We start from the raw sequence: 72,089 nt of genomic DNA on the forward strand, positions 1-72,089 counted from the left end.
TGTAGCTATTAATCAAAGTTGATGTGTAGTGTTATTGTGTAGTATTACGTAATTTAGGTCACCGTAATTTCTTAAAGGTCAGTTGAGGTGACCTAGTCTGTATAAATGCCTAGGAACATAGCAGTGATGCAGCTTTACCTATAGAATCTTACTCTGCGATTATTTATACATAGGTAGCATAAATGGATAGATAGCAACACTACATCAACTAAAAAGATAATTCAAAGTGGTAGTGCTAGGTATAAAAATATTTCGTTTACAAAACAAACACAAAATATAAGTTTTTAAACTGACATGGTAACTAACACTATGATCGTGGCGTTTGCAACAGTGCCGAAATATCGCAAACTCATAGATAGGTACAAATAAACATGGTAAAAATCCCGTTTCAAGTTCTAATACAAACACAAAATAATAATATTTTATTACGAACTTGGTAATTACTATTTCCAAACAAATATAACATATTATAGGTAGGTAATGTAAAAACATTAATGAAAAATAAACATAGAGATGGGTGCATTTAAACACCGGCTGATAATAAAACTAACGTTCTATTTTTGAAATTATGAATCGCGTTAGAAAAATGTATTATTATAAAAGAGTATGTAGGCTGTATATTTCAATACTGGCTGTTTATTTATTTTTTATTTTATCTATGCTAAATTAAAATAAAAAAAAATGCGGGCGCGGGCGGGTAATTGAGAAAAAATACCAATGGGTAAGGATACCAAATTTTTGGCAACTTTACCTACGCGCCGTATTCATCGTGTATTATATTAAAAGTTGTTGAGGTACAGAGGGCTTATCTAGGACCTCTTCAATTAAATGCAAACAATATGAAAAATCTTGATAACGGCTACACAGACATTAGGGAAAGTTGCCACGGGTTTCATCGTAATTTACATACAAATAATTTGTTACGCTCGGGGTTGTCAAAAAAGGAGGAACTTTTTTATGACATGATATTTAAAAAAAAATTAATAAACCTTAAACCTAAAGTAAAAAAACGCACAAATTTCTAACATAAATATTATTCCCTTTTAAACTAAATTAAGTTCTAAAATTTTAAGTATTTATGTTTAAAATTGTAAAAAAGGCTACAAAATAATGTTTAATCCTTGACTTTTTAATTTTAACTTCACTATCTCCATAGCTAAGTAACATCACTTGTATAATTTTTATAGTGTCTAGCTCCGAGTTTTCTGCGGTTTTGTTTCATGGGAGCCATTTTGGCTGTAAAACAAAAGGTATTATTAAGTACATTATATTATCATCCAAGATATTCATATTAGGCTGTGAAATATAGGTATTCGAAAATGGTTACGTACACACAAATCAAGAAAAAAACATTTATTGCCAACCCGCTGTAGGTAAAGTTGCCACAAAGCAGGCCGTGGCAACTTTACCTAACCTGTGTCAACATTACCGAAGCGATTATTTTCAATAATTTAAAGTTAAAAAGCAATTCTAGGCAACAGTAATCCCAACTATAATATACAACAAGATCAAAATTTCACTCACCTGAATGACAAATAGTTAAGGCTCTGTAATTGCACAATTTGAACAACTAAATTTTAGCTCATTTTCACGCATACATATGTGACGGCAATGATGGTGCTGTTGTTTGTCCAAAAGTTTGTGTAGTTTGCTATCATAATTGGTTTGTTATGTTATTTGTGTGTGTAACAACGTGATAGAATTAGGTAAGACGTATGTTGGACCCAGTTGACTCCTTTAGTAATAGGCTGTATATTTAAACACTGTTTAATTTTTTTTATTTAATCTATGAATTAAAACCAATAATGTGCGGGCGCGGGCGGGTAATTGAGAAAAATTACCAATAATTTTTGTGCAATTTACTTTTTTTTTTTTTTTTTTTTTTTTTTTTTTTTTTTTTTTTAAAAGGGGCAAACGTTGCCCTACACTAGTATTTTTTCTGTGTCGTTGGTGCGTTTATAAACATACAAGTTCACATTACACATGACACCCAGATTTGAAACAACTATTTTTGGATAACACAAAGAGTTGCTGTGCGGGAATCGATCCCGCTACGCCGTTGCGCGGCAGCCAGTTGCCCAGCCACCGCACCAACCGTGCAGTCGAAGTTACTGTTATTTAAGTAGTTGTTTCGAATTATTCTTTCAAGTAAAGTTTGAAAAATATTAGCCAGAATTGTTGTAAGTACCTATTATTTTAATTAATTGTTTTATTGCAATTTTGTAATTAATTTTAATAACACGCCCAAAAAAGTACAATCCTTTATAAATCAAGATACCTCCAATAGGCAATTTCGTGTTGTTACATAAATATTTTATAAATAACAGCACCTGTAACTAAGTACATCATGTACACCAACACGTTGCGGCCTACCTATCAAACTGTGGAACAAACCCGACTAAGTCTTGTATTATGCAAACAAGCATCATGTAAGGCGAGGATTTATGGGGCAAGTTCGTTGAGAAAATCGCGAGCGCCACCCGCGGGAGTACCCGTACTCACTATGGCTCCATATATTCATATTTAGGGTTAGAAAGCTCTAGGCAACCGCCCTAGGGAACTCCTCACGCATGAATGACAATCGTACGTAATTGAATTGATTAATCATTGTATGAGTTCATTCATATTCAATGATGTGCTGTTGTTTGTCCAAAAGTTTGTGTAGTTTGATATCATAATTGGTTTGTTATGTTAATGTATGAACGATTGAAGTTGGTGAGACGTATGTTGGACCCAGTTGACTCCTTTAGTAATATGCATTTCTAATACAACACTTTTTTGGGGGGAAAATCATCCAATGACTCTCCCGCATTAGCTACTAGGAAGATATAGGTATCTGCCAAAAAAATCTGTATTAGGGACAAATCCTCTGCTAGCACCGGTTACTTTTTCCCCGTTTGAATGTAATAATAAGTAACCAACTAATCTATAATTTAAACACACTAAACAATAAGCTGTAAAAACTGACGATTTCTGTTATTTTAATACATTATTCTCTTAAGTTTTATTCGTCTTATATAAAAATTATATTGAAGCATTCTACCATAATACTGTTCCCTATCTTTCCTTCTTTCTTTTCATATGAATATGAAAGAAAATTCTAAGATCTGTTTTTTTCTTTATATTTTCTTACAACATAAGCCATCATTCATAAGTAGTTCCACGAAGTAAGGTTTAATTTTAAGGTCGTCTGTAAGTTGTTTGCTAATCCCGACCCAGTCTGAAAATCTAGGTACATTTATACAAAAACTTTAGATAACTTTACAACGCATGTCTATCACGTGTCTCAGTCTTAGGGTCTGTTCTTATCAATGAAGAGAAATATAGAGAGAGAACTATTAATATTAACATCTCTTTAATTTACTAAAAGACAAAGACGCTACTTAAATAGTTAATATGCTATGTCTATACTACACTACGTCTATGCTACATCTTTATCTTATTATTTTTTCAATAAATCTATTCGACTTTATAGTAAATTCTCTGTAGATAAGTATTTATGTAGAATTTTGCAACGTGATTTTTAAGATGTTCATATTTATTTCTTTGTACAGTACCTAGGCTGTGATAGCTAGGCGTGGCGTCGCGCTCGGAAACGAAATAATACATTTTAAAGATACCGCCTGATATGTATCGCCTCAGTCTGCAGAATAATAGCATGCAATTCACAAATGTTTTAAGAAAATTGCAAAATAAAGAATGTAGACGCATTTTGGGAAAAGAGATGTGAAAATACAGATCTATTCTTTTATAAATAATACATTTTTGAGCGAGAATTTCAAGAATTTCAAAAAAGAGTAGCACTTATAGTACTCAATTAGAAACCTGACTCTAAGATGCTATATTTACTTCAATTAAATAGTTAGTCACAAATCATTAATTTCACATTAATAAAAAAGCAAATATTACTTAAATCAAAGACACGCTATAATAAATTCTCTGTACCTCTCATCCCTTTCACCATTATTGTTCAATCTTCTTGTATTATTTGAAGGTAAAACTTGATAAAGAGGTTTGCGGAAGATCTTTCAAAAGATGTCATAAACAGATCCAAAGATGACACACAAAAGTATTTAAAAGCCTTCACAGTCAACGGATATTGAAATAAGAAGGAAAACGATGAAATAGACGGCTGATTGTTATCTCTAAAATGTATTTAAACTGAACATCAAAGTAGGTAAGTGTTCTAGAACCTTCTAAATACTATAATGGCTGATAAATTAATAACACAAATAATTCCATATAAATACTTGTCTTAGCTCCTCCTATTGCTATAACATTATATTATAAAAGTACAGGAGGAAAATCCTGAGATGTTAGTAGGTAGGAATTATAAATAAACATTAATCATTTTTTTACAATACTTATCATGTCAGCACTTAGCTAACTTTTATGTAATGAAGTAATAAGTGCACCTAAACCAGTATAGTGATCTAAACATAAGTACAATAGTGTGCCTACATACATTTGCTATAGCACACACGAGCATCTGAAGGGAACTTTCGCCATTTTGGGTTTGATGTGACCTCACGTACTTCTATATGACACTCGTCTGAATAATACGGATGTAACGACTTCTCGTTTACTCAAATCGATGGTGTCGTTATGCCCTTTGGTCCCAGGTTACTATTATACCAGCACTTTCTTGGGGATTACTCTTACTTAAGTTGCAATAGGATAAGTTGTATTAAGTTTTCAGAGACATTTTTTGACCAGAACTTTATAACACATACGAAATTCTCCATCTCTATCCACCATATTTCTTTCCACTAAATATTTCTGTGAGAAACCGTTTAGATATTTTTTTCACTGAAAATACATAAATGTCAACTCGTAATTGTTCCCCCTTGTTTCTGTAAGGCCTGTCAAGTGAAACTTTCGCAATAATAAAAGTAGCGAGATACTCACCAAGTTTTTTCCTGTTTCACAACGAGACTGGCAACATTTCAGATAACATTCAATTAGCTTTTTGTGAAAAACTTTCCAATGGTTGAAACTTTCTTGTATACCTCTGCATTTGTTTGCTAATCAATCATCGCTTAAGTTATGGATTATTATATAATATAACGTACTTATACATTATTTGTATTTCTTTTTTCTTAGAAATAAGTTTTCTTTGGCTTTGTTTTGGAGGTATAGTCAAATAAGAAAATTATGTTTTCAAATAATTTTGTTACATAAATCTAAACGTTTTAAAAAGTAACCACAATATACCTGTAACTATGATAAAAGCATTTGAAAGATCTGAGAATAGATATAGACACCGTGTGGGCAGGTACTTGCTTCCGTATAAAGTACATGCAAGCCTTTTGCTAAAATGCCCTCAAGTTTATCTGATGGAATACGAAATTATAGTTCTTGCATTAAAGCGTATAAAAATGCAATCGATATCAACTGGAAACCTGAATGCATGTTCAATATATGTTTTACTAGTATAAAATAAGTTAATAGTAATATTTTTGCATATATTATGTTATTCTTTTTACAACTTCTTCAACAAATTTAGGTACGAAGAATTCTCATAAGAATTAACCCTTCCGAGCAACTTTATCATACAGAAAACCAAGTCCCAATAACATTCAAAATATAGCACCCGCAACCCTCTAATCCGTCCGTAATCTTCTAAGTTTTCCCACAGCCACGATGTAGTCTCGTTAAAATCAAGTAGATTGCGATACGACAGTGAGGGGACAGGATAAAATTGTTTTGGTACAGAAACGGCTGACAGCTTCGCAGCTGGTCGTTGACAACGGTCGTCCAGAGTGACACTGTAATCTATTACGCGGAACACCCGGCCCCGCGTTTGTTCGCACTGTTTAGTTGGACAACTAACCATTGGCTATTTCGGTGTAGTAAAAAAGTCATCGCTGTGCGCGCGCCCGACAATCGGTGACAAATGATGGATGAATTACCGACCTACGTTCCGCTCTTGACAAGTCAACCGCCTTGCCAAAATTATGCGCTTTGGGGCCGACACCAAATAATTGTCCTGGGGCTCCCGTGACAATTAAACAACTGCGTCCAAAACCGCCACTGGCGAAAAGCAATTTTCAAATATCTAACGTAATTTGCAGTGACATTGCTACGTCGCCTTCGAATATCTTGTTTCTCCATTTCTTTTAAGGCGTGTTCACGATGACAAGCAACTACCTTAGGAATGTTCAATCACATTTTTCTTTTTAGTTTTATGGAATGTATAACTTCAAGTTACGCAAAGAAAATAATTTATACTTCGGTTGGCGTTTCAGTTCTCCATTTCTTATGCCGGAGATAACTGGAACAGATATAACTAAAAAGCTTGGCTAAGACATATTCCTCGGAATTCGTATGTAAATTACATTGCTTACGTATTGATTTCGGAAAATATGTAGTCCGTCAGAAAAGGTCTTCCGATCTCCATCTAAGTTATAGTCGTTTCCGCCCCATACCCTTGTTATGTCCGCTTTTATGAGAAAATTTATTCTTACCCGGTTTTTGTTCCGCGAGCGAATATGTCTATAGTTATGTAAAGTTTCATAACTGGAGTGTGTTTTATACTAGATATTTTTGGAGATAATTTGATAAGATCTAGGTACTCTATTTATTTTTACAGTCAGTATGACGATAAGTATCTCTTGTTAAACTAAAAGCGTTTGAAGGTTGTCCCAGAAAGTTTCTTATTACTGAACCATTGTAGATTTTAACTAGTTTTTTTTTAGTTCTTTGTGCTGAAAATTGCGTACCTTTGAAGACAATTTAATTTCAAGTTTCTAAGAAAGTAGCATACATTCATACTCAGTAGTAGTGGTAAAAATAATTATAATAACCTTTAATGAGTAAGTAATTTATATAAAACATATTTTATTAACTTCTTACGTACTTATATCATCACAATAATGTAACCTATAAGGTTTTTTTTTTCAAAAATGTTTAATTTTAATCATTTCTCGAGACGGATTTTTTGTGTTCACTAAGAGACCTGCAGACGACACAAAAAGCCAGACATATCTTTTCAAACTGTTATTTTGGTAATTTAAAGATTGTTACAAATAATATAGCTGTATAACTTCATAAACCAGGAAAATTAGGTAAATGACGTAGTCACTTATACAAACTAAAACATGCAACTGTATACCAAAAATTCCTATTCTTCTGAATAAAAAAAGGTCAAAAGAAATAACACAAAAAATTAACCGTCGTATTCATGACACAGCAAAATAGTCACGGATCGTAGGAATGTATAGAAAACTCCCATTCAGTATGTGGGTCCCGTGGGAATGAATTTGATACCAGCTCATTGTTTTCCTATAATGGATATTTTATGCAACTGTGTGTCCTCCTCGCTCCCAGTGGTAAACTATATGGCCACTGTTATGTCTTCAATAAAGAGATATATAGACATACATACATATTACTTAAAGTGCCACGAAACAAGTTTGTTTTATTTACTAGTTGTTTTTTTCATAGTACAAACAATAAATGTGCTTGACTATTACTGTAAAGTATTGTACTATAGATTCAACATAATTTACGCTTATGAAAAGAATGGGCATTTTGAATTATGAATTATAATGTACATAAATGGTTTTATACGTTACAGTATTTCATTAATGAAAATATTGTGAAAAAATAATTTAATAATAGGTATTATACCTAATAATACTTATTTGTCATTATGTTCGTGCGTAACCTAGAGTTACAACCTAGCCCCTTTATAATATAGGTGACCTAAGTAATTATTTTGTATCATGATACGAGCCAATATATTAAAATTTTGGACATAGATAGATACAATGAAAAAAGTACTTCACCTTGTTTTATTTTTACCCAGACTGATGAAAAATAATCGCATAAATTAAGTATTTAAGAAGTAATCTCATTCTATACTATATTTTCTATGTGATAATTCGACCTCAGACAAATAGATAATGGGAGAGACAACGAAATCACAAAGAAGATTGTAGCATCTAAGAGATTTATCTAAAGTGATTTTATCAGTAGCTGTAACAAAGTGACTCCTAAAGGTCGAACAACAATAAAATTTAATCAAAATGTAATTTATGAAGATTAGTGTAACACGCATACAAAAGGATCGTATATTGGAAAGAGAACAATGCTCGACGTCGGCGGTTAATTCCGGGGAAATAGTTGGTGGCTAGAAAGGCTTTCCATTGTCCAAAACTTTGAGGTTTAAAAAACTCATCGTCATATTTTTCATTACTCAAAAGATATAAAATACTGATTCACTATACTTACATTAAATTCTATTCAACTGAAATAAAGTACTTAATAAATATCACTTTAGAAAACAGTGATAAAAATCACCGCAAAAACCTCTAATGCGTTAAGTACGCAACTATTTTCAGACTCATAATTCACTGTAATGGTACACACTCATGCAATGACGTAGCACTAAGGACTACACTACAACACTTTCAAGCAATTTGTATAGAAGTACTTATCTAGATTCTGTACTTCATTGTATCCAAGCAGTGAATAGGCAAAGTGCGGCCACAAAGCGAATAATAAGAAGTAAATGGTACCAACGTACAAGAGGCACCGATTTTCAAAAATCAATCACTTATGTAGCTGGTACTGATTGAACGGAACGACAAAAGGCCACGAATCCACGATATACATAAAATGAAATTAGTAGAGAAAAGTTTGGCTCAAAATAACCTAATTATGGAGCATTTTTGTAACATATAAATTCACGTCGTTTTACGGGATGTAATGTTTTTGAGAATCTTAATAAATTAATTAGTATTATTACATCGAGCACTTAGCTATTTGTCGGTCCCGCGCGTGCGGCGCGTCGCATTCCGTGCACCTCAAAGAACATTTAGGACATCTAGGATAATTTTCGCTCCTAAAAAAAGGAAATATAAATTAAAAAAACATATACCTAGATACAGTTGTGAAGTTTGCTTTCAGAAATCTTTAACTTTTGAGACGTTTGAATCTTAAGACGTACGTGATAACTAATAACCAATTTGCATGTGTTACATGATGATCCTTTTAATTCTTATAACTATATATCTAAATATGACTGCCTCGTTGGCCGAACGGACAAATTCCCGGGTCGGGCAATGTGTTACTGGGTTTTTTTCGGATTTTCGAAAATTTCTGATGGTAGCACGGATTCGGTATATGGCAATAGGCTCACCACCTATTACATGGGACTGAAATCGCAAATAGTAAAAATTGGGTATACATTGTACAGTGGCATTACGTGCCGTAATGTGCACCTCTGCCTACCGGGGATTAAAGGCGTGACGATACGACGATATATATATATAAATATATATAAACATACATTTTCTACCTACTCACAAAAACTACCAAATTACTAATACGAGAAAAAATAAAACAGTACCCACATATTATACTTACCCAGGTACTCAATGTGAAAGAAAGTACCAATTTGTTATTTTCTTTTGATTAGTCCTATGTTTGCTCAATCTTTTCCGCATTTGTTTAGGATATTGGGACCACTTTATTTTCGTTCGGAATTTAATGTAAAAGAAACTTGTCCGTTCGGGTACAAGTAAAATGTACCTTAACGAACCGAAAGTAGGTACTTATTGAGTAACAAAACATTGAAGTAAATGTTGAAACAAATTGATTGCTGCGTAGGTACGAGTATACAAGTAGATTAAGCTTGTATTTGGTTTGTTTAGGAGTGGTACCATATCAAACTATCGGGAAATATTACTAGTATTTTTCACGTGGCCGAGCCATGTTTCGACACAAATGGTCTGGTTTGACCGGAGTGACTCCTTCCCCCTATCCTCTTTCCCTTATCCCTAATAGATCAGCAACTCCCCGAGGAGTTATAAGTATTCATGTACTGATTGCTTACCACTTTAATTATCTATAGTATAAAAAATGTCTTCACTTTTAATTGAATGGAGATACAGGCTATAAGACATTTAAATAGCTGAGCCATTAAGGCTCTAGCAAACCGTCTAGACGTGCACACGCTCGCTCAGTTCTCATGCAAATGGGCATAAAATTTACTGGCATAATTTGTGAGCATCCACCAGCCTTATCGTAGCCCGACTTCAATTAAAACTGATTATGACAGAGGTAACGGACTCATATAATGTTTTACTGTGTCTAGTAAAAATACTTTATTTCAAGTATCGTTCTTTTTAGTTTACAAATTAAAAATGTTACTTAACTAAAGTTTTATTTTTGCAAACCAGCAAAAGTTTAGCATTTTTATGCTTTCCTCATATAAAACTGTCTTCTAATTAGAAGACAATCCCATAATAAATATAGTCAAATGAAAAGAAGAACATAATGTCTTGACATTACGTACATCCACTGTCAGATTCTCAAACTTTACTACAATTGGTAATTTTTATTTCAAATCAAACCGGAGAGCTCGTATCTGTTTTAAAAGAAAAATAAATAAAAACTGCATTTAAAATTACAACTATCTACACTACACTAATATAGCTATTGTTTTATTATGAGTACACTACAAAATATTATACTATTATCACTGTTATTTATAACGTATTATAAATTATAACAAGATAGACTTCATTAAATCATCACAGATTTGCTGTTCTGATTATAATTTTAGTTAATGAGATTGCCATTCTGAAATATTGTGTACACAGTTCTACACGTTATTAGCTATGTATATTTTTGTAGAATGTACAATAGCCATGTAGCAAACCACTTGTAGTTATTGTTAGATAATTCACTATTAGATTTAACGTTTATAGAATAAGAATATTTAATTTGAAGTACTAATTAATAATAGTTGCATAATATACTTGATATTATAATTACAGTAAAAGATTATAGATATAAAGGTATATACTGTTTTTTTTTTGTGGGAGAATATTCACCCAGTGATTTCTCCCGCCTCAGGTGAGGCGAGAGAGAGTGTGTCTTGCTATCTAAAATCCACCCCGTCTGCTTTTCGAGTCGCCCCTGTAACCCGTTAAGTTTTCCGTAGCCCTACTAGGCATGTACTATATAATAATATAGAGATTTTATAGATTGACCTATTTTCAAGCACCGGCAATTATAAGCTTTTTCTTATTGAAACATAATCATATCTTACGCTTTTTAATTTTCAAAGTCGTAGGCAAACGCATAACTTTTAAAGTAATAGTAACATATACAACAGAAAGTAAGCCTTTTGCCGTACACCGCTAAAACAATACTACGAGCTATTACTAAAAAAAATCGTTAACCCAAAAAAGTATCATGAATTGGATTTTTCTTGCTGCCTTGCAGAAAACCGAGAAGTTTTAATGCTTAATGCATTAAAACTTCTTTATAAATACACTTAAAATAATACTTTGCTGAATACGGGATGGATACCGAGAAAATTAGCCTGAATTTCAACGGATACCTACACTTTTGGATACCCCTCACATACAATACATATACACATACACAATAAAATACGTGATAACATCACGTAACGTATAACACTTCCATTTTGAAGTTGTTAAACTGTAATTTCATCATGATTCGTGTGAAAATCCAATCACGAAGTCTTTAATGTCATGAAGCAATTTTTTATGCAGTAAATTACCTCAAGCTACTTCTACATTAATAGTGTATTATAAGAATTATAAAGCCGGTTTAATAACGGTGCTAGGGGCAACGTCATATTGCTTCAACAGCAATTCATCAAACGTGCAGGGTACTATCGATCACGCCAACGCTGTTAATGCACCGACAAATTAATGATTCCTTCAAAACACTGCCATCGTATTATTATCCTAATGAAATTTACACTATCGCACTATATTATCACGTAGGTAACGTTCCAGCCACGCAATTGTGTTGCAAATTACTTTTCGAGACGTAAACTTTAATGTAACCGAAAAATTACTCGTTAAACTTGCAATTAACCGATTTTGTGAACAATAAAAGTTGAGAATGTTAATTATGCCTGTCTGAGGTCTTGTTTTAATTAGTTTAATGCTGTCTTTGAAACCAATTCCAAGAACATTTTCTCAATAATTAGAATACCAAGTCTGATAATTATTCAGTTTTCAGTTAATTCAAACTAAAATAAATTATTTTAATTAGGTAGCTGCTACTAAATACTCAGTCATATTGTATCAATTTAATTAAATATTTAAAATTATTAAAAGACGTACCTTAGTCGTTACAATTAATAATTTTGCTATCGTAAAATATTTACGTTGGATAGTATTAATTTAAAATGATTTATTCGTAAACGTTCGCAGTTAGTATTTAAGTAAACATTTCTTATCTCTAGACTTCGTCTAGAGATTTTCACTTTAACAAATATTAATTTGACATGCGATAAGGTGAATAATAAAATAGAAAAAACATTCACTTGCCCCTAATTCTAAATAATAGTCTTACTAACGATTTCTTTGTCCAACACTCCAAGTATAATTTGATTTATTTTTTCATTTCCGACAGTTCATTTATTTGATGGAAACAAAATTATGTTGTAGAGCAATTGTACCAAGTTAATGGGAGGCAGCATGTGCCTTCGGTGGTGCGCCCGCCCCCTCGATTCATTCCCTCGTATCTGATTCAAGCACGCGCTTTTTGAATCAACCGCTGCCTCGCTGCACTCGCCTACTATAAAATCACGAAAACATTACACGTGAAATATGATTACGTTTTTATAGCAAACTTGTAATTTAACGTTTAAAATGCCAAGTGACATGATTACGAGCCTTCGTGAGCGATTTTTGTATAAAATTTTGTTTAAAATACATTAATTATACAATTCTTTTTTTGTTTATACTCGTTTTCAAGGGGAAAAATCATCCAATGATGTCTCCCGCCTTGGGTGAGGCAAGAGGAAGTATCAAACTCTTACTGACTAAAAACAACCCCGTTGCTACTCCTACTTTTCAAGCCGGCCTAATTTTTTCTATTCCGTGCCTGAGCCCCGGTAAACCCAGTAGGTAGTCTGCAGCTCCGGTAGTTTATACCCTAGGAGTAAGAGTTAATCGAAGGGTTTTATGACGTGTCGTTCAATATCTAGACTCTAACTTAATCGTTAAATAATTATATTATTATAATCCCCAAAAGATTGGTCTATCTTCAGTTTGGAAGGCACATATAATTAAAGGAAAGGGATCTAAATCATATCATCATGCAAAAGTAACGCATTAAACATAACATTAAACGATTGACTATCGTAACGAGTACCCATTAAAACATGCGAGATTTACCAGTTTATACAAGTGTACGATTAATTCTGAATAAACATCTACTCATGAGGAAAACCATCTTTATTAACCACATATCGTTTCAAAATTATTCATGGTAGGCCGACGCTATTCATGCATTCACTGCGGCTGTATGGCTAGGTAGTCACTATTTCCATTAGCTGCGTTCGCGTTGAAGCGATTCTGATTGCCGAAATGATTAGTGAGTCACGGATATGCACGTAGATTGTTTTCAAATGAATTGTTAGGGTGGCAAGGTAAATAGTCGGAGTTAGGTTGTGCGTATTGGATAATTGAAATTCTAGCTTTGTTGTTTTAGTTGTAGTTAACGCATAGAAATACTATGGGATATTATGTCTAAAAGTAAAAACATTTAGAAAAAAGAGAGAGATAGTCGATAGAAGAAGAGAATTACAGAGTAATTTAGAAAACTGTGAAGATTTATTGATATAATGATCCCAATTCTTCTGAAATGAAATAAAGGGAATGTTTTTAAATCAATCAAAATTTAATAATACGCACTTCTTTATCCACTTTCTTCTTCTACAGCATTTCATTGTGTTCTTCTTGACTTATAATTTTTCATTCGTAAAAATCATAGCATTGCTTCTACATCAGATCAACAGCTATCCAAAACATCCTATAAAAATAACACCTTAAAATGAAACCAACTCCCTATTTATGCTCTCCAAACTTTCACACTTCCTTGAACATCAATCAAAGACCTACTCACTATATAATAGGTGTATAGACGCGGCACTTCACAGAGAAAACACTAACAAGTCGGCACGAACCTTACCTTCACGTCAAAGTGAAGAGACGAGTCGAGGAGTCAGGTACTCTTTACCAGGACTCAACCGACTGCCAACGTTAAATGATTTCGTTTCGCGGCTATTCTGTAAAATAAAGCGGCAAAGTTTTGGCAGCGCCATTTAGCTACAGTCCATTATTAGAAAACTTTAAAGATAAACGCTTGTACACAACCATAAATAGGATCCTTTTTACTTCTGAAATTGCTGTTGACATGTCTGTTTTTGTTTAAAAATGTTTGTTTGAATGATACAAATATTTCCCTGTAGTCCGTTCTTAAACTTGCTAGAGCTTGGCTGGACTATCGTAGGCTTATAATATTTTTCCGGGCCTATTTTTTAAACAACAACAATCGTGCGATTTATATCTCATGAGAAATAATAGAAGAAAAAAGTATAATCTAAAGTGACCCGGGATAAGGGTTTCTGTATATCTAGATAGATCTAGAAAACGTAATATAGTGATAGTCTAATAAATAAAAATAGTTCTATAGTTATTTTAAAGTTTAGGCAAATTACACACGAATAATCACTTGATTTTATGATCAATTAAGTAACTAACTAATTAAAATACTGCGTACAAAGTAGATCTATAAAGTATCACATCCGCAAATTAAACTAATATAAAATAGTAAGACAGTACATATAAAAGGTGGAATGTGGATGATACTCGTTAAACATTCGATTACATTTGTGACAATGTGGAAGTTACTATTATTATTAACCGTTTTGGTTAATATCTTTTCAATAGTGTCCTCGGGTACGCCAATTGGATTATTTCTTTACTTCTTTTTACCAAGTTGTGATTGGAAAATAATGTACGGTGGTTCTTTGTGTGTGTGTGTTTGTGTGTGAAGAGATCTAGTTGTTAGGTGTTTTTCCGCCAGAGATGTGCTATGTTACTTAGCAACGTAGCTAGCACTGGTTTAAATGGATAGATGCGTGCTATGTGTGAATATTTTTACATGGAAGGATGCATGTTATTATTATAGCTGCGGATTCCTTGCACAGCTACATAGCTAAGTATCAGTGGAAATGGTCACAGCGTTTCACAGCTAAGCTATTATATCTTCGTAGCATGGCTACATAGCACATCTTGGATTCTAATCCTAACCACCCTTAGCATTAGAAACTTATTCTAAGCATATTAATAGGAATTGTTGTGTTAAATAAGTTCAGAAAATATGTAACAATGAACTAATTTTTACGCATAACGAATACAATTTTAATTATTATTGGCTTAACCACCGTACTAATAATTTCAATGGAATTCGTACAATGACGAATAAAACAACTGTAAAATCCGTGTGTATATGGAAGAGAACCAGCAAATTAATTTGATCTTTCTATACCTTAACTTGTATGTATAAAAAGCTTATCGTCTTTGTTAACAAACTATTTGTTATATTAATATTTTTTGGTGAACATTATCAAACAAATCGAAGTCTATCATGGATGATATATTTTTTTCATTAAAAGTATCCTTAACCGACGAGCATGCATGAAAGACTTATGACTTCGTAGCAATAGCGTTCCATAGTCTCTGCCAACCTCCATGGCAGATAGATTAAGGCGTGAGGTTATGTTAATACCAAATTCCATTGCAGCAAAAAAAACTGAGACAACTATAATCACGACGAATACCGCCGCAGCAGCTGCAAGTAGCGCTGTCGTGGAAAATGGAGGTAAGAGAAAAACAAAACAACTAAACCAAAAATTTATAAAATACTCTTAAGAAAAAAGACACGAATTTCAATAGTCAACTTATACTAAACTTTATCTTTGACTGCAAGGCTGGCTCGGTGGCTGGGCAACTGGCTGACGTGCAACGTGTAGGGTTCGATTCCGGACAAATTGTTATTTCGGGTCTGGGTGTCATGTATGTTTGTAAACACTCCCATTACACAAGAGAAAATCCTAGTGTGAGAAACCCTATTTTAAAAAAAACTATACTAATACTATATAGCTGACGACTTAATACTATGTTAAGTTAATTTAACACTGAATCTACTAAACAGGGTTTTTTTCTCTAGACAAAAGTTCAGCGGCTGGAGCTGCCGCAGCTTCAGCAGCCAGCAGCACAACTATAATAAAAACTGAACAGCGTGTCAGTAAGTATAATATTTAAACCATTTCTAATCTTCATTATCATATCAGTCACAATACATCCGCTGCTGAACATAGCCCCCAACCTCCAATGACATACCAACGTATTCAAAAATCACTTACATTATATGGGAATGCATAAACAATTTATCCACCATAATAGAAAACTATTATCATTATTCCCAAAGTACTAAGAGCCCTTTTTAACTATACGTTCAATATAGTATACTTCTAATTTAAAGGTAAATATATTGGTGATATTTCATATGGCTCTCCATTGTGTAAATATCTTAGTAAGGTTAATTTAATGTTACGTATTAATCACGTGTTTAATAAAATCACGTGAATAAATAACATTGACACTTTATATTTGTTCAACTGATTTTTCAATTATGATCATATAGTACCTACATCGCATTGTTTAGCGAAACGATGGTATTTAGTTATTATTTATTTATTAATCAAAGCGTAGCATATAATCATACGTTTTATTCTGAAGGGAAAGACGTCAGAAATTCTAAGATACGTATACATACCTTTTACATTAATAATTTTAATATGAATAGATGACATATATAAACCTAAACCATTACACAACTCATACCGTTACTTTAAAAGAATATGACCTCTGAATTTTTTTCGGCATTTCTTCTCAGAGTAGTCCGATAGGAAATACCGGGCTCATTTAGTTATTTTAGAGATTGACGTGTAAAAGTGTTATTTTGTAACTAAATTGCAAAAATAAATATCATTTCTCATTTACATTTTTCTACAACCTATACAGAAAAGTGTGCAGTCAACGAAAGATACTCGAAGTGTCCAGAAAAACTTTGCCAGCCACAAGTATGTGAGGACGTTGGGGTCCCACAGTGTTCGATTCATGACGAAAGGTATTTCAACAAATCAGGACCTTGCCCTGGACCTCCAGCATGCATCTGTGTCGAAGGTTTCGTAAGGAATGATGAGGGAGTCTGTATGCCAGCTACGGAATGTCGTAAGTATACTTCAATCATTTCCTCAAAATCGCTTTATTGTTAAATCATTATTCCATTTTGAACACACCTCAAATAAATCACAGCGCTTCTATCTTTAGAGTAGCGGCCATCACTTCTCATTAAGTAATCCGACTGCTCGTTTGCCCCTGATTCCATATATGACGGAATTTAATAGATAAGTTACTTTAAGCTAGGCTTGCAGGTGCGATTCGGGTTCGATTCCCGGGTCGAGCGAAGTATTACGGGGTTTTTTCAGTTTTTCGAAAATTTCTCAGTAGTAGCACGAAGTCTGGAAACATATGGTATATGGCAATAGGCTCACCACCTATTATATGGGACTTATAACACAAATTGTGAAAAGTGGGTGTACCTACTTTGTACAATGGCATTACGTGCCATAATGTGCACCTCTCCCTACCCCTTCGAGTATTAAAGACGTGACGATATGTATCATTTTAAGCTACATATTTTTAAATCTACAACATTGTCGAAAAAACAAACTTTGTATACCTACATATAATTTCTTCTCTCCATTTGCAGCGTCTTGTGGCAATGACAAAAACGCCACAGCTGGTTGTGGTGTGAACTGTGGCCGGCGATGTTCCAACTACATGTTGTCTGATGTCGCATGTGGCGATATATGTTACCCCAACAGTTGTGACTGTAGAAAGGACTACGTGTTTGATGATTATCTAGGCGTCTGTGTCCTGCCTCAGGATTGCAGTAAGTATTGTAAAGGGCCTTTACATCCTTGTTTGGTACTTACAAATATGTATCTACTAAACCATAAAATTAGACATAGCATGATTCAGTATTATCGTTAAAAGAACTTTACGTCAAAAAAGCTAAAGCTTTGAGAAGTTAATGACACCTCTTCCATTTTTAAAATCGCATCAACAGTTTTAATTTTTCTTTTACTTAGATATAACTTTTTACCATACTTAGGTACTTGTAGATCATATTCCATAATTGCTTGTCATAAACTATTTCAATGGTTTAAAGTATGGTTGATGAATGATACTTAGAAATGCTAAAATATTACACTATAAGAAGATTTAAGTGAGATTACTGTAGTATATTGTGCACTTACGTAAATTGCACTTTATACATTAGTGAATACTGAAAGGGTTATAAATAAACCACGTTCACACATTGAAACCGGGCTCACAATTTACAGTTATAACCTAAACAACCTAGATGCAGAGCTAAATGAGAAAGAATGGCCAACTATAACAATACATTAATTGAGTATTTCAAACATTTCTAGAAGTATTTACACTTTAAATAAAATATTTTAATAAAGTATGAAGTTATTCCAACGGCATTTGTCGTATATACTTAATATTTAGTTTCAAAGAAACACAATTTCTTAGTTTAGTAGCAAAATACAAAAACTCGAGTTGAAGCTACGAATAAAATGGCACGCCACGGTATGAAACTTAATTTGAGCAAATATAATTTCTATGAGCCACTGCATAGTTTGTTAGCTAATTATAAAGTTTTAGAACTCGAGTAAAACTTCTGAATATTACGGCGCATTAAGCGATTTACCTGAAATAGTACCTTTTCTTGTTTGGAAAGCATAATTTAGAATGTTTTCCGAGTGTGAGATGAGTAGTTAAAGCCGAGGCTAGAGAAGTTTCAACTTTAGAGGATCTATGAAATAATTGTTGACTTACTCTTAATTGTGTTTAGCTTGGAAATTGCAAGGTAACATTTATGTTTTCTATGAATATTTATTGTAGGTTTAAATTTTATTCACGCAATATTAACGTGCGTCAAACGTAATATCATAAAAATCACCAATACATAACTACCACCAAAATCAACTCAGTAGCAAGAACAATAAAACAAAAAAAAATATATCCAAGTTTTAATCAAAACCCACTCTAACATATTTCACAAACCAAAGTTCTTTTAAATTAAGACTTGTTTATTCAAATACCTCGGGTCCCACATACTAGGGTAACAAAAGTTTCAAGGTAGCCGATTCGGCCGTGTAAAATACACTTCGTTGATACAAAACGACGGTCAACTAAGATATTTCTTTCTTAATTCTCGTGAATTATTTACCTGAACCTCTTTCTGGTTTGTGGATACACAAAGCTAGTTTTTTTATTGCTGCCCCTCGGTCATAAAACTCGTTACGGTTTATTTACAGCTATTTATTTCACTTGGTTTCACTTGGATTCTGGAAATTCGGCTCTTTTTTCGTTTTTAGAAAGTTAATCGTCGCGTCGAGGTTTTTCATTTAGGTAAATACACAAAATTAAATTTAAAAACATAAAAATTTACTTTATAACTACATTTAATTAATATTTTAAGAAAATGTGCCTATTATTTTTATTGAATATTTTATTTTAATTCTGTAGTTGGTGTTTTCGCTGCAATTCATTAGTTTTACTACAATACGTTTACTATGTAAAACAATTGTTACGTGGATTACGTTGAAAATTCTACCTCCCGTTGAACTTTGAATAGAGGGGAAAGCTATATGTGTACGTAGTTAGATTAATATCATTGCGTAGTAGCCTAACAAAAGGAAACAAACACAAAACCAATTCACCAACTTACGAAAACAACACAAAGTATTTTCTCACCTGTTTTGCAATTTTGTAAAGCAATGTTGAATAAAAAAGGTTTAATTTACAAACTCACTACCAGAACGGCAAGTTAGTCAGTAGCTATCCGTACTCCAACAAGTTTAACCGAGTAGAATGTAATTTTTCCCCGGTTGGTACTGCGTTCACTTTACACACAACCGACAATTGGGATCTATATTGCTCGATAAAAAACTTTATTGTTCGACGCAGTTGGCATGTGGGCAGCGCGGAATAGGTAAACGTATGAGTACTTGAATTGGTGAAAGGTTTTAAAACAAAATTCATTTGACCAAAATATTTTGTACCACAAAAAAGCTTTTCGTATAGCGTTAAATAAATTCGTTATTCTTTCAATTTGATTTATTGTTAGACAAACAATTAATAAAACTGTTATAAAAGAAGCATCAGCTTATGAAAGATTCAATTTGTTCAAAGATTCAATTCAAAAAGCAATCCGCAGACTGTCAAAAAAATCTAAAACAAATATACATTAAATGCTTCTATTTTCAACAATTATCTATTTCGCAATCCTGTAATAAAATGTGTCATAAATTACAAGTGCGATTGCGAAACCTGAGCTCTGCATTAATTACACACAACCTAAATGTATGTCCAGTAAATGTGACTTTAGCCAAATTTGTGAAGGGATAGTCTAACATTATGGCTCTACCATGAATGAAAAGAATATTTGTTCTTAATAATATAATTTCCCATAATTTAGGTAACAAGAACGCAACTGAACCAGAAGGCACAGAAGGCACTGAAGGTACACCAGGAAATGAAGATGGAAATGACGGTACAGACCCTTGTGATGATTGCAGTGAAAACTGTGATAATACGAATGAAACCACTGAAGATATAGGAGAAACGGATTGCAATGGAATGGATGGAGGTATAATAAATACAAACAATCTTTTAATGATTATATCACAATGTTTCTACAACGTGCGTTTTAAATATTATTTGTAATTATATTATTTGTTTAACATTTTCAGAGTCCACAGAGTCAGAAATGGATTCGTCATCTACCACAGAATCCAATGAAGGCACCGATTCAACTACTGAAGAATCAGAAGTAACAACTGAAGGCTCTGAGAATGGTTCTACAATAGCCGAAGAATCAGAAATAACAACTGAGAATGGTTCTAAAACAGTAGAAACTGAGACAGATATGACAACGGAAGAATCGGCGAATGGATCAACAACAGAAGCAATGGACAAGGACATGACAACAGAAGATTCTGGAAATGAAGTAACAACGGAACAGTCTTCAAGTAGTCAAGCAACTACAAAAGCGCCTACATCAACGACAACAAGGAGAACTCGTAGACCAAGAACTACTACTAAAAGACCGCGAACAACTACAAGACGGTCTAGAAGAACTACAACGAAATCACCCAGTAGAAGGACAACGACAACAACAGAAGCGTCAACTACAAAAGGTAAGAATTGTATGAGTACTGAAAAGTTAAGAGAGTAATAATTAATACACATTTTTAGAATTCAGACCTCATTGACTATAGGGTCGATAGAAATATTCATAAGACTTATTTTATGCAGAAACCATGCAATTGTATCTTTGCAAATCAAAGAAGTGTTAAGAATCACCTATTAGATCTTTTAACTCGACTTATAATTAAAAAATATAACATTAGTGTACAAATAAAATTAAGTTCAACAAATATTTGTAGTAAAGATCGCCAAAGCACTGCAGTTATAAGGATTAACTATTTACTTGTCGACCTTCTTTAATCCCTTAAACTGCTTGTCCAGAGTCTTAGTAGAATCGATGCTGTGCCAATCTAGTAGAGGTTGGAACATATCCAACTTTATGTAAGACAACCGCACTACATGCTTGAAAATAAGCAACAAAACATTTGATTTAATAGTGTCTTCACAGAAAACAGATTGCTTTCGAGGAACATTCTTCAATCTACTAAGTGAACAGAATTGTTGTAAAGGTATTTTCTGATTGTTCGTTAGTTAATTGCAACATCCTAGGAAGTATTTCCTATTGTCTTTCAAGAGTAGCAAAACTTGTTCGGTGCCAACAGAATGCAAGCAAGGAAGATGTATGTTTAGACGCTATAAATGTACTTAGCCACTGGAGTAGACGAATATTCTGTTATATTTGTATTTCTCACTGTATTGCTGATGTGCTTCTTTAACTTTAATTTAGTCGCATTTAGTCAAAATTGGTCTGGCTTTATATTTGTTGAAAAACATATAAAACTGGTTAGGTGCAAAAGCATTTCTACATATTATCCAACCAGATTTGTCCAACGGCTTCGCCCTTGTTCTCGTGTGATTAAAAGGAGCCTATCTGTTATTCCAGATCATAATCTACCCTTATTCCAAATTTCATCTCGATACCTTCAGCCGATTTGACGTGAAGAAGTAACAAATAATATTAGTAGGATTGTTGTTGGATTTGTACAAACTATAAATATTAACCCTAAGTAATTTCACAGGACCGAAAGATTGCAGAGGTCGTAACGAATGGTACTTCGATTGCGCACCTGCGTGCCCTCAAAGGACTTGTGAAGACTACTTGAATGGTGTTAGATGTCAATCATCTGATAGGACCACAGGATGCAAACCTGAATGTCGCTGTATGTCTGGTTTCTACAAGGATGCAGAAGGAAACTGCGTGAGCTCAAGGCAATGTACGTAATTTCAAAAATAATGACTATGTTTATTTTGAATAGTCTTAGCATGGTTAACAAGTTATACACCACGGTGACCGTCATCACCTAGCGGAGTATGAATTTGCTCTCAAAACTTTTCTATTGGCAGTCAAAGGCTTGAAAATACTGTAAAAATCTTCTTGGTATAACTTTACAGGTAGAGAATCTGGTTCTACTGGAATGTCCACGACTACGACATCTACTACAGAAGAGACCACTTGTGAGGAAGAAGCCATTCCATTATTTGCAGTAGGAAGTCTTGGATACACACTGAAAATATTATATGTAAGCACATTCTTAATCATTTTCTTTCATTTGCTATGAGGCTAGGTATAGCAGTATCATTCGATCTGATCTTCTAATCATTGAAAAATAACTCAAATTAGAATACTTTGGAATTTAGTTCTGATAAGTCATATACGTATATTACTAGTTCATTTGACAATGAAGATATGCATCTTCGTTTCTTCATCATAATAACTATTCTTTTTTTACTTTGACAGGAAACATCACTAGCGAACGCTGGCAAAAGTGTAATGGTGGGAGGAGCATCCATCTTATACTTGATGGGTGAACTAGCCCTGTTTGCTAAAGGAAGGGCGAAGAGGGAACTCTTAAATGTATTCAACCTTAAAGAAACAGAACAGGTAAGTGACTTCATGGTATTAATAAGAAAGGAAAGATTTTTGTGCACTCGGGGCTTTACGCTTTCATGTACACTTATGTACAATGGTGGTCACATGCGCCTGACCTTCACTAAGTACCTGATGAGATCTGCTCTCTAAGCCCCACCCCATAACTTTAAATTGTCGAAAGAAGTGGGTTGGTGGGCTGTGCCGGTGCAACATCAAACACACCATTGACTAAGAAGAGTTAACACGTAACACGTATTGCGTTACTAAGCTGTGACGTTATCGCTTTTCTATTAGATGAAACATTTATGGGTATGGCTTAATGTTTTTGCTGGGTGCAAGCAATAAAACTTTTAAATGATCAGGCGTATTTTTCCTCCACTGTACTTATAATAATTCGATTTTCATAACTCTGTAAATCTTACCCAATTTCTTTTGATCAACTTTGAAGATACTTATTATTATTTATATACCATATCATAATTTAAGCATATGATCGCCATATCATGCCCAATACTAACTTGAAAAGTGGGGTTTATTTTTCTCGCTTCCTCAGATGTGTCGATGCGGCGGGCAAGCCAACCTAGGCTATCTCTTAATGGCTTTAAACAAAGAACTTATAGTTCTTGAGCAGGTTAGCAGATGCCACCATTTTCGTTAATTTCCAAATTAAATAAAAGAATATTTTGTTCTTCAAAATTTTCTTGTCACTAGTTTCTTGGTACGCTTGTCAATTAAATGCATGTTGGATCTGTTAATAACAGAGTGTAATTAGTTGACCAATAGACAAACAACCAATCATATACTTGACATGAGATTTGACAGTTAACTAATTGATATGTATTCTGCGTTGATCATAGTTTGAGAAGCGTCTAATTACTATTAAGGGGACTCGAGATAGAATATTATTAGCTTCTTAGTTAGTATCGACTGCAGTTGACAAATGGGCTAGGCAACCAGCTGTTGTGGGTTCGATTCCTGCCTGAAACAATATAATTTATGTGATCCATAAATTGTTGTTTGAGTCTTAAGTATATAATTATGTGAAATCATGTATGTACGATACCGCAGAAAATACAAGCTTTTACCGGGGCTCCGACTTTAAGCAAGAGTAGGAACGAGGTGGTTTTTAGTCAGTAAGAGTCTGACGCTCCATCTCGCCTCGCCCAGTGCTGGAGAAGTCATTGGATGATTTTCCCCATTAAAAAAGGTAACGTTTAAAAAATTATAAGCTGATTGTATGTCGTATATTTTTTGCAGATCTCTTGTGCATTCCCAAAAATATCAGCTGCTCTTACAACGCAGTATCCTGACATCGAATTTAGTCTATTCTGTAAAATTTACGCTGACGACGATTGTGCAATGACAGACGAGTTTATACAGAATACTGAGAACATTTTCGCTATGGCACCACGAAACCTCGATTTCTCTGCTTCAGATGCTGCAAAGATAATTAGTGATGAAGTGAGTTTGTTCTTTACTTTTGTTTTCTTTCTGCTTTAATACCAATTTCTACTACTACTCTGACGTACTCAGAGTCATTTAATGGTTACTTAACTCCTTAGCATTTGTTTTCGGAACAAAATCGTTACTAAGGAATAGTTTAAGTAAACAGTAAATGACTCTGAGTATGGCAGCAAGCAACATCATTGTCATATAATATTGACTGTGACGACTTTTTTTTGTACATAAGAACTAATTTAGATTATGAATTTAAATTCATTTACAAAATATGTTTTTGCACAGGTGGATGTCATGACCAACGGCAACTTTGAAAATTACCTAAAACCAATAACGATATCAACATTGGACAATTTGATTATGGTAGATGCTGAAGGTTTCCAGGTTTGTACAATATTTTGTCATTTCGAAAAAAAGTATTGCACTCTTATTAGTCTTAGCGAATTGAATTACGTGGATGTTGTTACGAGCATAATCATTTAGATCTGTAATTCGTACAGTATTAAATATTTGTGGGACATAGAATTGTCGTTTTTATGTATGTTATAAACTACTATTCAGAGACTGATACAATTATTTATACTTATTTTAATATAATTTCAGGGAAAATGGGAGAAACAATTCAATCCAGCAGATACAACATTGAAAGATTTCTACTGGAGTGGAAGAATCAGTAAGGTGCAAAGTATGTACCAAAAAGAGACGTTCTTATATGGAGAGAGTTCGGTACTCGGCGCTAAGGTAATTTACTAATTAGATAATTACAAAATAGTCACATAAAATGTACTGTACATACAATTGACTGCACGACTAGTGCGGTGGCTGGGCAACCGGCTGCTGTGTATCGTGTAGCGGGTTCAATTCCCACACGGAGCAACTCTTTGTGCGTTCCACAAATTGTTGTTTCGGGTCTGGGTGTCATGTGTATGTGAACTTGTATGTTTGGAAACGTACCCACGACACAGAAGAAAATATTAGTGTGAGCTACGTTTAAAAGAAAAAATTGGTGCATTTTATTTTATTTATTTTCTAGATATTTTAGAAAAGCCTTAACTGACGCATGAAGAATTATTATACTTTGTTCTTTTTCCTTTCTCTACTCTCAAACAAATGTGTTTTTTTTCTAGATATTAAAAATGAATTACGTAGGTGGAATGTTTGGGCTCGTAATATTCCTACCAAACAGTAGATCTGGTTTGAACGACTTGCTAAAGAAACTTCAAAACACAAATGTCGTGTATTCAGCCGTTGGCAGTCTGACTATGCAAATGGTCGAGATTGATTTACCCAAATTCGAAATCTCTGTAGCGAATAGATTGAAGATTCCTTCGAAAAAGGTAAGAAGTACTTTTTACAAACTTTCTAGACTATTTGTGAAGTAGTTTTGATTTCTTTGTGATATTACTTGCCATAATGTGCACCTCTGCCTACCCCTTCGGGGATTAAAGGCGTGACGATATGTATGTATGCTTTGATTTCTTTAAGAAGGTATAAATAAATAAATAAAGTTTCCGATCGATTTTGATCATTGTGGCAAGTCTAACTTAGTACCCTAAGTACGAATTAGTTTTAACGTTGAACGAAAACGAAATCAGAGCGCGAATGGACCAACCTATTAGAGCGCCGAATACAATCTCGTCGGTACTGGTATAGTGATACTCCTTGCCAGCGCTCATCACTTTAAAATATACAGCTATTTTTTAAAACAATAATTCCATATACAGGCGGGAGTAACACAAATATTCAGTAATTCGTCTCTCGGACTGGAAAACGTAGCATCATGTGAAATGCCATACGTTAGCGAGGTCTTGCAGAAGATTACCTTCCATGTTGATGAATATGGCATGGGAGAAACCAGAGATGTTGGTATGTATCACTTGATTATAACTGTATTCTTCTCTACTCCAATAAGAATGGTAGAGAGCTTAAAATGTGTTATACATTTTTTTTATCTATTTAATTGTAGGGTCGTCACGTCACCCCAACGTACCTTAAACTTATCTTTCTAGAAAAAAAAAAAATTACTAAATATTAAATAATTGCGGCTCATTATTGTTGCAACATCATTATAGTTCTATAACCGAACCAGTGTTGGCTTCTGTAGGTGTAGATTGATCTTACATTACAAATATAATGATAGAAATATATAAAATATAAAACTAATCTAAGTACAATAAAGAAATATCCTTGAATAATAAAATAAGGAAATAAAAAGAAATTCCCACCTTTTCTTTGCGCATTTTGTTTTGATTACAATGCAAACGTTACAATATTTAAATGCGTCATTACTGTCTTTATAACACAACATGTGCATATGGTCAGTAATCAAAGAACTAATAAACTAAACCTATTATTGTAATATGTAGGTATAAGTCTTATGACTAATTACATGTTTGATGTTTATAATCATTTCTTTTTTTTAGATTTCGCTCCAATAGCAACAACGCAAGCGCCTCGAAGACAACAGATTAACAGATTCAAAGCCGATCATCCGTTTGTTTATTCCTTATTCCATAAAGAAGTTATGCTACAAGCAGGAATCTTTGCAGGAAACTAATATTATTGAGGTAATCAGTTATCTATTTAGTCCTATTTCGGAATATGTAGCTAAAACAAAAATGTGTTTGGAGTATTAACTAAGAAGGTGAAATTATCAGGGCGCTTACACTTGGAACCAATCTCGATTTCAATCCAATAAAATCTCAATAATTATTCGATGTCAAAACTATGTAAACTCATTCATAGGTGTTAAAATAACATTCAAACTACTGAATATATAGGTAGAACCAAAATCAAAACCATTTCATCCACGCAATGGGCGCTAGTGTTGCAACTCAAGAGTATGAAAATTCACAATATCGATGTCGATCGGTCGGAATTGGATTCAAGAGTAAGCTTACCGGTATGATTGAAATCTATGGAATCTTGTATTATTGCTGAGATGTTTTAGTAAATGTATATGAGTTTAGTTTTTTTAGAATGGAAAACATCAGAATGTTATGTAGATAATGCCTTGTGTGTGAAGAATTAGACAATAATATGGAATATCTAGATAGATAATCATAAGACAATAAAATAAAAGCGAAAAAATAGCGAAAGAAAAACTGACGATTGGGTTTTAGTTAAAATATTCCGAATTAATAAATAGAATGTTTCCTGTTATACAATTTTGTATTTTATAATAAATCTTTTTTCTATAGATTTCGCTCCAATAGCAACAACGCAAGCGCCTCGAAGACAACAGATTAACAGATTCAAAGCCGATCATCCATTTGTTTATTCCTTATTCCACAAAGAAGTTATGCTACAAGCCGGAATCTTTGCAGGAAACTAATATTAGTGAGGTAATCAGGTATCTATTTAATCCTGTTTCGGAATATGTAGCTAAAACAAAAATGTGTTTGGAGTATTAACTAAGAAGGTAAAATTATCAGGGCGCTTACACTTGGAACCAATCTCAATATCAATGCAATTTCAATCCAATAAAATCTCAATAATTATTCAATGTCAAAACTATGTAAACTCATTCATAGGTGTTAAAATAACATTCAAACTACTGAATATATAGGTAGAACCAAAATCAAAACCATTTCATCCACGCAATGGGCGCTAGTGTTGCAACTCAAGAGTATGAAAATTCACAATATCAATGTCGATTGATCGGAATTGGATTCAAGAGTAAGCCCACCGGTATCATTGAAATCTATGGAATCTTGTATTATTGCTAAGATGTTTTAGTAAATGTATATGAGTTTAGTTTTTTTAGAATGGAAAACATCAGAATGGTATGTACATAATGTCTTGTATGTGAAGAATTAGATAATAATATAAAATATCTAGATAGATATTCATAAGATAATTAAATAAAAGCGAAATAATATTGTGTTTTAGTTAAAATATTCCGAATTAATAAATAGAATGTTTCCTGTTATACAATTTTGTATTTTAATAAGAATATAAATAAAGTATACTTTGTTTAATTTAATATTGTTGTATGTTTATTTACCCCAAACCATACATCATTCTGCATAATCTACATATTGGCTATACCTAAAGTGAATAAACATTTTGATATGGTGAGTGACGTTACCGGTGGCCCAATTACCCCATTCTCATCTTCATAGTACTTAAATAAAACCATTTATTACTTGAATACCAAAGTAAACAATCAATTTTTTTTTTTGGAATCTTCACACGATATAATTATTGTAATCGTGATCCATTAAATGTCGACAGACAGTCGTTCACGAATTGAAATAAATTATCGCAACTTTAGTGTTAATTACTTTATACGATGGCACGCGGTTCTAATTGTTGATTTGCATAAAATACATCATTATTTACTCTTTTAACACAGGTTTTTAAGATCACCAACACTGTTTTTTTTTTATAATTAAAGACAAGTCTGAAAGATGTGCTCGTTGAAATTTAGTATCGTCTTATTAGTATACTAGCTTCCGCCCGCAACTCCGTCCGCTCAGATGTCTGTCTTCGTGTGGATTTTTTATTTCTCCATTTTGAGTAACTCTGACAATCACATCTTATCGATATCTATTGGACCCATACTTTATATGAAATACGGCTAGGTCCATAATAATTAAGGAGATCCCTCTATCGAGGACCACATGCACAGCAAACACTTTTACTTTTTTATTTTACATAATTATATGTTAATCTAAGCATAGATTAGGTACATTTAATAGTTAGTCATACACGTATATTATAAACAAACAATTGGCACTTAAGTACGTCAATCTATAGAATGCAATGCCACTTTTATTCAATTTCAATATTTCAAACAAAAACAACAATAAGAAATGTAGCTACATAATACATATATTCACTTATGATACATAATGTTTATTAGTGATTGTACTTAATCATTTAATGTTTATCTATCATTCAAGAGAACACATGTGTGACATTACAATAAAAAAAAATACAATTAAAAACATATACAAAGGAACGAATACCTACATTTGCCATTGATATGGCGTCTGAAACATTATTGGTTTAAACCTTTCATATTGAAACAAGTGCACGAAGTCGTGTGTATATATATAAGAGGTAAATAGCTTTGATAACCAGTAACCACACCATTCTGGTTACAATGTGGAAGCCACTCGTGGTGTGGGTCGTGGCCAATTTGGGCTTCATAACATCTTCCGAAGGTATGCAGTGGATTCAAGTTTTGTTATCATTGTATTGATTTTTATTGCCATTTAAATATTTTTAAACTGGCAAAAAGTTATAAGATTGTTGTCATTTTTTTCAACATGGCGCCCAATAATATTAAATACAATTTTGTTTACATAAAAGCGACTATTTATTTACTCTAAAATCTGAATTTTGCAGGACATTTCGCTCCTTACCCGACTTCTTCGGACCGTAGCAACCGTAAGTTTATAATATATTTAGGCTAAATATTAGCTACTAACTGCTAGATTAGAATAGTTGATCATTAATATATAGAAAGGAGAACATAGGTAAAAGAAAATAAAATTAATGCAACCTGAATTCTTCAGCTCACTAATTAGTGATAATGTTTTATAATACTGAGCTCGTAAATATCGCTATCTTTCTGCATTTCACTACTTTCTATGTAATAAGGTAGATGAATAATTTTTATTATAATGTCTTGTTTATTTATTTAATTTTGAACCTTATTATATTTTATCATAAAGTTATTAATATCTGTTGAAATGTGCATTTTATCAGCGGTTCTTAAGCCATTTTTGTGCAACCAACGAAATTTAATTATGTACTTCTTGCAGCTCAATGCACATCATGTGGCGAGAACGAGATTTATCATGACGGTAACACAGAGATTTGCAGACCTTTAGATTGTTCCCAAGTAGGGTTCACTGAACCTTGCACGGATTCTGTAGAACCTGGCTGTATTTGTGACTATGGATATGTTTGGGATGATGAGGGCAACTGCATACCAATGACGGAGTGTCGTGAGTATCCTGAATTTAATATTATTTTAAGGGGGGAAATTCATTCAATGACTTCTCCCGCCTTGGGTGATACGAGAGGGAGAGTGTTAGACTCTTACTGACTAAAAACCACCCCGTTATTACGGAGTCCCGGTAAACCCGCTAGGTAGTCTGCATCTCCAGATATTATATCCCATTAAGAATACATTCTAGCTTCATTTTTCATAATCAATACTGACTGAAGAATAATTCAGTTTTGACAAAAACAAAGAAATTTTTTATATACATAGATAGTGTGTTTTAATGCAAAAGCAACCAGAAGAACTGGTTTTATATTCTTCTTTATAATACTAAATTCTTTTAGACTTCATAATTAGTATTTATTATTTCTCCGTAGCATCATGTGGAGGAGACAGTAATGCAATATCAGGTTGTGGCACAAACTGCGGCAAACATTGCCATGACTACTACAACCACACAGCTCCTTGTAAAAAAATATGCTACGAAAATGGTTGCGAGTGCCGAAAAGGTTTCTATTACGAAGACAAAAAAGGAAAATGTGTAAAACCTGACAAATGCTGTAAGTACCATTCATTTCTCATCACATATTTGCTTACTATTCAAGAATTTTAAGAAATAAGTGACACATACGTGGTTTGAATCCGAATCATTCGTCTTACCATCATTGACTGCACGGTCAGTGCGGTGGCTGGGCAACTGGCTGCCGCGCAACGGGTAGCGAGTTTGTGTAATCCAGAAATTATTGTTTCGAGTCTGGGTGTTAGATTTATGTGAGCTCGTACGTTTGTATACGCACCCACGACACAGGAGACAACCCTAGTGTGGGGCAACGTTTTTTTTTAAAAAGAAAGAAGAAGCATTATCAGCTCTCATGCAAGACAATAATATTGTGAACCGGATTGAAAAAGAGTAACCTATGGAGTTTCTTGCCCGTTCTTCTCCATATGAATCTACACTATAGAACGAGCAAATAGCTTCACTAGAAGACCGCCGACAGACAGTCATTTTGTTTCTTTTTATATTGCAATGTTTGCTTTGTCGTAAAAAATTTGATAAACCGGAAAGGGCTTTTTATTTGAAATAAATAATTTAGACATTGACTTTAACACATTGAACGCCGTGGTGACCGATTTGCAAAGGCAAATCCTCCGCTAACGTTAAAGCGTTAAAGAACAGTTTTCTATTGACAGTCAAAGACATAATATATTTGTAACAATTTCAGTATCAAAATGTCCCAAAAATGAGACATTAGACTCGTGCGTATCAGACTGCCCACCTCGTTACTGTGGTGAGAACATAGCTGCATATTCATGTGCTGCTATACCTGAGTGTGACTGCAAGGAAGGCTGCCGATGTAAAGACGGTTATTTACGAAACGGAGCTGGAGTCTGTGTACTCGAAAAAGACTGTCGTAAGTATAACTTGATTACTTATTTTTAAACGTCACACCTTTTTTATCCCCGAAGGAGTAGGCAGAGGTACACATGTACACCCACTTTTCACCATTTGGGTTATAAGTCCCATGTAATAGGAGGTGAGCCTATTGTCATATACTGGGCACGATTCCAGACTTCGTGCTACCATTGGGAAATTTTCGAAAAACCGTTAAAAGCCGTTGTTTCGAGTCACAGAGGGACTCTTCACCATAAACTGCATGAACAGACGCGGCGACGTCGCGCAGCTTACAAAGTTCCTCATTTTTTCCATTAATTTACATAACTGTACCGTGATTTTTAGTCAATGTTGTATGTCTAATTTGTTATTATAATAATATAATACTATTTGTAGATACTCTAGGAAACTCATAAACATCAAATAATTTACTAAAAATATTAATTACTCACACAGCTAAATGCCACGGCAAGAATCAAAAATACGACGTATGTATAAACTCCTGCCCTGGATACGATTGCAGTAAAGATCCAAGAGTGATCAGATGCGCGGCACCTCTTCAACCTGGTGACCCCAAATGTAAGGCAGGATGCCGATGTATTGACGGTTATGCTACAAATGCTGACGGCGAATGCATACCGAGAGAACAATGTCGTAAGTTGTTTTATTTACTTAATCAAAGCTAACAAAAAATTTTGTTTATTTCTACGAGATTTTTGGTGTAGAGAAACAGACTAGGTATGGCTGGTATTAGAGAACTGTAAAAGAAAATATAGATATAGCTTTGCCAAATTTGTTGTTGGCATATCTAAGTATAAAGTTAACCTATCTTTTGGAGTAGTTTGGGGTCTACATAAATAGGATTTAATTTTAAAAATAAAGGAAATATATTTATGAATTCCGTGGAATTTTGAATTTTTTATTATCATGCTACCGAGTCACAACCTTATCATAACTTTCCTTACAGCTGGATATTGTGGAGATCACGGAATCTATCACGACGGTAGTTCACAGATCTGCCGACCTTTGGATTGTTCCGAAGTAGGCTTCCCCATAGAATGCAGAGATGTGGAACCTGGTTGTATATGTGACTCTGGATACGTTAAAAATGACTTTGGCCAATGCATACCAATGAGGGATTGTGGTAAGTGACTATTAGACCTTATTTTTACAGTAACTTCTGATAGATTTTCTTTTCTTAAATTGGCTAATAGTTTCATAAATAATCAGGGGCTCAAACACATCATTTTATCATCATCATCATCAGCCAGGTGACGTCCTCTACTAAACAAAGGTTTCTCCCTTAGTCCTATTATAATATACATCATTTTATATCTATTCAGCCCACAACACATTTAAGGTTTCACCTTAAATGTGTGTGTCTGTGTGTGAATACACCGGTATACTACCAGTATTTGGTAGATAATTATTGAAAACCAATCAATAAAAATCACTAATAGCGGTTTTAATCAACCACCCCTTTTTTGATTAGTGAAAGAGATTTGTTATCGATATATGAGAAAAATACTTCTAAACTGCTTAATTTCCTCACAGGATCGTGTGGAGGTGATGACAACGCGCAGTCAGGCTGTGGTGTGAACTGTGGCAAATTATGCTCCGATTTGTTTAGCAACACAACAAGGCCATGCAATAAAATGTGTCTTGTAAACTCCTGCGAATGCAAAGACGGATTTTATTACGATACGAACCGTAATAAGTGTGTTCCTCCAGAAAAATGTCGTAAGTATTAATTTTATTCTCTGTTTAAAACTAGATTAGGAGCAATTGCGTATCTCGAATATCTTTTTTTTATATTGTAATATTTGCTTTGACTTTCAAATTTGGATAAACCGGGAAGGGCTTTTTACTTGAAATAAAAAAAAATACTTTGACTCTAATACATTTGTAACAATTTCAGCATCAAAATGTCCCAAAAATGAGACATTAGACTCATGTGTATCAGACTGCCCACCTCGTTACTGTGGTGAGAACATAGCTGCATATTCATGTGCTGCTATACCTGAGTGTGACTGCAAGGAAGGCTGCCGATGTAAAGACGGTTACTTGAGAAACGGAGCTGGAGTCTGTGTACTTGAAAAAGACTGTCGTTAGTATAACTTGATTACTTATTTTTAAACGTCACACATCTTTTATCCCTGAAGGAGAGAAAAGGAAGAAATACATATGTACACCCAATTTTCACCATATAAGTTATACGTCCCATGTAATAGGAGATGAGCCTATTGTCACATATTGGGCACGATTCCAGACTTTGGGATACCAATGGGAAATTTTCGAAACACCGTTAAAAACCCAGCAATACTTTGCCCGACCTTCTTTCAGGAATACTGTCGGAGTCGGTTTACATGAAACAGACTCTCGTAAGTTTCAATGTCAATGTGAAGTGTAATAACGTTTAGTTTCAGTTTAAGTTATGATAAATGCTCATTTAGTATTCATTATAATTGTCTAATTAATAAAAAAAAGATTCAGGTATCCAGTCCAGAATATTCTGGATTACATTAAATAAGGTGCTATCTCAGAGGGACTCTTCCCCATAAACTGCATGAACAGACGCGGCGACGTCGCGCAGCTCACAGTGTTCCTCATTTTTTCCATTAATTTACATAACTGTACCGTGATTTTTAGTCAATTTCGTATGTTTAATTTGTTATTATAAAAACATAACACTATTTGTAGATATTCTAGGAAACTCAAACATAAATATCAATAATTTACTAAGAATATTAATTACTCACACAGCTAAATGTCATGGCAAGAATCAAAAATACGACATATGTATAAGCTCCTGCCCTGGATACGATTGTAGTGTAGATCCAAGAGTGATCAGATGCGCGGCACCTCTGCAGCCTGGTGACCCCAAATGTAAGGCAGGATGCCGATGTATTGACGGTTATGCTACAAATGCTGACGGCGAATGCATACCGAGAGAACAATGTCGTAAGTGGTTTTATTTACTTAATCTAAGCTAACAAAACATTTTGTATTGCAACATAGTAGGTATGGCGTATTAGAGAACTGTAAAAGAAAATATAGATATAGCATTGCCAAAATAGTTGTTGGCATATTTAACTATAAACTACCTATCTATTGGAGTAGATTGGGCTACATACATAGGTTTTAATTTTAAAATTAGAGGAAATATATTTATCATTTATTCGGAATATTTCTAATTTAATTTTTTTTTATTATCATGTGAGACTTTATCATTACTTTTCTTACAGCTGGATATTGTGGAGATCACGGAATCTATCATGACGGTAGTTCACAGATCTGCCGACCTTTGGATTGTTCCGAAGTAGGCTTCCCTATAGAATGCAGAGATGTGGAACCCGGTTGTATATGTGACTCTGGATACGTTAAAAATGACTTTGGCCAATGCATACCAATGAGGGATTGTGGTAAGTAACTATTAGGCCTTATTTTAAAGTTATTTAAGATGTATTTTCTTTTCTTAAATTGGTTAATATTTTCATAAATAATCGAGGGGCTCAAAAACTTTTTGGAACATACCTGTACATTTGTCGTGATCTACATCATTTTGTATCTATTTGAAACTGTAAATTGGTGTGTGTGTTTGTTAAAACACCAGTGTTTGGTAGATAACTGTTTCAAACCGTCAATTTTATTAAAAGTCACTAATAGCCATTTTTAACAACCACCCATTAGGGGAAACCTTCAAAAGTCGCCAAGATTTTTGGAAAAAAAAAACTTAAGAATGTAGCATCTATACTTCAATAAAACCACTAAAACTAATGGCTACCTTCAGCACCGATAAGGAACATCGAACTATCTAATTAGACCTGCTCCGGAGGCCCTATGGCACAACGCCTGTTATGGCACCATACCTAGGGACATCAGCCACTCCTTAAACATTTTTTACTTAGCTTGATCCCTCACGCATCCTTCCTTACAGGATCGTGTGGAGGCGATGACAACGCGCAGTCAGGCTGTGGTGTGAACTGTGGCAAATTATGCTCCGATTTGTTTAGCAACACCACAAGGCCATGCAATAAAATGTGTCGTGTAAACTCCTGCGATTGCAAAGACGGATTTTATTACGATATCACCTGTAATAAGTGCGTTCCTCCAGAGAAATGTCGTAAGTATTAATTTTATTCCCTCTTTTACAACTAGATTAGGAACAATCACACGATTGCTCCTAATCTCGTATATCATATTTTGCTAAAATAATCTTGAATTACGTATCTGTTGCTTTATTTTATTTGGTTGGTCAGAAACAACCATAGAAAATCCAATCAAACTTCATTCATTTACTAACTAATCACGACTCATTACATTCTAAAATTCTGCAATCCAAGTACAGTATATCTAACAACTGTTTTATTTAATAGTCATTTACGCATGCGTGTCCTTTAAAGAATAAAGTTGACAATAGTCGCTACGGTTCATTATTATTTAATTAAATATAAACAGGTGTTTCTTTAATACATAATCTATAGACTCGTGTAGAAATCATGATAAAGTAAATAAAATGCTTGCAAATAATACAACAGTTTATTATGTTGGGGAAATTAATTGTTTCACATGTTTACTTGGAGTAAATGTCAGATTTTTATTGTTTTAACAGTCCTTTAACATTATATGTAGTTTTTGCATAACTATTATATTTTTCAACTTTAGTTTCTTTGAATACATTCTGAATGATTTCTATCACTTTATTACACAAACCACATAATCACTGCATCACCTAAAGGTTGGCTAGCAACAATGCCTAATATGGCATTAAGCCCACCCTTGTACAATAAAGATGCAAAATGTTAAATAAATAAATAAAAATGCTTTAGGTACTCCTACTCCATTTACCCCATTAAACTCTTAATTTTACTATTTATGAGATACTAATACTATAAACGAGCAGACGTATTACCTGATGGTAAGCAATCGGCGCTGCCCATGGACACCTTAAACACCAGAGGAGTAACAAGTGCGTTGCTGACCTTTTGGGAGTTAGGGATTTGAGTATTAGGGAGATTTGGGAGTGGGATTTCAACAAAAATGTTAATTGACCTTGACAATAAAACTAATTTAAATACAAGACTTAATTATATCACAGCTAAACCATGTGGGAAGAACGAAGAATTTTCAAACTGCACCAACGATGAGTGTACGCCCAGGAATTGTTCGCAATTAGGCTTCCCGATGCCTTGTCCGAAATCCGATAGCTCACGCTGTACCAAGGGATGTGTTTGTAAAGAAGGATTTGTACGAGCGGATAACGGCACTTGTATACGGAAGAAGGATTGTCGTAAGTATTATTGGCGTATTGAAGTATTTTCTGTAAATGTGTGTTATTGAGTTATCGCCGTACTCAGAATCGTTTAATGGTTACTTAACCCAGTCCTTAGCAATTGTTTTTGGAACAAAATTGTTACTAAGAGATAATTTAAGTAATCATTAAATGTTTCTGAGTATGGATTCTGAGGATGCAGTTATAACTGAGACTACTGAGCACAAGATTTTGGCTTCAAGAAGAGCAATAAATTTTTTTGGCTTCTATATTCAAATAAGAAAAAGTATTTTAAAGTATAAAGTTCGACATTTAGTTGTGTACTTTGCAACAATCATAAGACAAAGTAAGCATTAAAATAAATCTTAGAGTAAGATAGGTATCCAATTGTTAAAGTTCCTCGAACTGTTGAGAGACATTTACCTTACATATAGCTTTAAGTTAGGCTAAGAAATCTGCATGAAAGCATGGTTCTGGCTCTGAACAATATAACCTGTTCTTACAGCTTCATGTGGAGGTGATCCAAATGCGGTATCAGGTTGTGGGGTAAACTGCGGTAGATACTGCTCCAACTACAAGAAGAATGATATCGTCTGTTCAGCTATCTGCAACAGTAATGGCTGTGATTGCAAGAAAGGTTTCGTGGTGGATGACAAAACTGGAAAATGTATACACCCTGCACATTGCGGTAAGTAAATATTTGTTAGTTTTACCCACCTACTTCCCTGGTGTTACTCAGTACTCAGAGTAAGTTTGCCAATTTAATAAAAATTGTGATACTTTAAATTTCTTGCATTGTTTCAAATCTTGCAAATTTTCTGCTGTGTAACAGGTGCCATCACACAATCGGATTGATTCAATTAATCGAAATATTTTCAATGTTTTCATGTATCTTGATAATTACAAGCTTGATGCTCAATAGTTAGTCACCAAGTTACTTATTGAGTATATAGTGATGCAATTTTATCATGCAGTACAGAAATGCAAAATTATTTTAATTAATGAAAACTAAAATGCGGCTCTGTACTGTCTTAAGCACGATTTCTGAGCAATGGATTTCTAATTGAAACTCTCCGATCTGACAGTGTAATTATGTATTTATCGATTGGCATACGTATCAAATAGGTATCCTAACAGAGCATGCCTAGAAGGGAATAACAATAATTTTGTCTATTACCTATTTTTAACGTACGTACGTTACTTATTCTCTCTCCATGCTACAAAAGCCAAAATCTCTTCCTTATAACTTAATCTGAATTCTTATAATCCTTATTAGAATTCAGAATAAATCTAAGAGCCAATTTGTAAGAGATTTTAAATACATAGACTAGAAGTTTCATGGTAAAAACACCTAACATTTCTTCAACAGTATCTTGTAACGGCGACCCTCATGCTGAACCAGGTTGTGACAAAGATTGTTCCCAGCGTTGTCCAGGACCTAAACCAGATGAATGCGTCTGTTACAAAGACAGTTGCAAGTGCAAGGACGGATATGTGTACGATCCCAATCCCAAAGTTAAGAAATGTGTTCGGATTGAATCTTGTAGTAAGTAGTCTTTATTATTATGAAAATCTCCGGTAGATATAATGGGCAAGCTGATAGTAAATAATTTTGGAGTTATCTCTAGACTTTTCAGAGATATTGCACCACTTTTATTTATTATCTATTTAAATCCCTCTCTTAGTCACATCTTGTTTCTCTAGTATTGAAATAAATACAATAACATAAATTCCTGATGCGCTAAAGGTACAATAATAATTTCCTAATCTTTTTACCTAGTACAATTCAAAAGTTTTTGAATGCTGATGATACGTACTGCGTATTAATGATACAAAATATTTTCTAGAACCACCTTGTGGCAAGCACGAAGTTCTTTCAAACTGCAGCAATGGTGGCTGTGGACCTTGGACGTGTGATGACGTAGGGTTCCCTACGGGCTGCGTCAAAATGGACCAAAAATACTGTAAAGTCGGATGTGTCTGTGAAGAAGGATATGTACGACAAAATGGAACATGCATTCCAGCAACTAAATGTCGTAAGTATTTTTTACTTGTCTTAAGCTCCTTATGGTCTCGTCATCCACATCATCAACAGCCCTTAAGAGAGGATTATTATAGTTCCCATGCCACGCAAACGGATCGAAAACTGCAGTTTATAAGGAGTTGTTATCAGAGAACGTTGCTGCCGGGTTTCTGTTACATACGTAGTCCCTTAGTCAAATCTAATGACACCTGTGGTAGTACTAGCCGCTACTACTAAAATATAATTATATACTCAAGCACATTTCTGGAGTGAATAAAAAGAACACGATGTTATTTGCAGCTTCATGTGGTGGTGATCCTAACGCAGTAGCCGGTTGTGGCGGTAACTGCGGAAGACTGTGCTCAAACTACAAAGATGGCAATGTGTCTTGTACAGCTGAATGTCAGCGAAATGCCTGTGATTGTAAAAAAGGGTTTGTCTACGACGACGAAGGAGATCAAAAATGTGTCCATCCCAAACAATGTAAAAGTAAGTTATTTGAATCAAGGCTTTTTGAGGTATTATTTGTAGTGAAACATGGTGGACCAAAAAAATTTTTAATGATTTTAGTTTTGAAAACATTTTGCATCAGCTTAGAAAAAAATCCTTAATTTCATGGATCATTAAATTGCCTTCAAACCGTGTACGACACCAATTAATAAAATATTTATCAAGAAATGAAGGAAACACTTGTAATTTCGTTTGCAAGACCAAAGTTCCGAGTGTATATTACGTGTAAATGTGGGAAAATTGTGAGTTGTTTAACAGTTTTTTTTTTTATATCCTCAGAGAGATGCACTGGTAAAAATCAAGAATACGTCCACTGTCCCCAAACTTGCCCTCCACAAACGTGTGAAAGTATTGGAAAAATATATCATTGTCCAATGAGGCCAATCAAGGAGTCGGACTGCAAGGGCGCGTGTCAGTGTAAACAAGGCTTCTATAGAGACGATTTTGGCGAATGTGTATCGGAAGAAGAATGCAGTAAGTAAATCCTTCAGTCATGTGCAGTGGCATTATATTTTCATTGGATTTTCGATTTTAAATCAAAATAATAAAGTAAAAAATCAGGTTGTTTCCCAGAAAGGAGTAGATTGACTTGCCCATAAATATAGTAAAGGGTCATAGGTCAAAGTAAGAATAAGGAAAAGTTCATAGCCTCATAGGTAAAAAGCGTATAGTATGTATAGATTTCTTTAATTGATGACTTATATTTTCAGAACAAACACGTTGTAAAGAGAATGAAGTACCTTCAAACTGCACCAATGGTGGATGTGAACCCAGAAACTGTTCGCAACTAGGGCAACCAGTGCCATGTGTTAAAATGGACCCTAAGGACTGTAAAAAGGGTTGCGTTTGCAAGAAAGACTATTTGCGAGCAAGAAACGGCACCTGTGTTCCAATACCCAAATGTGATAGTAAGTATACAAAATTTTATTGACACTGAAGCACGTGATGATACCCCAAATTGCTCATTGTTCAATATATTATCGACTTTATTAGAACACACTAAAGTCTAAAATGTATCAAATAATTTGGATGCAGTATGCTGATCTTCTAATACAACTGCTTCCATGCTTCAAACCTCGTTCAACACACGAATGTATTGTTTAATAGATTGTAACGGACAACATGAACATTACGAGTCCTGTCCACCATCTTGCCCGCCACAGACTTGTGAAAGCATTGGAAGAAAATACAAATGTCCCATAACGACGGCAGTTTGTAAGGGAGCGTGTCGATGTGATAAAGGATACTACAGAAACAAAATAGGAGAATGCATATCTAAAGAGGATTGCTGTAAGTGAAACTACATCAACATTAATTTCTGTAAATCATATATCCTTGACAAAATTAAATAAGTTAAATAGTTTCTTCAATTCAATTAATTATGGGTTCTTATTTTACCTTTACCTTGATTTTTTTTCTTTTCACAGTGAAATGTAGAGGTAAGCACGAGTATTACTCTTGTGGCGGTGCATGTGACAATGTCTGTAAGACGTTGCACATACAGAACCAAACACATTGTCCTATTATAAACATTCAGTGTAACCGAATGTGCTACTGCGAAAAAGGTTACGCCAGAGATGAAAATAACATTTGCATACCTATTGAGAAGTGTCCAAGTACGTTAAATCTTTCTTTACTACCGTATTTAAAGAAAAGTAATTTCAAACTGTTCCTAAAAATGTTTTACTTCCCACAGAACCAAAATGCCCCAAACATGAAAGATTTGTGGATTGTCCACCGGCTGTATGTGCTCCACAAAACTGTTCTCAATTGGGCTTCCCCATCGATTGTCCAGACTACTCAGACTGTGGTTGTCCAGAACCTCCGGGCTGTGTTTGTGAACCCGACTATGTAAGAAATAGTAAAGGAAAATGTGTACATAAGTCAGAATGTCGTAAGTTCAACTTTATTTTACTATCCGCTAAAATATGACCTTGAAAATTTAAATCAAGATCAATGTTGCATCATAATTTTTAATTTAATTAATTAATTCATAGTCTTCTCTATAAAAGAGCGGTTTGTTATAATCTGACTTGAAGAACAAAGTTGCTGAACGCAGTTTAAAAGGTTTAGGATTATCAGACATTGATACCTACGGGAAAGAGTGACAAATGTTATTCTACTCTGCCGCCAACACAAAGCAATTTTGCATCAATAATAAATACATATTTCCCATCTTTCAGCATCATGTGGTGGTGATCCCAACGCTCAAGCAGGCTGCGGCGTCAACTGTGGCAAACGTTGTCCCAATCAGTACCCAAAGCCTTACCCTTGTCCAAAGATCTGCTATCCGAACTCTTGTGACTGCAAAGAGGGCTTTGTTTATGACAATAATACAAAACAATGCGTTGAAGTTAAAGATTGCAGTAAGTATTTTGACAATTGTATCAAAATTATTGAAACCCGTAACAATCCATTTCTGGGCGGTGTGTCTTCTCTCCTTTGGAAGGGATTTGCTATAATGGCATAGTAGACTTGTTAAAAGAAATATAGTCAGTCTATGTTTAGGCTTCGGCTTTGGCTATTATAATAATGCTTAAAGAATTTAAAATTCTTTAATTGTTGGTTAAAAAAATACTTAGGAAGTCTTTAAGTTTTGTATTAATTCTTACGACACGTAGGGGTGGAGACAAAATTAAATACTAATGCTACTATTATCATTCGATTATAAGTTATAATAAAAATTAAAAGTGAAGGCCAACTTACCAATGACATTATTTCAGCACCACCCTGTGGAGAAAATGAAGAATTTTCATTATGCATGAATGGTGGATGTGGGCCCAGAAACTGTTCGCAACTGGGACAACCTATACGCTGTGTTAAGATTAATCCTGCTTATTGCAAAAAGGGCTGCGTTTGTATAGAAGGATATTTACGTAATAAGCATGGCATCTGTGTTAAAAAAGAACAATGTGATAGTAAGTATAATACCTGTTATTATTATGACATGTGCAAATTGGCGTAAGAACTTGATTCCTGTTTTCGCTGAAGAAGTGATTGTTAGTCACCTCATACTATGCCCATTTTCAATGAATTAGGTGATAAATCCCAAAATAATGAGGCAGACAAGGCTAATTTTATTTCTTTATCTAATTTATTATCTGTAATCTTCTTCTAATTAGAACTACTTAAAAGTGGCATGTTAAAAATATGTTATTTCTGTTTCGTATAGATCTAAAGTGTGGTGAAAATGAAAAGCCAGTGGATTGTCCCCCAGCAGTATGTGCCCCACAGAAGTGCTCAGAATTAGGCTTCCCAGTGCCCTGTCCAGATTTCGTAGACGGGCAGTGTCCTGTGCCACCAGGTTGTGTCTGCCAAGAGAACTACGTGAGAAATGATGAAGGAAAATGTATACCTAAGGAAGATTGCCGTAAGTATAGTAATAGTATACTTAATATAAGTCACGTGTTTAGTTCAGATATAAAATCGATTAATAATAAAAATAGGGATGATGACGGGGTATGATTTTTTTTTGCGTTGACATTGAACTAAAAAAATTACATTAAACTAAAAAGTCTATTACATTTTTAGAAACTTCACCGCAACACCGATTTAAATTGTTAATAATATTTCTTTCAACTGTTACTAACATTAATCTTTTTGATTCTTCCATTTTGTACTCACTCACCGTTTCAACTTTCATCTAGCCTCTAGGGGGCAGAATGGAAATCAAAATCGGAAAAGTGTAAAAATATTCAATGTTTCAGCTTCATGTGGAGGTGATCCGAACGCAGTGTCCGGTTGTGGAGTAAACTGTGGCAAAGTCTGCCCTAACCATAACAGAACCGACATGGCTTGTTCCGATATCTGTGAATACAACGGCTGCGAATGCCGGAAGGACTACGTTTATGACAAGTACCAAGATAAATGTGTTAAAGTTGAAAACTGCAGTAAGTATTTTTTTGGTTCTGTATACTATCTACTATTATTCTATTTGCTATACGAATCGATCAAGATTTAATGTATTTTAACAAACTTTAATGTATTTTTAGTAACATTAAAATTATTAAGATGAAATGTTGTGGTATTTTACCATAAAAAAGCAATTCTGACAAGTTATTTATTACAACGAGATAATGTACTCGCCAATATATTCAATATCGTATTTTGTTACAATTTCTATACATAAAACTATTTAATAAGACAAATTTCTTCACAGCAATTCCATGTGGTACAAATGAGCGATATGAAAAGTGCCCAGAAAATATATGTGAACCAAAGACTTGTAGTGAACTAGGCTTCCCTCTAAACTGCTCAATAAACACAGAAGACTCCGAATGTCACGGTGAACCGGCTTGTATTTGTGACTATGGCTATGTAAGAAATGATGAAGGAACTTGTATTCCTAAAAAGGATTGCCGTAAGTATTTTAGCTACCTACTTATAATAATAATATACGTAATCGGACAAAAGTAAATATTTTCCTTTAGAATGGCTATACGTGTGATGTAGAAGAATTATTGATTTCTGTTAAATAAAACATCAAATGATATTATTTATTTTTCGTTCTATCTCGTCGGGATATTCAAAATAATAATAATAAAAGTACGTTTAAAAAACCGACTTCAAACGAGAACTAATCACGGACAATACGTAAAACATGTGTTAAAGTGTGAACCTCCTTTTTTATCGGTTAATAGGTACCTGAAACTTTTTCTTGGGTCTTAAAAATACTATGCTGCAAACCGCATCAAAATCGGTTTGGCCTAACACGAGATAATCGCGCACATACATACAATACATGCAAACACACTGAAAACCTCCTTTTTTGTAATTATTTGTAGTTAAAAAATTATATTTCCTTTACAGCATCATGTGGTGGTGATGAGAATGCAGAATCTGGTTGTGGTATAAACTGTGGTAGACATTGTTCCAATTACAAGGCTGAACATGTCATTTGTCCCAGAATATGCAAATTCAATGCATGTGACTGTAAAAAGGAACATGTTTATGATGATAAAACTAATAAATGCGTTAAGCCTGAACAATGCAGTAAGTAAAATGTTTAATTGTTTAAATTTTCCTACGTAGCCAACTTCAAATGAAACAAATTAAGAAATTATCCATATGCACAAACCTATGTCGTCTTTGGACGTCCAAACCATGAATAAATGTCAAGACGATGATAGTCTAAATGCAAAAAATAACTGTGGTCTAGCCGCCATACTCAGAATCGTTTAATGGTAACTTAACAGTATCCTTAGCAATTGTTGTGGATACGAAATCATTAAATGTCTCTGGGTCATTAAGCCTTTAACTGCCATCAGAAAACTGTTGAAGGCAAATCCTCCACTAACGTAGGTCACCGGTGACCTACGTGGCAGATAACGTGTTAAGGATCAGTTTAAGTACTCATTAAATGTCTCTGGGTGCGGCAATAAATCATAAAATCTCAAATACTAAACTAAATTCTGTTAAAGCAGAATAAAGTCACACTTTATCTTTTTCAGCACCAACATGTGGACCCAATCAAGAATATTCAGAATGTATGAATTCAGGTTGTAGACCCAGAAACTGTTCTCAGTTGGGAAAGCCAGTACCTTGCATTGCCATAACTAAAGATGGATGTAAAAAGGGATGCGTTTGTGTGGAAGGATATTTACGAACCGATAATGGAACTTGCGTTAAAAAAGAGGAATGTCCAGGTAACTAAATGCTATGTTGATATTAGAAAGGAAAATATGATAGATAGTAGGTTGCTGGTGGCTTTAACTACACTGGCAGGCAACTGGCAACAGGCTGCCGTGCAACGTGTCGCTGGTTCGATTCCTGCACGAAACAACACTGTGTGTGATCCACAAATTGTTGGTCTGGGTCTATATGTGTATGATTCTCAATGACATCCACGACACATCCTAGAGTGGGGAACCATTAATAAAAAGAAAAGTAAAATAAAAAAAAACAATGGTTTTCTAGAGTTAGTTTAATGTAATTGAGAATCATACATCATTAGCTACGTAAGATATCTTAACCAGGACCGTTTTTCACCGAAGCGATGAATGATGGCAACCAAAAAACAATAACGTTTGAACTATCATGTTTTTGTTTGCAGTGCAATGTGGCGAAAATGAGGTGCCCAATGACTGTCCGGATGCTCTATGCACTCCACAATACTGCTCCCAGTTGGGCTTCCCCATAGACTGCCCAGCACTGACTGGAAATGCCAGTGACACGTGTCCAGGAAAGCCGGGATGCATATGTATAGACAACTATGTCAGGGACGATACTGGCAAATGTGTTCCTATTGATACCTGCCGTAAGTTTTCAACTGTCTTAGTTTAATTTAAATGGCATACAAAAGTGATTTTGTGGTATTTTTTTATTTTGGGATAAGCCGGTAAACGACCTGACTGATCACCTGACGGTAAGCAATCGCCGGCGCCCAAGGTTACCTGAAACACCAGAGGCGTTACAAGTGCGTTACAAGTTAGAAATTTAAGGGTTGTTGGAAAATCGTGGATTAAGAAGATTACCCTCCAGTAACCTCAATCACACAACGAATCACAACGTAAGCGCTCGCACTTGCTTTGCGTCGGTTTTCTGTGAGGCCGAGGTATCACTCCGACCGAGCCGGCCCATTCGTACATGGCAAAGCATGGCTCTCTCACACTTATTTCATAAGTCGTAAGCACCACTGCCAAGAACTGTAGTACAATATTTAAGAATGCTATTTCTTAAATCTTGTACTGGTTCAATAATGATTTTCGATGTATGGCATTAAAATCTTCACTGATCGTAATATACCTGACCAAAACTGGATATTACATTTTAATACCTTCTGATTCAGTGATGCACATTGCATTTTGTTTGCACAGAGCTAGTCGAACTGACCTATTTTGTCTTATTACAGCATCGTGCGGAGGCGATCCAAATGCAAAGTCAGGTTGTGGTGTGAATTGTGGTAGACTGTGCTCCAACTACAAGAGTAAAAATGTATTCTGTCCACTTTATTGCAAACTTAATAGCTGCGACTGTAGAGAAGGCTTCGTGTTAGATACCAACATAGGACTATGTGTCCCTCCCAAAAATTGTAGTAAGTATACCTCATATCTAAATTATAGCCTTTGGTTGCTACGTGGTGTTTAGTTCGGAAAAATAGTTTATCACTCCTTTTTTATGGTATAGGCCGGTAAACGGCAAACGGATCACCTGATGGTAACAATCGCCGCCGCCGGTGGACACACCAGAGCCGTTACAAGCGCGTTGCCGGCCTTTTGGGGGTTCGGAATTTAAGGGTTTTGAGGAATCGGGGATTGAGAAGATTGGGAAAGTATGGCCTCCGGTAAATTCACTCTCACAACGGTAGCGTTGTTTCACTTCGATTTTCTGTATGGCCGTGGAACCATTCCGGTCGAGCCGGCCCATTCGTGCCACATGCATGGCTATCTCACACATATACTTCGATCTCACACATAACCTTCTAGAATAGTACGTTATTAACAAAAGTGTAGACGCATATTAGGTAAGCTACGTAAATTTGTTTTACCTATAGTAATCAACATTTTATATTCATCTAGCACCAACATGCGGAATAAACGAAGTCTACAAACAGTGCGCTAATGAAGAAGGCAAGAGAACGAAGTGTCCATCAATAGACGAACCAACTTCTGATGAAAATGAAGACCCATCAGTGACACTTGAGTTCGATTCTTCTGAGTCTTCTGATACTTCTGATTCTTCTTCTGAATCATCATCATCAACTTCTGGATCAGGTTCTGATGATGCTCAAGACTCTTCAGAGACTTTTGAGTCTGATGAGTGTGTCGGTGCTTGCGTATGTCAAGATGGATACTTAAGGAACAGTGACGGTGATTGTATACCTGCAGATCAATGTCCAAGTAAGTATACAGTTTGATTTAAAAGATGAGTATCAAAAACTAATACTAAATATAAAAATGTCTCTAATATTCCAAATGTAATGCCAAATCGATATATCAAAGTAATAATAATCAAAGAAATATATTTAAAAAACAGCTTGCAAATAAATAAAAACCAATGGATATAAATAAAAAACATTGATATTAACACTATTTACACCCATTCGATATTATACTCATATTTATTATTATGTCAAATACAGTTAAGTACGTTTTAAAGAAGTTAACTTTAATAAAAAAGCTTTTTTCATCACAACAGAAAAATGCCCAAAACCGCATGAAGTATACGTGAATTGCACAAGAACGTGTCCGCCGCAAACCTGCAAAAGCCTTACAGTAGACTACCCCTGTCCACATCCACCAGAAGGAGATGAAGAACATTGCACTCCAGGATGTCAGTGTGAAGAAGGATACTACAGAAATGCAGTCGGAGATTGTATATCAAAAGAGGATTGTTGTGAGTATTGATAAATCTTTTTTTAAGTATAAGCCGGTAAACGAGCAGACGGATCACCTGATGGTAAGCAATCGTCGCCGCCCATGGATATTCGAAACACCACAAGAGTTACAAAGTGCGTTACCGGCCTTTTGGGGGTTAGTAATTTAAGGGTTGTTTGGGAATCGCGGTTTGGGAAGATTGGTATGATTGGTGGATTATTAATTAACAATGGGCCTCCGGTAACCTCACTCACACAACTGCATATTATTATGAGCATCTGTTTGTTACATGGCTAATGAACTCTGTGCTCTGAACTGACATAGTTCCCTAGTCGTGGAAAAGACAGGAAAAGAAATCATAGAACTAAATATAAATCTGTTTTCCTATTTTTCACCTTTTTAGTTATTGGGCTTCTATGGTCTCTATGACCCACTAGACTCTTTAAACTCTATAACAGTCAATCATTTATTTATTTATAAATATTTTATTGTACACCACATAATCACATCTAGGATAACTACATTAAAAAATAGTAATACCAGTACAATAGGCGATGTTTTCGCAGTAGGCAATAATTACGTACACCAACATTTTTATTATTGAAAATTCGTGAAACCTTTTGCATACAAGACATTCACATTTTGTAACCTTTCCTAAATATATTGTTGATGGTATTTTTTACAATACACTTTCGTGGTAAAACAATAATTAGTCAGAAATTGATATAATTTAAAAACTAATTCCATCAATTTTGTTCACAGTAAAATGTACCAGACCCAACGAATACCACGGTTGTGGTACATGCGATAACGTGTGTGCTACACTATCGCAGCAAAACCAAACATATTGCCCCATCAAGTATAAAAAGTGCATCCCTCAATGCTATTGCCTCCCAGACTACGCTCGAGATGACAATGGCATCTGTATACCAATTAAACAGTGTAATGGTAAGTCATTTCTATTATAAGTATGGTAAGGTAACCGTGTCTTATATTAGTTGCTCAGTGAAATGGACATACAAAATCTTGCAATAAGCTATTAAGCTAACCATATTTATAATCGATGTCGTGCGTTGCCAGCCTTTTGAGGCTTAGAAATTTAAGAGTTGTTGGGGAATCGGGGATTGGGAAGGGGGGTAATTGGGCCTACCGGAGGCCCAATGCCCAGGCTTCCCTCACACAACGCAAGTTGTTTCACGTAGGTTTTATGTGAAGCCATTGTATCACTCCGGTCGAACCGGCCCATTCGGCTCTCCCACACTTCAACGAGACTACATTATCATATAATTCATATGTTTGCCAAATACAATTGAATATTGTTTTAACAATACACCCCAAAGCCTTAATTGCAGCAAGACTATTCTAAGAAAATTAATTCAACAAGATACTAAGAAAATAACAACACAATAATGTTGTTAAAGTTTCTTATAATAATGTTAATTTCCAGTATCGTGCAAAGGAGATCCAAACGCAATACCCGGCTGTGGTAATTACTGCGGAAGACGTTGCTCTGACTACAAGAAGGCAGATCTTAAGTGCCCTATAGGCTGTTACTTGGGCGGTTGTGTTATATACCTAATGCTGCTTTGCATTGCAATATAGGGATGATAACGGGGTATGATAATTAAAAATCTACTTAGTCCGTCAGTTAGGTAATGAAAGAATGTTAGACACGTATTTTTTTATTTTGTCATATAAGATGACAATACTTATCTAGATAAAACGAAAGTTTAGGAACGTGAGCAAATACGTAATTTCTGCGTATAAAATGTCTTAGAAGTGACATCACGCGATTATTCGTTGCCTAAGAAAATAAAAATACATGTCTAATGTTTGAAAATATTCTACGAGATGTACATAAAAATATTTTTTATTATTAATCATAATTCAACGTAACTAATGTTTATTTTCTAGCTCCAACATGTGGTCCCAAGGAAAGATACGAGGAGCATCCTTCAATGGTCTGTGATCCTCTCACCTGTGACGAAGTAGGACAAGAGAAGAAATGTCCTACAAAACCGCGTAAAGATGACAAACCAGCTTGCATTTGTAAGAAAGATCTCGTCAGAAATGATCAAGGCGAATGCATACCTATCTCGGATTGTTGTAAGTGAATATAATGTATCTGCCGTACTTAGAGATTGATTGACAATGATGATTTAATATACTATTCCTTGTAACTTCTTTGTTAAGTGTGTTGGGGACTTGGCTAAGTTACCATTAAATGTCTTTGAGTACGGCGGTTAGTGTGTTAATGTTGTAGATGTTAAATGAGGCAATTTCAACTTTATATCTTAATATTTTTTGGAAATAGGAAACAATGTTCAAATTGTCTCATTATATAGCAACAATGATTGTTCTTATGTGTCAGTAAATACACACGATACATATTATTTTTCTAATTTGTTTGGTTTTAACTGACTGTATTTTTGAAAGACTGTTGTATTCTTCTTTTGTTCTTCTTCTTATGTAAAACATGTATTTTCTCTTTATAACTTTATCTATTTGCTAATAAATAGATTATATTCTATTTATTTTACGATAAAGTTATGTTTATTTTGTGTGTCATAAAATTACGATATAAGTTAAATAATAAAATGATCGACTGATTATTATTTTACTTAATTGTTGGTTTTATTTTCATGGTTATTTTTTCTTTTCCTTCTTTACCCAGTTTAAATCTATATAAAACTGTGGTGTTACCGTCTTACACCTTTAATATTAATATTTTATCTTTGCTCTTTTGCTCATACAGCTCATATTAAAGGTAAACGAATGAGCTGTCGTGAATCATAAATGACCTTCAAGAAAAGAGCGTAATCCTTCTTAAAAGGCCAGCAACGCACCCTTGACTCCTTTGGTATTGCGGGTGTCCGTGGGTCGTGGGCCGACTCATTCGTCATGGCTATTCCCCACTTAAACTTTAATGGCGTTATGAGTATCTAGGTGATCCGTCCACTCATTTGCCCGTTGTGCTATAAAAATATATTTCGTAACTACATAATTAGAACTATGAACAGAATTGTTTCATGAAAAACGTAATCACATATTAATAATAATTTGAAAAAAATATTTAAAGTTTGGGCATAACTTCTTCATTTAAAGTACGAAAACTACAAAAGCAATTAGGGTACAGTGTATAAGTACCTACCTATTACAATAAACACCCCATACCCTACAGAGAACCTGAATGCCTATAAGCAGCCAGAACAAATTATAGTACATTATGAGGGATACCAAGGACAGACCATTGAGGGACTAGTTTCCAATTAACAGGTATTATTGGAACTCCCTCTGGGATGAGAATATCGACAGGACGGGATCAAATGAAATTACGAGTTAGATCTCACTTATCCTGTCGAAATCCTAGATAATCTTCTAAAGGAAACGTTGTTATGGGGCCCAGACCTGGTCAAAATTAAATGTTTGTTTTGCCCTCAAACAAAACTGTTTATTAGTTAAATCCTCTACCGATTCTTCAATTTCCAATTTAAATTGTCAATTAGATAATACTTTGATGAATGGATTTAATCGGATCCTTGTTCAGCCTTTCAATTGAAACCAGATGCTAAAGGGCTTACTTCGAATTTAGTTTTCAGGTTAAAAATAGCACCTATGAAAGGAGCGAAGTGAACAACAAAAGAATTATGATATCATCTCAAACATCGACACATTAATCACAATGGCTATGATGTTTTTGCGTGTTATCTTAACAAGTATATTAATAGAAGATCTGCAACTGAAGCGAGCAATACATCACCCGGGCACGGACCGTATAACCCCCTGAGACTCTATATTGATGATTTAATTAAGCAGTTGCCCTCAAACTTGTGTATTGGGATGTTTCAGTCCGCGACCGGCGGAGAATCCTGTCCGTTACATTGGAATTTGTAATTAAGAAACAACGTCTTGGAACAAAATCTGTTTACGAAGTCAGCCGAAGTATTTTATCTTGTTCACCGCAGCTTAGCGTAAACATCCACACGGGATGTGTGGTAAAGTAAAATAGTTCACGTTGTTAGTCGTTCGTTGTTGAATTATTACCTACATATTTAATGTTTGTTTTCTTGTTTAATACTAGGTAATATCTTAAAGGATAAACAGTTAATTTAGATTCTACAAAGGAAAAAATATCATTGAAAGTAATGTAAAACTGAGTGGAGGAGTACTTAGTATTTTGTAGAAGCGCTGTCGAAGTCTTAACTCAACAATCAACAAGTATGAAGACGATGTTATCGTATTGTTTGACCAGATGTTCAAACTTTAGGACTCGTGGCTGTCCCTGACAACTACCAACTTACTTGTAAAAGTAGCTTTACTGAAAATTACGTATGCAAATCTTTATAGTAATAATAGTTAACATTTTCTGTAGTTAACATGTGCTTCATCCTGCTCCGTACAATCTGTACGGTGTAGGTGATGTAGTAGATCTAATATAAAGGTGTATTTACTCGGATAGGTTAAGATTAAATGTAACGGCTGTCCGTAATACCATACATCATTCTTATATTTCCGTACCTTTATCTAAAGTCCGCAAAGTATCTAAAATCATACCTTCAACAGGTACAATGAAACGAGTCGATAAGTAAGACCAGTAAATTAGCCTCGGATAACATCGAAGTTCGTCGTAAATTTAGCTCAACTCCGTCGATTGTAAAGACCGCTGGCTCTCCGGCAAATTGATCTTATCGGGAGGCTACCTGATGTTCATAGTTAGTGGTCCATAGTTCATTGTGAATTTCGCAAGCGGCGTTAAACTCTGACGGTCAACTAATTTACCAGCAGACCAATCTTTACCTTAATAGTTATGGTATAGTTGTAGCTCCAAAGTTCTTCAGTGCAGTGCGACCGCTACGCAAACTTGCCCGAGTCTCACAATTTGTGTAGGAATAATTAGCTACCTTCTACGATTTTCTGAGTCTGAATCTTCAAAAGTTTTGCTTGCTTCTGCTTTTTTCATTAAGTTGCGGTTACTTCGCCCTTAGCGAAACCAAAAGTCCCGTTTAATATTCCCTCTGTAGAGATGCGTTCGAACAGAGATCGAGATTCGTACAACGTGAATAAGGACTCGTCCTGTTATCGTCTCCATAATTTTACATTGTACTGAATTTGGAATTTAATTCATTTTACGCAATCGTATCTTAACAATAGTAATAATGACAAACGGAATCTTTTTTTCTTGTTTTAATACTACTACATCTATGTATTTTATTTGCATTCTGAGATTTAAATCAATCACTATAGATTGACACTTCTTTTATTATCTTTCATATACATGTATAAGTAATAGTTTGGAATAACGAGAAAGGTGTGAATGTGTCTGAAAAAATATTTTCTCATCGAAGCAGTCCTGAGAAAGTATTAATAAGGTATTTGTAGTTCAACCTAAGATGGCGTTCCTCAGCGAATTACTACCACTTTATTTGATCTGGGATCTCACATTGGCGAGAGTTTGAGTAGAAGTAATAGTTGAGCACACTTGATCGGACTAACGCATCAAAGACTATGAAATTCTCTATCATAGTTAGATTAGATTTTAGACAAATTATTTTTTTAGAGTTTTAGTTACGAGCGAGAATTAGTTAGATCTGAGATCTGATCCGAGAAAGACCTATTTGAGCAAAATTTAGTGTAAGGTAACGTAGTAATAATTGAAAAATCTACAAATTAGGAAAGGTAACAATAGTAGTGACATTTGTGCCACGCCATATAAGTTGTAATCGTTACAAAAAAAAATTTATCTGTAATTGGAGAGAGCAGGTGACAAAGCCACTAACCTGGACCCACACTTCAGAAGAAACTAGAAATATCATACTGCAAGACAACACAACGGTAAATACATGGTCAATAGCACAGAAAACACTAATTTCCCTAGTAGAAACTGTGGACCGAGCACAGGGAAATTATGTACCATATTCATCGTCTCCGTAGTCCTTGTCTCATAAAATTACTCAGAACACGGCCAACTTCGTTGTGACTTAACTTAGTAGTGGAACACATAACTCTGCTAACTATATCTACTTATAACCGAGCACACATATACTATATTTCATCTGCGTATTAGATATAAGCTCTTTGAGTATTTGGCTTTAGATTTCCAATAGGTAAAAGAGTAATAAAAGTGTCTATAACAACAGGAATCACACATTACGGAGCCTTGGACGACCTGTCCGATCGTCGGGGCTCCGATTCGAAGAGCAGAAGTAGGCAGGAGTGGTTTTAATCAGTAAGAGTCTGAAATTTCTTTCGCCTCACTCAAGGCAGGGGAAGACATTGAATGATTTCCTTAAAAATATCTATTAATGAAAACCGTATACAGGATTTCGTCTGGTAAGTATTCTGATTTATAGCGTTGATACAAACGAACAAATTTAAAAGGGACTTCTTATAATATGTAAACTGTATACACACCGACATTAATAAATGATTGAACTCCATATTTGGCATTTGGATCGATCCACACATAACAAACTTTGATACAAGTTAATTTTAAGCTATGTATTTCGTACCTTCAAGAAATATGTTAGCAATTAATCGTTAATTTTAACATCAGCAGTGAGTGTTTAACTTCTTTGAGTTAAACGCTTACTTCGAAATAACTTACGTATGAGTTTCCAATCTAGACTTTAACTACTGACTAGAAAATTTTGTTAATATAGGTAATGTAATATGTAACTTGGTGCTTATTACTTCAGTTGTAAGTACAAAGTTCATGTAAATTAATTGAGATAATCCCTGGGTGTCAAATTAAATGTTTTTTTAAATAAGGATACGGCTTCTATAAACCAGATGCATGAATTTGATGGCAGCTAAAGAATTTGGTTTATATAGATTTCATAAACTGGTCCTTAATTTCGATTTAATAAAAATTCACTCCTTTATTAATGATTGGAAGAGGAATGAGCAAGTATAAAGCTCGAATCTCGAGTCAGGTAAAATAGAATAGGGTCCGGGGTTTGATGTAGGTAGAACTATAATTTTATTCTTATAAGATTTTTAAAACGAATTTTCAATATTATTACAATAGAGAATGAAGAATAGTATAAAAAGAAACTAAAATATTACAAAGACGAAATATGTATAGCTCTATTTAGGGTTTGTTGATTGTAGGTACAATATGGCATTTAAAAAAAAGATACTTAAAACATCTCATGAATTTCTTTGTAAAGGAAATTAACATTTCTCCGTGGTTAGCTACTTTTACTACGTTGTTCCGTACCGCTTGCCGGTTTATTTTGAGTCAAATAAAAAATTGCTTACATTTTAAAGTAAGGTACAAAATTATTTCCTATACAAAAGTAGCCGAGTTGTCTTATTAACAACGTGTGCTCTGTAATCATTTCTAAGTACGACATAATTTGGTAAGGAGAAATAAACCTAAAGAACATCCAGGTATTTGTTTTATACATTAAAACATTTCACTAAATACTACAAGAGGCCTTTTAATGACGAATTTTCAGTGTCAACTGTCTTCATAGATCCATAAGGAGTATTTAAAACAATACCGTATATTTCAATACAGCAATATGAACTCTACTACAAGCACAAAAGTACCAAATTTTCGTAAAACAAAGAAGACAGAAGAGATTTATATCTTTATGTAAGTTCAGAAATATAGCAGTTGCCCAACAGTCGCATCACGTCCGTGCAATCTAACCTGCACGCTCCTAACTATTGGAACATGCTCCGAAAACGTTCTCTAAACCTTTATTTTATAACATTTTACGATTTCAATTATTATACTGTGAAGAATTGCTGTGTAGTTACTCGTATCTGGTGATAGAACGACAGTTGGCATCAAGCACAATGTAACAAAAATATTTATGTTTTGTCCATCAGAGAATAATTAAAGTCTGCGGGCTTTGGGATCTTGGATTATCAGCATTTATGGTCATAAAAACTAAAAGCGTATACAACATTTCAGCTCAATCGATTAAAAATATGCCTTAAAATTTTCTTGCAAGCACTGCACCTATTTTGCAAATAAAAACCTACAAATTATAAAAACACTCCATACGTAGATACGTATAATTGTGTACATCTTTTAATAAAACCAGTGCAGATAACTCGGGTGTCTTACGGACTCCTTACCTACTTATATCAAAGCAAGTGCCTCTATGAATGGGGGTTTTCGGCAGCTCAAAATTGCAACTGAATATTTTATAGCCCCAGATACCATCAACAACCAAGACTACGAGCCACGGGGATGCTTAAATATCGTCACAATGGGATTTAGAAATGGTATTTTAAACGTTTTATGGTGTAATTGGTATATTTTGTGGTAATTGTCTATTTTGAACCTTTTTTTAGGGGGGAAAATCATCCAATGACTTCTCTCGCCTTGGGCAAGGCGAGAGGGAGTGCTGACACTCTTACTAAGAGTCTGAACTCTTACTGACTAAAAACCACCCCGTTCCTACTCCTGCTATTCAAGCCGGAGCCCCGGTAAACCCGCTAGGTAGTCCGCAGCTCCAGATACCCATTTTGAACCTACATTCATAATTTGACTACTTACGGTTTAAGTAATGTATTGCGTCGAAGGGTTGGCCTGGTGATCTGTAACACAGGTTTCACCTACAACAGACACCAGTCTCAAGTTTATGGTATCCTAATTGTTTGGTGTACATTGTGAAGTGATAATGAGAGAAATAAATGAATATTACTACAGAAGTTCACTAAAAATTTCACATTACAAGCTGAAGACTTAAGAAAAATTTGTAAATTTCGTTTCACTTAAAATGTCGACCAAGATTTCTCTTTTAGATTTACTTTTCTTTTTGGGTGTTGAAAATTTGAGTTCTCTTTATTTCATCACGTTTGATTGCTGAGGTTTCATTTAGTGACTTTGGTTTGTTAGGCTGGTTTTACTGCTGACCCAGTAGCGCTGATTTTCGCAAAGTGGATTAAGAATATCAAACTACAGTCTGTCTAATCAAATCTCTTTGACAAAATGAAGTATGATTATTCGCATCAAAATTTTTAAATACTGTATTAGATTTTTTTTAAGTTATTTTACTTTTAAGTTAGTTTTTATTTCTTTTTAGTTGTAAATAATTTAGTCATAGTTATTATTAGAAATTAAATAAATTAGTATTTAATAAAATACAATTGAAATACTGTACGATTTGATACTTTAAATGTTGTGCACATTTGAACAACAGACACCACTAACAAACACTACAAGATAACTATAAAAGCGTGCTGAATAAGTTAAATTTACAGCCGACATATGAACGACCGCAGCTGATCTGACGATAGCTGGCGAGGCAGTCGAGGCGAGCCTGGCAAATCTTCACGGTTCTAAAGTCACGTAGCTCTTGTATAATATCTGAAAATTCAGTGGGACCATCTAAATTGGTACGAGTCGGATAATAAAGAGACCGGATACAGCGAAGTGAGACGATTTATGAAACTAGACATAGAAATTAAAGTTTCCCCGTCTGTTGAAATACGTGCCGAGTCGAATGCTAAAATTATAATGAAACTAATGTTATCGAGTTTATGGGATGTTACATCCGCGATTATACAATCCTTGTGTGTTGGGATAAGTGTAATTATTGTAGTTAGGCGGCAGTGCTGCTCGTTTACGTGGCTATTTGCTGGTTATTACAATGTTATAGCATTCTTGGATGGTGCGCCTCCTAGCGGCGATAATGTGAATACTTATCGAGGGCAGTTCATTCATATTCATGTGTTACCAGCTTGGAATAACCCATTCTATGACATAGCATAAAATCATTGAGTAGCCTGATTGCAGGCGATTGATTTTTAAATTGTATTAGAATTACTCAGAACTGTTATAAAAATAATAGTGGTTGAGGTGAGACTGTCAGTTACCTACTTTTAGCATTAATAAAAGAGATGTTTTATTTCTTCAAAGTCAAATTGACGGATCAATAAAACTTCAACACACAAATCTAAACATCTAAACCCAAAATAATAAAAAATAAACAGTAACAGGAGAAAAAATGTCCTTGAAACGTTTGATCAAATAATATAAACATACGAGTAATATTAGGTACTGTCAAAAGTACTATGACCTTTTAATCTTCATAAATTATTATTTTATCCATCCAACAGACTCACACAGATCCGATAACAGGAAAAATAACGTATTATTTTTATTTTGATATCCAACGAAAAGAATCTTAATTTTTATATGCTTCTTTACGACTTATAAAATACTCGTAGGTAAATGTCACGATTGATGATGATTTCTTGAAGATGTATGCAGAGAAGGCTGGATTCACTTTGCGAGTTAAGCAAAGTATGATTATACAAATTACCTATGCACACGGAACCAAAACAATCTATGATACTCTTTTTGTTTCTTTTTTTAAATATTTTTGTCCAACACTAGTATGTTTTCCTATGTCGTGGGTGCGTTAAAAAACATACAATTTCACATACACGTGACCTTGGATCACACAAAGAGTTGTTCCGTACGGGAATCGAACCCGCAATACTTTGCACAGCAGCCCGTTGCCCAGACACTGCGCAAAATATGCAATCATCTAACACAAAAGCACAAAATCTCGAGATCTGCTGAACCGTTTTCGCCAATTTTATTGGGTTTGCTATTGTCAGAAGAAGGTTCTTATGAAAGAAAAATCGACAACGGTGCATACAGAAGAAAACACCGAAAACCCAGTTACCAGTCTCCGATTCCCCAACACACTCTTAAATTCCTAAACCCCAACATTCCGGCAGCGCACTTGTAACGCCTCTGGTGTTTCAGGTGTCCATGGGCGGCGGCGATTGCTTACCATCAGGTGATCCGTCTGCTTTATACCATAAAACAAAGAAAAAATCAACAAAGATGCACACATAAAATTTTCCTAGACGAAACAAAGTTCGCGGGGTCCACTGTTTTTCAATATTTTTTAATATTGTCCCGCATATTTTCTCCTTTTGTACATCATACTTCAGTACGTTTTTTATAGTATGTAATTTATAGATCACACAAATAATTATATCGGAAGCTAATCAGCACATAATATTCATGTAGGCTTATACATTGCCTTGGACTAAATTAGTTTGTTTGAAATTGATCCACTTAGTGATAACATAAATCTAACAATTGAAGTTTATTGCCTAGGTAATAAAATCTGATGTTTACCTACTAAATTTATAACACGTGAATTTAGGTATAACTAAACACATTGCTACATCAGGAACTATACACTAATCTAAAATAATAACAACACAGTACAGTAATTAATTAGTCTATTTAATCATTAAAGCCTTAAATTCAATACCTATACAAAAAAAGTCGTCAATCTCATCTCCATTCAGGGTTGATACCACTCTGTTCCGTATAACACTTCCAGTAAGGGTTGCCAAGCGCCAGACAATCTGCGACGCCTTGTTCTCCAAATGTGACAGTTCCGCCGTAATTCATTGAATTAATAACTGGAAAGAAGTAAAAAAGCAAATTATAATTAAGTGGTTTACACCATACATATAATATATCAACAGCCTGTAAGCTGACCAAAGACCTCTTCTAACACAGAGAAGATTTGAGCATTAATCATCACGCTTGCTCAATGCGAGTTGACGATTCGAAATTAATAATTAGAAATTATTATCCCAGGTTTCCTCACTATGTTTTCATTCCCCGCCTGTCGGTAGTGTCTAAGTAGTCTTAGAAAGTACATATAACTAAAAAAAAAAACATTAGTTCTTGTCGTTGGTAGGTTTCGAACCTGTACCCATATGCATGAGAAACCTTTCACTTCTGGGCCACCACGCCAACCCAATATGTGTAGTCTCAACCATTTTTTTTTACAAACAAAACATTTCATCAATAACCATCCAGTAACCCGGTAACCCGCTAGGTAGTCCACAGCTCCAGGTCGGCGTCAGCCCTACCAGAAAATTCTTGGGAAGAGGTTTGTAGAACAATCATTAAGGATAATAATTGCACTTGCAATTGCAACTACTACTACTCAAGCAAAGAGCAGTATTAAATAAATAAATAATTAAACAAAGGAATAATAAACCATGATGGAATGTAACATGCCCGTTATAGTAATCTAGATAAGAAAATAATTTAAAACTATTTCTCAGTGGCAATATGGCCGTCAAGGCAAGTTGGTTTGTCCCACGCACACGTCACTATGGCATAATATTATTATATTATAATATATTTCCTCGATAACAGACCTGTTTTGAGAGAATAATATCTATCTGCTATTCAAAGCTTTATTTTATTTAATACAAATATTATCTGAGAGGTATTTGAAGTAAGTGGTATAAAACGTAGAGGTAGGTAAGTAAGAGGTATGTCGTTAGCATAAGCCAGAAAGTAAATATTCAATCTACATTTATTTACCTATAATTATTTTACTAGATATTTAAGAAAGTTCAAAATTAATCAATTCTTATCCCTTTTTCTCTCTCTCGCTCTCTGGTCGTTCCCTCATGTCTGAGGATCGTGGTCAGAATCAGGGTTGCATCTAGAGCGAATGATTTGTTTCCAGCTGTTGATGTCTAGCGCGTCTCTTACAACCGCGCGTTTCTTTAAGACGAGTCCTTCATCTGGTCTCTCCATCTCGTTGGGAAACGTCTGCGCAATCTCTTGCCTTCGGTGTTCCCAACCAATTCTGTTACGTATCAGTAAAACTATCAATTGATGAAACCTCAGAATATTCATTAGAACTTCTTAACTATAGATTTTTACGATTTCAGTTAGAATAAAGAAAATAAAATTATATCATTAATGTTTTCTTTATACCTAATAAGTATTAAAAAACTATAACTTTATAATTAAAACCTATCCAAGTCACTTTAATTACTTGAAGTACGGAGGCACTATAAAACCATTTCATGTGAAAGGCCATTTTCTTTATAACTACGGCCATGGCAGCCATGGGCAATAAATGATTTATTTTTTAATTAATATAACCTAAACCATTAACCTTACGGGTTTTTCAATTCAATGGGAACACTTTTAAAGACTCAACTGCTTCAAATTGAAATTAATTTTCGTAGAACTAGTAAATATTATACACACTAAAGCGTATTTAGTAATTGTTTACTTTAATGTTGAATTGAAGTATCTTTTTACTAGATTTTTAACATGTTATATTAGATAGTAATGTGATCGACATACCTAAATAAATATTTTAATATAACAACAACGATGTTGGCACAATTATCATTATTGCTTAGTACTAGAGGGTAGTCATAAAACTCCTCTCTATATACAATTTCAATCATGGCGACCTGTGCCAATTATTTTGTTGAACAGGACATGCCTACCATATAAAAAATCGAAACATTAGGAAGTTGTTCAACGCGGATAAGTAGTATGTCCCGCATTATTCTAATTATATTATACTTCACTAGACCGATAAACGATCGCTTATTTTCTTATAGGATAAGATGAAAAAATTCTTATCACCTTAGAAATAATTTTTTACTCCAATCAAAGAATTTTGAGATCTAAATATTGAACAATACCTACTTTGTTAACACGAATTGAGAATTCAACCCAAGATTACGTGTTCAGCATTCATAATTTTAAAACCTTGGATAAACACAGGCACAGAAAACGCAAACAATCACGCTTCTAGAATCAAAGATGATTTATCTATCTCATCGTACGTCAATAAGGTCTACAGTGACTTATAAGTTAGTTATTACTCAAACCTCAGAAGTGCCCAAACAAGTCATATCAATCGCGGCAACTATAAACTTTGAGCGCCGCCGACAGCAGGCAATAGTTTATTTGATTTGATACATTATTAATGTTACATACTCCGTCCACACTCCTTCCTCCTCGCCAAAGTCAACATTTACCCCAAAACAAGTTATACGCAAGTTTATTCATAAATGGGAAATTTATTGACTATAGGGAAATAAATTTACGAGCAAATATTAGACAGTGATTTGGGAGCAAAGGAATTTGGATCCAGTTCAATCGCGATTGCTTATCTTCCCAACCAATATGTAATATTTGATTTAGAGATTTTTATGCTCACATTCATTCTATATTACGGCGGAATAATAAAATTCCTTTTCGGTAATATAAGCTATAAATAAACTGCTAATACTCCCTTTAAAAATGGGTCCCATATTAGATTCCATCTTGATTTCGGGGTCATAAATATAGAATGTAATGATTCAGTTCTGATATGACGCCATTAACATCCATTGAATATCATACCGGGAAACGTAATGAAATAAAAATGATAAATGAATACTTACAAGCATCGCTGCTTCGCTTAACTATTCCCTGTAAGTAATGAGATTTCCTGTAATTAATGAAAAAAACACACAAGTCACAATATCATCTGTGGAACTATTTACTTAGTCTTCGTGGTAAAATGAGAGAGAAAAATCATTCAACTATGAATAAGTAATTTGCATTTTAATCTGTTTAAGAAGAAAGTACGAAGAAAAAGGAAACTGTTGAGTTCTATTAGAGCTAAGAAAAGTTAGAATGTATTTCTCAACTTCCTGGACCAGGGAGCAGGTAAAGTGGAGTATTGCATTATTATGATTCAATTTCAAAGCAACGCCTCTACAAATTGTTTTTCTACGGAGAAGCAAAACATTTTAATGAAACGAATATAATATCTCAACTCGGTTTCTTAATACAAACTTCCATATAACATTAAAATGACTATAACCACTGATAACACAACTATTAAAAACATTCTAAACAGCAAAACAAACAAAAAATCTGTCCAAAATTACGTTTAACATCCTATACTAGCACACACATGAGAAAATAAATCAGAAATCACACTTACTGCACTGACGAAGCCTGCCGCCACAACAATAAGTAGTACGAGCCGGAATCTCATGTCGATTTGCATCAAACAGCTCCACGGAACAGAGAAACAAACTGTCTTGTCGCACGTTTAATGTTGCCTCACTTAATAAAGGCTTCCGAGGCAGTGGCAGACGGTTTGCTAACGAGACTACCTTGGGGTGTGCTCTTAAACACAAGCGGTAGCGGTTTGGAAATCGAATGAAAATACGCTGGACAATTGTTCTCAGTGTTTGACTTTAGTCAACTTGACTGGGCTTGTGTTGACTATAATTAAATTGAAAAATAGATGTTGAGATATCTATGATTTATTTTTTTCGATGAATACTTTTAATGAAATGTTAACCAAACTTTAATTTCTATGTAATTTTTTGCCATTAATATTACACGAACGCATTGAAGATAAATTTTAAGTAAATCAAACATATTTTATCGCAACATACAAAAAATCTGAATATGTATATAATTTTAACGCATGTTTGTCACAGTACAACTGCGCTTCTAATCTATGCGTTACGGATTCCATTGCCACACGGAGTTAATGAGCAATTTATTTTTATGACCCGTAAATTACTGCTTTGATTCTGAGTGCAATACATAATACCATTTTGTATACACAAACTGCTTAACTAACATTGATGGAGGTAATTACTTTGCTTTTTGCTAATTAGTAGTAACTTGGTCTTGATGAAAACCGCGATAAGTTTATGACTTGTAACACTAAACTAAACCTGTTCGTGGTATGATTAGAAACACAATAGTGGCGTTCGTATTTATTGTAGCCCTGCATTAGACAATGCAGTCTCTAGACATTTGTTGGGGAAATTATACAAATGCATTCTACCTAATAATTATTATTTTCAGGCAAAATTTTACTACTTTGAATTCTGTCTACACTAATGTTAACGATATCCAACTCTGCCAAGAGTGAGGGTTGTGGCGTTCCTTCTTATTTAGAGAAGGCCTATAATTGCGGATGAATATGAACTGGCAAGGTTTTGCATATTTTCAGAACTTTGAAAGCATAGAATAGAAGGTTAGTTAGCGTTAATTTAAAATAAAATAACAACACTACAACCCTGAGATATGATTTACCTTGTACTGTCAACAAGTAAAAATTGTAAGAATAATTGATTATGTTATTTTTAAATGTTTATCATATTTAGACACAATAAATACAAACAGGCAAGGAGATCTTCGTTCTATGTGAAGTAGCAAAAAATGTGTTTCTTTCTTTTTTGAATAAATGCACTTATGTTTGCACAAAAACTACGTAGGTACATTTCTACACTTAAAGTTAATATTAACTCAGTAACTTTAAATGTTATAAAAGTTATACTGAGTTATAATTTTCTATTATATATTTAGGGAGGGAAGATCAAACACAGGTTTCCTTATTCTCTATTCCTATTCCTTCCTAAATTATACTAAACAATGTTGTAAATATACCACAAAAACGTGGAACTACAAAATGCTTTTAGCGTTTGAATAAATCATATTTACGATTAATCACATTTTACTATCAAACATTACCGTTGATTTTCATTACTACGTGTTGAAATTCACTTACTTAGGAAAATACCATAATGAAACTTCATTATATACCATTATATACATGTATATATAAAGGTCATTATATCGTCACGGTCGTCAGTCCTGAAAGGAGGAGACATACTTAATCATCAATTAATATGATAGAGATTCACTTCGTAATAACATTTAATATGCAATTAATAGTTTTAAATGTTTTTTTTTTTCTAATTAAGCACTAAAAATGTACTAAACAATTAAAATAAATAAATAAATTATCATTAATATGCTATTCATTTTTCGTAGCAGAGGGGCAGCGTAACAGGGGCAGGCTCATTGAAAATTGAAATTGTATATATAATTCTAAAACTATAACTGACAGACTCAAAGGCATAATTCCAAGTCCCATTTTATCTCAAAAACACCTAGACAACAACTTTAGAATACTGCAAAAATATGACAACAAAATACATAGAACAATCTTTAAAGAATTCAAAAATTCACTCATTAACATAACTCTAATAAAATTAATAATTTATCTGTTTATTATATCGAGGTAAACGAACTATAGTACATATTTTATTAGGTACAAAAATAAGAAATTTATATAAATACGAAACATTATTGATAAACACATATAAATAACATAAATGCTTGTTATAAACCACTTTATTATTTAATAAAAATAAACATTTTTTTATTTGTTCTATTGTCTATTTATAATTCTATATTATCAATAGTGCATATAATAGAGTATAGACTGATAGTTATTTAAAAATCGATTGTGTTCGTATAGCATATAATATGAGCCGTCTGTGGAAAATATTCCAATGCATGAGAAATTACTGGAAAATGCATACTATTTACTTTAAGGAAATTATAACGAGGTTGTTATAGATTAATGTCATTTTTTATGGAATAAGTCGGTAAACGAGCAGACATATCACCTGATGGTAAGCAATCACCGGCGCCCATGGACACTAAGCGTTACATGTGCGTTGCCGGCCTTTTGGGAGTTAGGAAAATAAGAATTTTTGGGAAATCGGGGATTGGGAAGGGGGTAATTGGGTTAAATTCATATTTAAAAACATAATTATGTAACTAGCCGGTAATCTTCAGAATCTTACCTTGGTGTTTCGGGTGTCCATAGACAGCGGCGATTGCTTACCATCAGGTGACCCGTCTGCTCGTTTACAGGCTTATACCATAAAAAATTAAAAATAAACTTTGTCGAACGATTATGATAAGATCCAATAGGAAACATTATTATACTTCAAATAAAAAAAAATGTTAAATCGAGTATCTAATAATTGCAATAACAATTCATGGACAAGAACATTGACCTCTAGCCAAGTCAGGTCAACTGTTTAATTGCCAACCAATTCGTAATCTTAGGTAAGCTTTTTCCTCTAAATCTATACCTAGATAGGTACCTAAGTCGTGGTGTCGTAATCACTCAGACCTGTTTATATACGGAGATTCTATGTTTTTGACTGCAACTTAGTTCGTATTGAATTAAAAAAATTGTTTGTCATCAGTCTATTGATGCATGCTCGTCGGGTATGGATACTTGTAATTTGGTCCACGTTACAATACCGGCAGGCGGTACCAATTTTGATACATAATTATTCTTTTTTTGGGGTTCGCAAAGCTGAAAGGAAAGTGAATATTGTTTGCACAGCTACTTACATACACAAAATATATAACATACATCGCAATACTATTATGACAGTTTATGTATTGCAGCTGTTTTACTTAAAACATACTATAACCTTCAAACGATAATTGTTTTCAGTTTTTCAACTGTAGTCGTAACTGTTTTAGGTTAAAAATTGACAAAAAAATTGTAACACGTGGATATCTTGATATGCTGTTATCTGTATGTACACATTTACTTTTAATTAAAACTTAAAACGAGAACTGTAAAAGTAAACATAGTATGTATATTGTAAACGTTTATGTTTTGTATTTCCTTTAGATATAGGGATCATGTTTGTATAACTTGTTTTTTATTTATTTTTTCATTTTATGAAAGATATAAGGTAATAAGTAATCTTAATTAAAAATACTAATTAGAAACACTTTAGTGAGTTGCAATACAAATTATATTTTTTTATATGTTTTGTGGTTTTAATCCCGTCTGTCGTTTGAGGTTTCAATATCGATTCCCGAAGTTTTAGGCAATGTGATGTCATAATTTAAAGCTTTTCAAATATTTACATAGATATTTCATAGGAATTTTGAAATAGTACACTGTGTTTCGGTATAATAAAGTTATTAGAAACAACAAAACAATAGATATTGTAATAATGGTTTTAATTTTATACATAAACTAGTTTCTACCAGCGGCTTTGCCCACAGTACCGTGGAATAAAAGTGTCCTATGTATTATTCCAGACCATAATCTACCCATGTTCCAAATTTCATTTTGATGCTTTAGCCACTTTTACGTGATTAAGTATCATACACAAAAACTGTATATAACGTATTTGTATACATAAACTCACAAATATTCACATTTATAATATTAATAATAACATATTGTATTTACATAACAATGGTTTATGTTTACTATCTATCTAATCTAAAATTGTTACTTAACCCAGTCATTAGCAATTGTTTTTAGGAACAAAATTGTTACTAAGAAACAGTTTAAGTAATTTTACAAAATGTCTTGGAATATGGTAGTAAACTAAATAATAAAAAACAATAAAGTACACATCTACGCAACTAAAACTATCATATGACGACGAGATATGAACTAAATGCTCACTAACTACCAGATTCTAACTAAGATAAAAAGCTAATCTAAGACATAGGAATACCTAAACAATAAAGATTACTCATACTCATAACATGTATTAAATAAAAGATTCATTATAATTTTACATTACTAAACGCGTAGAATAAACACGTTTCTAATATACAAGAAATACTTTGTAAAATGCAGATTCTTTAGCTTTATCACCTTGAACTATGCATACATATTCATTTTTTCGATAGACGTTACGAATCTATCATACTGATTGAAGTATTACTGATTTAGAAGGGAAGTATTAAAAAAATAAGGAAACAATAAATGTTAAATTACTATTTCGTTCTGGCTGAATTTATTATACCTAGTTTTTTAAACAGTAAAATAGTATATAATATGTATGCATAATTATAATTTACGTTTAGTAACCTCGCTTATACGATTAAAACAAAGCAAGTCCTCGCCCGCATCGCGCGCTTGCACCTAGCGGTCGATGCGCCGTAAGCACGCTGGCAGCTATCGGTAAGCACAATTTGAAACAAGGCCGTGCCGGGTCCGTACTTGTTATGTGTGTTAATCACCTAAGTGTTTAATAACTTAAAAATGAGGTAGGTATTCAACAGCAAAAATATAGAAGATATTCTTATTAGCTTTGCTCGCGGCAATTACGGACTTTGTGATTAATAACAGTAGCATAAGTTACTCCTTAGTACATCAGCTACCTGCCAATAAAAGTCCCGTCAAACTCGGTGCAGCCACTTCAGCAATTAGCCAGAAAAAAGCGGACAGACAGAAAGGAAAATATATAGGAAAAGTAATTTAGGTGTATGTATTGTATGTATATTAATATTGTTATTTCAGTATGACACAAACAGATACTCCAATTTTATTATTAATCTAAATATATAGATACTAGGTATGTACACTGTAAAATATGGATTATTATAATATTCTCAGAATCCATTTTAAATATTTCATTGTGGTTTTAGTTTCAGTTTTCAGCATTATACGGTTGTAATGTACAATCCGTTCAGTGAGCTGTGAAACAATACTACTTATGTATGTCCAAGGCAAACATTTTATGTACGGGACAGTTATAATAATGTATATTATTCTTTTTCACACATAATATTAGATACTATTTTTACAGTCAATTTCTTATTTTTTATATTCTACAATCCTACATATGTATATGTAGGAGAAGCTCTTAGTCTTTTACGTTATTCTAAACTGCGGACTGCCTAGCATATTTTGAATAAATTATTTATTATTATAGCATGTTACCGGGGCTCCGGCTCGAAAAGCAGGAAAAGGAACGGGGTGGTTTTTAGTCAGTAATAGTCTGACACTCGCTCCCGCCTCGCCTTAGGCGGGGGAAGCAACTGGATGATATTCTCCCTTAAAAAAACTAACGTTATTACCTACATACTTATTCTACATATTCCAAAAAGCCACACACAGATGAAAAACACGCGGTACTTATATTATACACGAGTACATAAAAACATTTGAGCCAAAAAACCAGGCACCCACACAACGATCGTCACCAAAACACAATATTAAAAGCCCTTGATCCATAAAACTTATCTCATAATACTACGCGAGTTACTGCCGTTGTAAAGACGTCATTAACTCTAACAAAATAAGGATCATCGCGAACCGTCGTTAAACAATTTGTAAGGTCGTATAAACTTATCCAATCTAGCGTGTAGCAGTGGACGAGACCAATACATAATGTGGTACAACTCTTGAAATTTATTGACTCTTTAGTACATTAGTTACTGTTGTACAGTAAACAAGTAGTTTATTTAGCTAGATACTAAGTTAAAACTGACTTAGGCTTGGCTTGTGTGAGGATCGTTGGTGTTTTGTTTTATTGTTCAGTTTTTTTTGGTGATAAACAATTATGTCCTTTTAATGTCTTGGTGGCCTGGAGGTCTGCCCTTGGCAAAGTACCAATGTGATTTTTTCCGAGGTGTATGTACTTTCCAATATTATTTACATACCACTGAAGGAAAACATGGCGAGGAAACTTCGGTTTATAATTTCGGATTTTAGAAGTTCGAAATTGTCAATCCGCAGTGAGCAAGCGTGGTGATTAATGCTGATGGCGATGACATGACAAGTGACAGATGACAGAAGTCGCACTTAGACCATCGACGAACAGAATCAACCGACGACGACATAAATCCTACATCGCACATATGAAAATTGCTTGCGAATACACATGGACAGAAAATCCCAACGAACAACAGCGGGTGCTGTTATTCGTTGGGATTTTCTGTAAAGCCCGCCAGACAAGATCACCTCGCATAGTCAGCTCCTCCGTTTCTTTGGCAACTTTACTCTCAGTGCCCTAAAATTCATTCATTAGCCTATTTGAGGAGGAATGATATTTCAAAACTACTAATCTACTACGCCAATTACAATAGAACTCCAATAAAATTAGTTTGATAGAACATCATAATTAAATAGAGAAATAGAATCAGAGGTTGAAAATTAGTTAAAGGTATGGCACGGTTCGCTTAATCCTTAGAACTTAGGTCGTTAATTTAAATGGAACACTTAAGCTTTTAGGCATTCAGTTTAGTTTTAATTTATTTTAGTAACTCCTTCATTTTAGTTTAGATTTAACAAAGTTTTAACAAGTTGTTCGACAACTGTCTGTAGTTCTTTAAACACTGGTTTTGAGTGCGACCTTAATCTATCAATATGAGTTTTCCATTTATATTAGACTAGCTTCTGCCCGCGGTTTCGCTTACGTTCCCGTAGGATAAAGAGTTTGCCAAATTTCGTCCTGATCCTATCAACCGTTTTGATATGATGGAGTAACAAACATACACACAAACTTTCGCACAAATTCAAATCATTTATTCCAATTAAACCATAAAAATACTTCAAAACGTCAATAAATAAATAAATAAATAATAGTCTGCCAATTTGTCCGTCAGTGAAACTAAGTGCTCGTTCCAAAGTGTAGCTTCGAATGGGGAAAAATGAGCAAGAAACTCCATTAGTAAGACTAGTAAAATTAATAAAAGTCGTACTTCATAACAAATATTTCGCTTACCGAGATACATAATCAGAAACCTCGAGAACGGATACTTCAATTTAAGTTTCTTTATCATGTCAAATAGCTAATATACTACCATCCATCCATTCATCACATAAATGCCAAACACAACACAATCAAAAATAAACACCCATTATAAAAAGAAACAAAAAAAAACATCCTGAGTAAAATTGCAAAAAAAAATGTTTTAAAGCGAGCTCTAGTAATTTGTCAGTCATGTATTACAAAGGCTTTGCGTCAAAGAAACTGTATTAGCATAATTTTTGAGCCTCCTTGATTGGGGTTCATTGTTACCTATGTACATAGCCAGGCCATTGACTAATCAAAACATTTCCTGCCAGCCTACAGTCGGATTATACACTCATTTAGGTGTAGGTGTTGTGCAATCATTGTCATCACATATAATAAAATCGTAGAAAAGTGCTGTCTGTACATTGAAAATAAAAATAAAAAAAATAGCAGGGGTTATTATGTGATGTCGAACCCTAATTACTTTTTTTTTGTCTGTTTGTCTGTTTGTCTGTTTGTCTGTTTGTCTGTTTGTCTGTTTGTCTGTTTGTCTGTTTGTCTGTTCGTCTTGCGCGCTAATCTCAGAAAGATCCGAGTTGGATGCGGTTTTCCGAATATATTGTGGGATGCTTAAATTTACATTTAGTGTTTGTTTCATGTCAATGGTTCATAAATAAAAAAGTTATGTCAAATTAAAGAATCACGTCGTGCTTATACCATTAATCTTATTTGACGGATTTGGTTGAAATTTGGTACAGATATAGTTTACCTTAGAAAGGACATAGATTTATTTTTATTTCAAAAATCAAAAAATAAAAATAAGAAATAAATTATCTTCTTCTTCTTCTTCTATACTTATAATAAATCTGTAGAGAGGTCAATTCTGTACATGAAATATATTTCCAAAATACCGGGTGATTAGTGATCGATTGACGCCAAAAATGCAAAGAATTTTTTCTGTCTGTCTGTCTGTCTGTCTGTCTGTCTGTCTGTCTGTCTGCTGTATGTTCTTTATAGAAATAAAAACCACTCAGATTTCAATGAAACTTGGTACAATTGTTTTCATAAGGTTATAGTATACATTTCATCACGCTACGATTAATAGGAGCAGAGCAGTGGAGGGAAATGTTGGGAAAATAGGAGCTTACTCCAGTATTTTTAAGCTTCCGTCGCGTGTGCAGCCTTATGGTTAGCTACACAGAAATAATGTATGAAATATTCTCCTTAAAATTGTTTAAAAAATATTCCACAACAGCAAAAGTCTATATCTTATGGTTGACTCACAATAACACGTGTAACTCCCGATAGCTTAGCAGTTCGGAGCTTTCTGATTATAAGTCTACTCTTACGTATATTACACTCTCATTCATCCCTAATTAAATATGTGCGTGAATACTGAATGTAGGGGTCGCAATACCGGATCATTTAACAAAACCGGTATTTTTAGTAATCCGGTATTTTCGATATTTTCGGGATTAAGCGAAAGTTAGCAAATATGTGATTTTTTTTATCTGTCTGTATGATCACTTGGTATAAACTTGGTATAATTAACCTTATTATCCTGGGCATAAAATAGGATACTTTTTATCTTGGAAAAATAAGTAAAAAAATCTTAATTTTTCAGTTTTATACTACAGAAGGCGAGCTCAACAGCAGTAGCTCAATAGAGGGCTTAATTATTATGGGCCTCGCCATATTTGGGTCCAATAGATACCTATGTATAAAATGTCAATGTCAGAGTTACTCAAAATGGAGAAATAAAACATCCACGCGAAGACCGACATCCACGCGGACGGAGTCGCGGGCGGAAGCTAGTATAGAATACTTTTTTTTTGTACTTTATTCGTTATTCTAGCTTAATATTGATTACAATGCCGATAATATATTTAAAAGTCTTTAAGCTAAGGATACATTTATCTACATTTCAAGCGCATTTTCATCTGCATACTTGTTTAAGCATAAAAACGTTGCCCCACTCTAGGATTTTCTGCTGTATCGTGGTTCGT

The 72,089-nt window shown here is 34.1% G+C and overlaps 2 protein-coding genes across 5 annotated transcripts; both read left to right on the forward strand.

The window, feature by feature from the left end:
• The first annotated feature begins 14,632 nt into the window (after positions 1–14,632).
• Positions 14,633–28,330, forward strand: LOC118261971 (uncharacterized). Of its 4 annotated transcripts, XM_050701595.1 has the most exons (18): positions 14,633–14,741; positions 15,589–15,666; positions 16,015–16,092; positions 16,872–17,081; positions 17,623–17,805; positions 20,407–20,577; positions 20,681–21,127; positions 22,157–22,351; positions 22,530–22,657; positions 22,876–23,019; positions 23,561–23,638; positions 24,265–24,468; positions 24,751–24,849; positions 25,069–25,206; positions 25,593–25,802; positions 26,190–26,331; positions 26,889–27,032; positions 27,810–28,330. In XM_050701595.1, the coding sequence occupies exons 1-17, from the start codon at positions 14,639–14,641 to the stop codon at positions 27,020–27,022; spliced, it is 2,742 nt and encodes a 913-aa protein (XP_050557552.1). In that variant the 5' UTR covers positions 14,633–14,638; the 3' UTR covers positions 27,023–27,032; positions 27,810–28,330. The 4 variants fall into 4 exon arrangements, with proteins under 4 accessions (XP_050557552.1, XP_050557553.1, XP_050557551.1 ...); XM_050701596.1 differs by lacking the exon at positions 26,889–27,032 and having other exon boundaries at positions 27,666–27,813; XM_050701594.1 differs by lacking the exon at positions 27,810–28,330 and having other exon boundaries at positions 26,889–27,171.
• A 1,186-nt stretch (positions 28,331–29,516) lies between these two features.
• On the forward strand, positions 29,517–50,051 carry LOC118282477 (zonadhesin). Its single transcript, XM_050701550.1, has 36 exons — positions 29,517–29,636; positions 29,821–29,862; positions 30,240–30,425; positions 30,802–30,984; positions 31,648–31,836; positions 32,274–32,471; positions 32,785–32,961; positions 33,372–33,557; positions 33,736–33,924; positions 34,581–34,778; positions 35,063–35,239; positions 35,755–35,940; positions 36,916–37,107; positions 37,595–37,777; positions 38,459–38,635; positions 38,937–39,125; positions 39,413–39,601; positions 39,902–40,096; positions 40,333–40,530; positions 40,730–40,912; positions 41,050–41,238; positions 41,319–41,516; positions 41,806–41,988; positions 42,346–42,540; positions 42,795–42,992; positions 43,330–43,512; positions 43,782–43,982; positions 44,432–44,614; positions 45,073–45,267; positions 45,675–45,878; positions 46,473–46,655; positions 47,140–47,460; positions 47,759–47,956; positions 48,700–48,885; positions 49,385–49,498; positions 49,852–50,051. The coding sequence occupies exons 1-36, from the start codon at positions 29,576–29,578 to the stop codon at positions 50,049–50,051; spliced, it is 6,609 nt and encodes a 2,202-aa protein (XP_050557507.1). The 5' UTR covers positions 29,517–29,575.
• Positions 50,052–72,089: the final 22,038 nt, after the last annotated feature.

Source organism: Spodoptera frugiperda, chromosome 20 (assembly GCF_023101765.2).
Source record: "Spodoptera frugiperda isolate SF20-4 chromosome 20, AGI-APGP_CSIRO_Sfru_2.0, whole genome shotgun sequence".
NCBI classification, from domain to species: domain Eukaryota; kingdom Metazoa; phylum Arthropoda; class Insecta; order Lepidoptera; family Noctuidae; genus Spodoptera; species Spodoptera frugiperda.

What these genes read in the sequence shown, in the direction of transcription:
- LOC118282477 (XM_050701550.1), top strand. Translation starts at nt 29,576, where the DNA reads ATGTGGAAGCCACTCGTGGTGTGGGTCGTGGCCAATTTGGGCTTCATA. An exon ending in TGTAAAACCTGACAAATGCT is followed by an intron (nt 30,985 to 31,647) that starts GTAAGTACCATT and finishes TAACAATTTCAG; the next exon opens with TATCAAAATGTCCCAAAAAT. An exon ending in CGTTGAAGTTAAAGATTGCA is followed by an intron (nt 41,989 to 42,345) that starts GTAAGTATTTTG and finishes ACATTATTTCAG; the next exon opens with CACCACCCTGTGGAGAAAAT.
- LOC118261971 (XM_050701595.1), top strand. Translation starts at nt 14,639, where the DNA reads ATGTGGATGATACTCGTTAAACATTCGATTACATTTGTGACAATGTGG. An exon ending in TATGCCAGCTACGGAATGTC is followed by an intron (nt 17,082 to 17,622) that starts GTAAGTATACTT and finishes CTCCATTTGCAG; the next exon opens with CGTCTTGTGGCAATGACAAA. An exon ending in ACACACTGAAAATATTATAT is followed by an intron (nt 22,658 to 22,875) that starts GTAAGCACATTC and finishes TTACTTTGACAG; the next exon opens with GAAACATCACTAGCGAACGC.